The 68,192-nt window shown below is 42.9% G+C and overlaps 42 non-coding genes across 42 annotated transcripts; all 42 read left to right on the top strand.

Annotated features, from left to right (window-relative positions):
- Nucleotides 1–30,581: 30,581 nt before the first annotated feature.
- Nucleotides 30,582–30,654, top strand: trnak-cuu (transfer RNA lysine (anticodon CUU)). Its single transcript has one exon. It is a non-coding gene; the product is annotated as a tRNA-Lys (tRNA).
- Nucleotides 30,655–31,181: 527 nt separating this feature from the next.
- trnak-cuu (transfer RNA lysine (anticodon CUU)) lies at nucleotides 31,182–31,254 on the top strand. The gene has a single exon. It is a non-coding gene; the product is annotated as a tRNA-Lys (tRNA).
- A 539-nt stretch (nucleotides 31,255–31,793) lies between these two features.
- trnak-cuu (transfer RNA lysine (anticodon CUU)) lies at nucleotides 31,794–31,866 on the top strand. Its single transcript has one exon. It is a non-coding gene; the product is annotated as a tRNA-Lys (tRNA).
- Nucleotides 31,867–32,393: 527 nt separating this feature from the next.
- Nucleotides 32,394–32,466, top strand: trnak-cuu (transfer RNA lysine (anticodon CUU)). Its single transcript has one exon. It is a non-coding gene; the product is annotated as a tRNA-Lys (tRNA).
- A 527-nt stretch (nucleotides 32,467–32,993) lies between these two features.
- trnak-cuu (transfer RNA lysine (anticodon CUU)) lies at nucleotides 32,994–33,066 on the top strand. The gene has a single exon. It is a non-coding gene; the product is annotated as a tRNA-Lys (tRNA).
- Nucleotides 33,067–33,605: 539 nt separating this feature from the next.
- trnak-cuu (transfer RNA lysine (anticodon CUU)) lies at nucleotides 33,606–33,678 on the top strand. Its single transcript has one exon. It is a non-coding gene; the product is annotated as a tRNA-Lys (tRNA).
- A 527-nt stretch (nucleotides 33,679–34,205) lies between these two features.
- trnak-cuu (transfer RNA lysine (anticodon CUU)) lies at nucleotides 34,206–34,278 on the top strand. Its single transcript has one exon. It is a non-coding gene; the product is annotated as a tRNA-Lys (tRNA).
- A 529-nt stretch (nucleotides 34,279–34,807) lies between these two features.
- Nucleotides 34,808–34,880, top strand: trnak-cuu (transfer RNA lysine (anticodon CUU)). The gene has a single exon. It is a non-coding gene; the product is annotated as a tRNA-Lys (tRNA).
- A 539-nt stretch (nucleotides 34,881–35,419) lies between these two features.
- On the top strand, nucleotides 35,420–35,492 carry trnak-cuu (transfer RNA lysine (anticodon CUU)). Its single transcript has one exon. It is a non-coding gene; the product is annotated as a tRNA-Lys (tRNA).
- A 537-nt stretch (nucleotides 35,493–36,029) lies between these two features.
- On the top strand, nucleotides 36,030–36,102 carry trnak-cuu (transfer RNA lysine (anticodon CUU)). The gene has a single exon. It is a non-coding gene; the product is annotated as a tRNA-Lys (tRNA).
- A 527-nt stretch (nucleotides 36,103–36,629) lies between these two features.
- trnak-cuu (transfer RNA lysine (anticodon CUU)) lies at nucleotides 36,630–36,702 on the top strand. The gene has a single exon. It is a non-coding gene; the product is annotated as a tRNA-Lys (tRNA).
- Nucleotides 36,703–37,216: 514 nt separating this feature from the next.
- On the top strand, nucleotides 37,217–37,289 carry trnak-cuu (transfer RNA lysine (anticodon CUU)). The gene has a single exon. It is a non-coding gene; the product is annotated as a tRNA-Lys (tRNA).
- A 518-nt stretch (nucleotides 37,290–37,807) lies between these two features.
- Nucleotides 37,808–37,880, top strand: trnak-cuu (transfer RNA lysine (anticodon CUU)). The gene has a single exon. It is a non-coding gene; the product is annotated as a tRNA-Lys (tRNA).
- Nucleotides 37,881–38,417: 537 nt separating this feature from the next.
- Nucleotides 38,418–38,490, top strand: trnak-cuu (transfer RNA lysine (anticodon CUU)). The gene has a single exon. It is a non-coding gene; the product is annotated as a tRNA-Lys (tRNA).
- Nucleotides 38,491–39,017: 527 nt separating this feature from the next.
- On the top strand, nucleotides 39,018–39,090 carry trnak-cuu (transfer RNA lysine (anticodon CUU)). The gene has a single exon. It is a non-coding gene; the product is annotated as a tRNA-Lys (tRNA).
- Nucleotides 39,091–39,604: 514 nt separating this feature from the next.
- Nucleotides 39,605–39,677, top strand: trnak-cuu (transfer RNA lysine (anticodon CUU)). Its single transcript has one exon. It is a non-coding gene; the product is annotated as a tRNA-Lys (tRNA).
- A 518-nt stretch (nucleotides 39,678–40,195) lies between these two features.
- trnak-cuu (transfer RNA lysine (anticodon CUU)) lies at nucleotides 40,196–40,268 on the top strand. Its single transcript has one exon. It is a non-coding gene; the product is annotated as a tRNA-Lys (tRNA).
- Nucleotides 40,269–40,805: 537 nt separating this feature from the next.
- Nucleotides 40,806–40,878, top strand: trnak-cuu (transfer RNA lysine (anticodon CUU)). The gene has a single exon. It is a non-coding gene; the product is annotated as a tRNA-Lys (tRNA).
- Nucleotides 40,879–41,417: 539 nt separating this feature from the next.
- Nucleotides 41,418–41,490, top strand: trnak-cuu (transfer RNA lysine (anticodon CUU)). Its single transcript has one exon. It is a non-coding gene; the product is annotated as a tRNA-Lys (tRNA).
- A 520-nt stretch (nucleotides 41,491–42,010) lies between these two features.
- Nucleotides 42,011–42,083, top strand: trnak-cuu (transfer RNA lysine (anticodon CUU)). The gene has a single exon. It is a non-coding gene; the product is annotated as a tRNA-Lys (tRNA).
- Nucleotides 42,084–42,620: 537 nt separating this feature from the next.
- Nucleotides 42,621–42,693, top strand: trnak-cuu (transfer RNA lysine (anticodon CUU)). The gene has a single exon. It is a non-coding gene; the product is annotated as a tRNA-Lys (tRNA).
- A 537-nt stretch (nucleotides 42,694–43,230) lies between these two features.
- Nucleotides 43,231–43,303, top strand: trnak-cuu (transfer RNA lysine (anticodon CUU)). The gene has a single exon. It is a non-coding gene; the product is annotated as a tRNA-Lys (tRNA).
- Nucleotides 43,304–43,840: 537 nt separating this feature from the next.
- Nucleotides 43,841–43,913, top strand: trnak-cuu (transfer RNA lysine (anticodon CUU)). Its single transcript has one exon. It is a non-coding gene; the product is annotated as a tRNA-Lys (tRNA).
- Nucleotides 43,914–44,450: 537 nt separating this feature from the next.
- trnak-cuu (transfer RNA lysine (anticodon CUU)) lies at nucleotides 44,451–44,523 on the top strand. The gene has a single exon. It is a non-coding gene; the product is annotated as a tRNA-Lys (tRNA).
- A 527-nt stretch (nucleotides 44,524–45,050) lies between these two features.
- Nucleotides 45,051–45,123, top strand: trnak-cuu (transfer RNA lysine (anticodon CUU)). Its single transcript has one exon. It is a non-coding gene; the product is annotated as a tRNA-Lys (tRNA).
- Nucleotides 45,124–45,643: 520 nt separating this feature from the next.
- Nucleotides 45,644–45,716, top strand: trnak-cuu (transfer RNA lysine (anticodon CUU)). The gene has a single exon. It is a non-coding gene; the product is annotated as a tRNA-Lys (tRNA).
- Nucleotides 45,717–46,253: 537 nt separating this feature from the next.
- Nucleotides 46,254–46,326, top strand: trnak-cuu (transfer RNA lysine (anticodon CUU)). Its single transcript has one exon. It is a non-coding gene; the product is annotated as a tRNA-Lys (tRNA).
- Nucleotides 46,327–46,736: 410 nt separating this feature from the next.
- trnak-cuu (transfer RNA lysine (anticodon CUU)) lies at nucleotides 46,737–46,809 on the top strand. The gene has a single exon. It is a non-coding gene; the product is annotated as a tRNA-Lys (tRNA).
- Nucleotides 46,810–47,346: 537 nt separating this feature from the next.
- On the top strand, nucleotides 47,347–47,419 carry trnak-cuu (transfer RNA lysine (anticodon CUU)). Its single transcript has one exon. It is a non-coding gene; the product is annotated as a tRNA-Lys (tRNA).
- Nucleotides 47,420–47,929: 510 nt separating this feature from the next.
- trnak-cuu (transfer RNA lysine (anticodon CUU)) lies at nucleotides 47,930–48,002 on the top strand. The gene has a single exon. It is a non-coding gene; the product is annotated as a tRNA-Lys (tRNA).
- Nucleotides 48,003–48,516: 514 nt separating this feature from the next.
- trnak-cuu (transfer RNA lysine (anticodon CUU)) lies at nucleotides 48,517–48,589 on the top strand. The gene has a single exon. It is a non-coding gene; the product is annotated as a tRNA-Lys (tRNA).
- Nucleotides 48,590–49,107: 518 nt separating this feature from the next.
- Nucleotides 49,108–49,180, top strand: trnak-cuu (transfer RNA lysine (anticodon CUU)). The gene has a single exon. It is a non-coding gene; the product is annotated as a tRNA-Lys (tRNA).
- Nucleotides 49,181–49,717: 537 nt separating this feature from the next.
- Nucleotides 49,718–49,790, top strand: trnak-cuu (transfer RNA lysine (anticodon CUU)). Its single transcript has one exon. It is a non-coding gene; the product is annotated as a tRNA-Lys (tRNA).
- A 539-nt stretch (nucleotides 49,791–50,329) lies between these two features.
- On the top strand, nucleotides 50,330–50,402 carry trnak-cuu (transfer RNA lysine (anticodon CUU)). The gene has a single exon. It is a non-coding gene; the product is annotated as a tRNA-Lys (tRNA).
- A 520-nt stretch (nucleotides 50,403–50,922) lies between these two features.
- On the top strand, nucleotides 50,923–50,995 carry trnak-cuu (transfer RNA lysine (anticodon CUU)). The gene has a single exon. It is a non-coding gene; the product is annotated as a tRNA-Lys (tRNA).
- A 537-nt stretch (nucleotides 50,996–51,532) lies between these two features.
- On the top strand, nucleotides 51,533–51,605 carry trnak-cuu (transfer RNA lysine (anticodon CUU)). The gene has a single exon. It is a non-coding gene; the product is annotated as a tRNA-Lys (tRNA).
- A 410-nt stretch (nucleotides 51,606–52,015) lies between these two features.
- Nucleotides 52,016–52,088, top strand: trnak-cuu (transfer RNA lysine (anticodon CUU)). Its single transcript has one exon. It is a non-coding gene; the product is annotated as a tRNA-Lys (tRNA).
- Nucleotides 52,089–52,617: 529 nt separating this feature from the next.
- Nucleotides 52,618–52,690, top strand: trnak-cuu (transfer RNA lysine (anticodon CUU)). Its single transcript has one exon. It is a non-coding gene; the product is annotated as a tRNA-Lys (tRNA).
- A 539-nt stretch (nucleotides 52,691–53,229) lies between these two features.
- trnak-cuu (transfer RNA lysine (anticodon CUU)) lies at nucleotides 53,230–53,302 on the top strand. Its single transcript has one exon. It is a non-coding gene; the product is annotated as a tRNA-Lys (tRNA).
- Nucleotides 53,303–53,822: 520 nt separating this feature from the next.
- trnak-cuu (transfer RNA lysine (anticodon CUU)) lies at nucleotides 53,823–53,895 on the top strand. Its single transcript has one exon. It is a non-coding gene; the product is annotated as a tRNA-Lys (tRNA).
- Nucleotides 53,896–54,432: 537 nt separating this feature from the next.
- On the top strand, nucleotides 54,433–54,505 carry trnak-cuu (transfer RNA lysine (anticodon CUU)). The gene has a single exon. It is a non-coding gene; the product is annotated as a tRNA-Lys (tRNA).
- A 527-nt stretch (nucleotides 54,506–55,032) lies between these two features.
- On the top strand, nucleotides 55,033–55,105 carry trnak-cuu (transfer RNA lysine (anticodon CUU)). Its single transcript has one exon. It is a non-coding gene; the product is annotated as a tRNA-Lys (tRNA).
- Nucleotides 55,106–68,192: the final 13,087 nt, after the last annotated feature.

Below are 68,192 nucleotides of genomic sequence, written 5' to 3'. Positions count from 1 at the left end.
GAAGTTATCAATAACATCTGAAGTCAATGAAGAGAGTTTTGGTGGTCTGACTGCTGCATTTTGGACAAGATGTATTTTATACATGTTAGTGTGCTCAGATATGCGTGGAGAGAGAATAAAAAAATGAGAGAAAATAAAAGCATGCATGACAATTCTGAAGTGGCCTATTAGCATTATCTGTGCCAGGGCCAATAACAATTACCTCAGTATTATCATTACAAAGATGGAGGAAATTCTTGGGCCAAAATTAGAGCCACTGTGGTTAGTCAGAGTGACCAGTGCCTGTGTCTGACAGTGTGGTGGCTTTCTGTTGGGCCAAGGCAGCCTGTGGATGTGGCAGTGGAGAATGCAGTAAAATGGAAATGTTTCTTCTCGTGATGTCACCAAAGAGCTGTTCAGGGAGCAGGGAGAGGGACCCTGCTTTTTGACCCATGGAGAGGCTCCCTTATGGACCAGGGATGGTGATGACACGCCATCAGTCAGGTTCACTAGCGCTGCAAAACAGCTTAGCTAGCCACAAGCCAGTTAAAAACACAACAACTGTGGCCAGACAGTGAACCAACGGTGTAATCCTGGGTGTAACTGTAGTGTAAGAGCTGCACCAGTGCTTCTGCAGCAAACCCAAACCTTTATGTTGTCAAAAGCAGGTTTGGTAAAGTAAATGTTATCTATATGGGCGGTGAGGTGGAATAAAATATCTCTTTGAATTAAGAAGATGCAAGACCCACCAGTTTCTCAGGAGAAGGCCTGAATGGCTGCTGCATAGGAATTCCAAAAAATGATCTAAGGACAAATACAGTTTGTCAATCAATCTTTATTTATATAGCGCCAATTCACAACAGTGTTATCTCAAGACGCTTTCCACAAAGAGCTCGTGTAGACCAAACTCGTAATTTAGAAAGAGACCCAACGATTCAGGAATTTTAAATTAAGGATTCAAGAATCCCCACATTAGCCGCATCAGATATTATATTAGGCAACAGTGGCAGGAAAAACTCCCCTTTAACAGGAAGAAATGTCAAACAGAACCAGGCTCAGAGGTGGGGAGGCTTTCTGTCGGGGTCCATGTTGGGTGGAGGTTGGACAGAGAGAGAGAGAGAGAGAGAGAGAGAGAGAGAAAACAAACAGTAGCCAAAATAATAACAGCAACTATAGTACTGACAATAGGAATATGCTAACATTGAAAAACATGACAATAGTTAGTATGAATAATAATAGCACGACTAATATTAGTAAAAAGTGTCAGCGGCTGACGATCTGCAGCAGTGATTCATTAGGCCAGAGAACCACAGCAGGAGAACCAGGACCAGGATTCACAGGAACCAGAGAGATGAGAAAAGCACAGAAAGGCTCCGGGGAAGATACCAAGTTAGTAACAGGCACTAAGGAGACATGAAATATAAGGATGGAGAGGAAGAGGAGGAGAGAGGAGCCCAGTGCAACATGGGAGTCCCCCGGCAGTCTAGGCAGCATAACTAGGGGCTGGTCCAAGGCCTGAGCCAGCCCTAAACTATAAGCTTTGTCAAAAAGGAAGGTTTTTAGTCTTCTCTTAAATGTAAAGAGGGTGTCTGCCCCCCAAACCCAAACTGGAAGGAGATTCCACATGAGAGGAGCCTGATAGCTGAAAGCTCTGGCTCCTGCACTACTTTAGAGGATTTTAGGAACCACCAGTAGGCCTGCAGTCTGGGAGTGCAGTGCTCTAGTGGGGTAGTACGGTGCTATGAGTTCTTTAAAATATGGAGCCTGACCATTAAGAGCTTTGTAGGTAAGGAGAAGGATTTTAAAATCTATTCTAGATTTTACTGGAAGCCAATGAAGAGAAGCCAGTACAGGAGAAATATGATCTCTTCTCTTAGTTCTCGACGGTACACAAGCAGCAGCGTTCTGGACCAGATGGAGAGTCTTTAAGGACTTATTGGGGCAGCCTGATAATAAGGAGTTGCAATAGTACAACCTACAAGTGACAAATGCGTTGTCTAATTTTTCTGCATCATCTATGGATATGATGGTCCTGATTTTAACAATATTACGTAGATGGAAAAAGGCAGTCCTGGAAATCTCTTTTATGTGGGAGGTAAAGGACAAATCCTGATCAAAGATAACTCCCAGATTCCTCACAGTGGAGCTGAAGACCAGAGTAATATCATCCAGAGTACCTATATTGTTAGAAAATGTGTCTCTAAGGTGTTTAGGGCCAAGCAGAATAACTTCAGTTTTGTAGTGCTCATGTCGTCAGATGTTGCTAAGAATAGACAGTAGAAGTCATAATGACAGCCATGTCTGCTTTGCAACAGCACAGTCAACCATCACTGCTGAAATGTTTATATCCAAAGCCACAGGGAAGGGGGGAGACAAAGAGGTGCTGCCGGCCAGTAATTACTTTCTGAGGGCCTATTAGTAGAGGAGAGCAACACTGATGCATAATACAACACAAATGAGCTAAAACAGAGCAGAGCACAAATTCTGTTATCCAAGGTGATTAAGTGTGAGAAGAAGAGGCAATGGTGAGGCCATATTTATATCCATGACAGGAATTTGATCAGGCTGTTCAATTCCTTTGAAGAAACACACCAGGGTGCAAAAATGCAATACAGTAGTCCCTCGCTATAACACGGTTCACCTTTCGCCTCGCTGTTTCGCGGATTTTTTTAGTGCAATTTTGCATGCTTTTTTTTTACAGTGTATGAATGCGCATTGTGTTCTGCGTCCTGATTGGCCAAGGGACTGTAGACCAATGTCAATCAATCTCCGTGCCGTGTCTCTGTACAGTACAGAATGCGTTCGGCTTGCCAAATTTACATAAATGTTCAATCGCTAGCAGTGTGACTTTTAAGTGCTGCCTGTTTGCAAGACAAACAAACAAGAGATAAATGTGAGAAAATGTTAATGCCTGTCTGAGAAAAGTGTATAAACTGTATGGTGAGGGGTTTTACAGCCTTAAAATATATATAGTAATTGTAAAAAATAAAGCTGACTACTTCGCGGATTTCGCCTATTGCGGGTTATTTTTAGAACGTAACCCCCGCAGTAAACGAGGGACCACTGTACATTTCCTGCTTTTACATAAACAAAACTACTTACAGTACTGTGCAAAAGTCGTATGCAGGTGTGAAGAAATGCTGTAAAGTAAGAATGGTTTCAAAAATATAAAATATAATTATTTCTATCAATTTCCAAAATGCACAGTGAGTGAACAGAAGAAAAATCTAAAACAAATCAACATTTTAGTGGTCACACCAAATGCTGTCCAAAACAGCATAAATTCTTTGAGGTACACAGCAGGTACACACTAGGTATGCAGTTTTTGAAGGAACTCAGCAAGAAGGTTGTTTCACATATCTTGGAGAACTAACCACAGATCTTCTGTGGATGTCGCCTGCCTCAAATCCTTCTTGTGATCCCAAACAGACTCGATGTTGAGATCAGGACTCTGTGGGGGCCACACCATCACTTCCAGAACTCTTCTTTATGTTGAAGATAATTCTTAATGACACCTCCCTGATGATATTCATGATGGATAAGTACCTACCTGTATTTCTCTGCATTGAGGACACCAGTAATCCTGACCAAATCCCTAACTCCATTTGCAGAGATGCAGCCCCAAACTTGCAAGAAACCTCCACCCTTATTGTACCGCTTTCCAGCCCTTTGTTGAACAAACTGCTGTCTGCCCCAGAGCACCTGGTGCCATTTTTCTGCACCCCAGTTCCTATTTTTTCATGCATAGTTGAGTCATTTGGCCACATTTCCATGTCAGAGGCATGGCTTTGTGGCTGCAATTCTTCAATGAAGACCATTTCTGGCCAGACTTCTCCAGACAGTAGATGGATGTACTTGGGTAAGTGATTTCTGCTGCTTCTGAGCTGATGGCACTGCTGGACATTGTCTGAAGGGAAGAAAGCATCATGTGTCTTTCAACTGCTGCACTAAGTTTCCTTGGCCGAACGACACTTGAATGAATGAATGGTTTGTCATACCAGTATTGAGAATCTTAAGAATATGCATATGTGACAATATGCAAGAGGCAGAGTGTTGATGTGTCACTGCCACTGATTATCTCTGGAGGACAGCAGCTGTGTTGGCAGTGTGACTACTGCCCTCATAATAATAATATTGTCAAATAGTCAACTTCAGGGAAACAACAGAAAACTCAGGAAATCAAAACAGGTGACGGAATTCTTTTTTTCTCCCCAAGTTTGGAAAAACTGACACTGCTTTCGATGACAAATGCCGCCAGCAAACTGTTTCAATGTAAACACAAAAAGCACAGTATGAAATGATACTGGACTGTGGTAAACAGTTGTCCAATGACCTGGATGGTAGTATTAATTTCCTGTAGGATTACAGGCCATAAATATAATAACATGAAACTAAAGGGTGGTGACATTATTGGCTGGCAGTATATGCACTGCAGCAGTAGATGGAGCAGTTTGGGCAGTCTGTCACCCGTCGCACCAACTGATGTCATGACCTTCATCATTTCTACATTATCTGTAAAATTTCAGTTTTTCATTTCGAATTTCAACTGAAATTGAAATCTGAGGAGAAATACTTGCTTCATTGCCTTATAATAACAAAATGTGTCCATCATGCCATCTAAGAATATCATTTCATTTAACAACCCATTTACAACCTATTTAACCCACAGAACTAGAGCTGCAACACAACAAATCTAAATATGGGATTATCTTTATGGATTACACAAAATATCTTTTCTAAAAGAGAAGATCAGCTCAAAACAAATGAGGAGCATTACTCTGCTTCCTCTCCTCTCATTTCAGGCCCTGCATTATATCTCTGTACCATCCCTGTAGTGCCTTATAACAGATTTGGTAAGGTTTAGTAATTGTCATATTTCTCTGTCATTGATTTTATCATATAAATATATAAATCTAATGTCATTATTTGGTAAAAAGAACTTGTGTTGTACTTCACTAAATCTTCAGCAGCACACAGTAATCGGACCACAAGGCGAGAGACTGTTATGTCAATGGCTGTTTCCTATGCCAACACGGACAAGAGAGCTACAAAGCACTCAGCTGAGTGGAAATGTTCAATGACAACTGGGCAGCTCCATCTGCTTCGGAAGAGTGATGCCTGTGGTGAGACTGTTGTGTCAGCTGCTGTTCTTCAAGGGTTCTTCAAACTTTCAGTTTCAAAAATTCTGATATTTTTTCCTCAAACAGGCTTCCACTATAGATGCAGTAATAAATTGTTTAATTTTACACTAAAATGATACTAAAATATCAAAGTGTCACCTTGCCAAACTTTTCAGCTGGAATGGACGGATGACGTATACACTGTGTTCACTGCAGTCAACATGGTTGTGTGTGATTTGCTGAAAGGATCTCTGCATCCCTGTCTGCTAGAAACTACCTTTATATATGACCAATTGTTTACCTAGTGACTTAATGGTGACAAACATCCTCTGCCTGAATTATGTTCACTTAGAGTGAACGAAGCATTTATGTACCACATTGGAATCACATGTCAGAGATCAGAGTTTAAGACTTTTAGAGCAGAGAGCAAGTTCACATTCCGACTCCTGTCTGTGGTTTAGAGAACAGAAAAAACCTTTGGTTAATGTTACTGAAAGATGGAGGTTTCAGTTAAATTTCAATAAACAGACTCAAACACTTTACGTAAGGCAAACAGATGATAAAAGTTGCAGTTTATTGTTGAAAACAATCAAAGACAAAAAACCAAAAACAATCCAAAAAATACTTACTGATGAATACAAACCTGACGAGACTCTAACACTCAACAAGACACTAACACTGACTAGGACGCTTGAACACTTGACCCGAAGGCACAAGATGATCTGGCACAGGATAGGGAAAACGCAGACAATATATACACCAGGGAAGGGAGCTCAGGTGGAAACAATCAGGGCAGGGTGGACAGTCACAGGAGTGGGAAACACACAAGGGAAGGAAGTCAAGGCACCTGAAACAAGAGGACCAGCTGCTGGTTACCGAAGTGCTGAAAGCTCAGTACATTTTTCAAAGCATGTAGAGGTGGAGGTGGCAGGACAGCTCAAACTTTGAGACAGGAGAATGGGGTCTGTGTTCACTGTGAAAGTGGGGTTCTTACTTTAACCCAAACCATCATCTTTTTCTAAACCCAACTAAGGAGTGCCTAAACCTAACCAAACAGTTTCACAACGTTAACCATGTTTTTTATTGTTACCATGGTGAGGTCTGGTATGGTCTATATTAGACCATAATATACAGGAGCATTGGTGTTTAACAAACCTGGAATGATAACCTTTTTGAATGTATGGCTAGACCTCTTGGTTTGAGCATCCCATATTGATGCAAAACAGCATCAGTGCGTCAGTTTCAGACGCCAAGGGGGGTGACAAAGTGGATTTGACACCCTGGGAAAGAGAACTGGTTGAGCATTCCCTGGTGGGTAAATTAGAGCCCACTGAAGTGAAGTGAGTTAGCTAGGCTGTTGCCTAAGTTTCCCATTTAGCATAAACTGGTGCATCCTTAAGTTCTGTTAGACCTCCTGCAATGTCATTGCTTTTCTGCTGAGAGTTAGCCATGAAAGCAATAGACAGCCAGGAGAGCAACAAACACATTTGTCATGCCATATTTGTGTGTGTGTGTGTGTGTGTATGTCGGTTTTACAGGAGTTGAAGGCCCCTAGGACAGGAGTTGGCACAGAGGGAGGAGAGGCCAATGCCGCATCCTGAAAGTGGTACAAATTAATGGTCTCTCCTCCCTCACAGAGGGAACTCCAGCCAGAGGCAAAAAAACCCTCAAAGAGAAAGAGGGAGCCAGAGTGGGTCCGAATCCTTAAAAAAGTCACAAAGACGGGAGGAAGGAGAGGGAGCAGCTGGAGAGAGAGTGAGGAAAAGGGAGCTGGAGAGGAGAAGTGGGGGAAGCAATGGAGGGAGTAATTGGAGTAGAGAGACAATGAAAATGCAAGGGAAGAGAGGACACAGAGACATTTGATCTTATATGTGGAAAGCTTCTTCAATAAGCTAGGCTTAAATTGGGGTATCTAGTTTATTTTTGATGTAATTGATCAGAAATTACATAATAACCTTTCAGCGTATTGCAATTCAAGTGGTCTGAGAGGAAACTATACTTCTGCACTTTTTCTTGACTTTTTACTTCAAAAAATCTAGTCTAGGGATTTTGGCTAATCACATCCTTTCAGAGAAAAGACGTTCCTATTGGCTGTTCTACAAACACAGATGCGCATGCACGTCTCTTCAGATGTCAGTGAAAGCCTGATTCAGTGGTGGAAAATCCATTGGCAACAACTGCCTACACTGCAAAGCAACCCAAACAAAGGAAGATGGACTTATCAAAATGAGAGTCTAAAAGAGAGGCTGACGCATCAATGCTCATCTAGTGGGAGGGGCTGAGGACATAGAGAGTAGAAAGGAGAGCTGCAGGTACAGGCCTGTGTTTTTAGAACTCTGGATTTTCTTTTTTTTCCTCCCACAGCTTTAAATAAAATAGTTGAGTTAATTCTTTATTATTTCATAATTTAATAATTAATTATTTCTGAATTATTGGAAATGTCACACTACCATCCTCTACTTTGTTTATAATTTAGACCAGCAATTATATTGCGTCCAAATTGCCATTTTATCCCTAAAGAACACAATAATTGAATATTTTGCCGACATAGAAATTTAGTTTGTAGCCAGGCTTCAATGACATTTAATTGTGAGTATAACTGAACCTGAAATAACCTGAACCTGAAGAACTAATAGTTACTAATTAAATGAGATCAATTGTTGCAAGAGCACAAACAATGTACCAAAAAGTGCTGCATGTGATTCATGCTCCTGTGATGCATTGATGGCAGCGCCAGGAGCAGTGGTCCCCTGTCATTTGGTCCTTCCAAGACACACTGCTTTTCTTGTTAAAAATGTACTCATGAGTATGAAATATTTTTGAAAGTAACACAATTGACAATAAAAGTGACTTCCTATATGAATGATGTGTGAATGGGTGAATGAGGATGTCATGTAAAAGTGCTATGAGTAGTCAAAATGACTAGAAAGGTGCTATACAAATACAGACCATTTACCATTTATCATTTAGTGCTTCAAAGGACAAGGCCAGTGATAATATCATGAGGTATAGAGAGCGGATTCCTTTTCCCCCTGAATGACAACTCACTACAATAGTGGAAAGCACAGGTGGACACACCACTGCTGTCGCCTATTGCAAAATATCTCTGTATATCAGCTACCAGTGTGGCATCAGGGGGAGCATTCAGCAGGAGATATTGTCTCTGAACAATATACAGACACAGAACTATTTTAAATAGTTCACTGTGTATTTTTTCAGATTTCATTCAGCAAGTCTGTTTTGTCTGTCTATTTAAAAAAAAACAACACAATGGCATGTTATTATTATATGATTTTTCGTTTCTTCCATACAAATAGATTCAGATTGCATCAAATCATATCGCATCAATCTTTATTAAAAGGTATTGTCCCTGAATCATATCATCTAGATCCGTATCTGTTCGGCACATAAGGCAGAGATGCACACCAATCCCCAGCTTCTCCAGTCCATATATCAAGCAAGTTTCCTTGCGCAACACTCTGAACCCCAAAATTGCTCCTGAAGCACAGCTTTGGTGTGTGAATGTGTGTGCATGGTTAATTTCCTTCTGATGGAGAGGTTGGCAACCTCCCATCAGTGTATGAACGGTCATTGTAGTGTAAAAGTGCTTTGTCAGCCATGTTTTATGAACACCTTGTTTAGTTGAATCACAGATAACAAGGATAATATTACACTTCCAAAGCAACAGAAATACTGTTGCTTACACATTACATTTGCACTGATGAAAATTTCTCACATTTAAGACTTCTCTGTTTTAGAACATAACAGCATGCTACACATTAGTTTTGGTTTGCCATTAACCATGCTGTTGTTTAATTACGCTTTTCAAAACCATAAACTGACTACGCCTGGTGTAGCATGCTGCAAAATAAATTGATTCAACAGTTTCATACTGTATAACACTATGAAATGCAGTATGAAGTAGGCCTATGTAGTACATACTGTGTTCTTAATCAGTAGTACATAGTTGGGAGTTCCAAATACAGCCTGTAATTACCAGCCTCGGCTCATTGTCTTCATCTTTCCCCTAGGCTTCACTCCTCCAATTTTTGGGTTCGGTTTGATATTTTGGCTGCTTTCAATGCTACCACAATCCTCACTCACCCATACGTTCCACTCAATCAAATACAATTACTCTTCACACCCCAAGCCTTTTGTAAGTACTTATGTTTGCACGAGAGCACCTTCAGGAGAAGACTGATTACCACCACAATTCACCACAGATGGCCTATGGCAATAAAACTGTATAACTCCTCTACCTCATACAGAGAAATGGAAAGCAGAGGCATGAGGTGCTGAGGAGGCTCCAGCCTCCATTTTACCTCTTCTGCTCTCTCCAGATTACTTTTTCTAAGAGTATTTATAAGCATTCAGCTCTCTGACCTACATTACACCATGGATCTAATGTGCAATAATAGAAACATGGCGTGAAAGATCATAAACGCTAATCATAGGACATTTTGAATTAACCATATGCACTTACCTGTACTTCAGATTGATTATTGTCAGAGTGACCAGGGTGTGTTGTCACACTTTTTACTCTTGTGTGAACTGCTCATCATCAACACATCTTACAATAGTCATTCTTACATTAGAGGTGAAGATTAAGGTCTTGGGTTGAAATTGTTGAAATCTCTTTTGGGTATCTTACAAAAAATATAAGTGACTATGGCATCACGCCTAATGTTAGATATCTACATGATAAAACAGTGCTCTCTAATTTGGTTGTAGTAAGCACTGTAACACCCAACTTATGAGACAACCATTCTCCCTTATATAGCTATATGCCATTTATCACATGCATCTGTCATACTAGATCTGTGAATAACCTATTCGACATTATGAATATATTTTGCTTTGCCAAAGTAGAAAAAGCACAGGTGTAAATAACCAAATGGATGATGGCTTTTCCTACTATAACAAGTCAAAATGTGCACTGTGAAACTCTGAGGGTGAGCATCTCCAATGTTTGATTTGTAAATGGCCATCTGTCACTCATGATAACTGTATGACAGCCAGTCACTCCTAGACATCACACACCCTGAATCTCAACATAGCGAATATGGGCGAAGAGGAGACGGCAGGAGAGTGACGTACTCAAGTGGATACTCCAAGATGGTCACTCCAAGATGGCAGATGAGCCCGCGAGAGTTGAACAGTGGGAACAATGGGAGCACAATGGAGACTGTAATTTACTAGTCTAAACACTAGAGTGCAGGACACCGCTGAATGTGTAATGGCACAGCCGCGCCTGTAATTTAGGTGGAGGTGTGTGTAGGTATGTATATGCATGTGTAAATGTACATGTGTAGGTTAGTAAGAAGAAATAGAGAAGAAAGGTAACCACTCGAAGCACAGGAAAGAGGGTCTTAACTGTTGCAGAAATGCACAGTAGCCATCTATGTCAGCGACTCGACTGGTAAACTCTGTTCACCGATCATGGCACTGGTCTTTTAACTGATAAAATAACGTTAACTAGCTTTTCATGTGTCGGATGTCAACACAACAAAATCCCCTGCGCGGGATACCACAGACAATGCATAAACAAAAGCAGCAGCAAACACAATCTTTGTAAACAGGACACAGCGGTCCAGCAATTTAGCTTGTAGTTTCAAAAACTAAAAAACAGCAACAGCACAGTAAAGTTCTAACTGTCTCTGCCCAGACAAAAGCCTCTTACTTGGGATCGCTTTGTGAGCGATTAGTGTGTGAGTGTCCTTGTGCGCCTGGTGGGGTTTGGTCCGGCTTGGATGGCAGGGAGGCGATGGTCCATTAAGCTGCGTCGTCGGCGGGGTTAACGTCACGATGATCCTCGGGTGGCACCATTTGAACAGTGGGAATTGACTTGAGTGAAAGAGAGCGGGGCGTAAAAGTCGTGACATACATCAACATCCCTTCTTTCATGTAGCTAGCATATCAGCTGGCGATATGTTCGCCTATATGCAGGAAACAGAGATTACACAACTGGATTTGAGGCCCTTGAGGCCAAAGTACATACAGTGCGTTTGTTCACAGTTTAAGTCGATGAGCAGGGAAAATCAAAACAACAGGCTGGATCAAAGTTACAACATTCTGGACGAGAGAGATACAACACTCTATAATAACATAAGACCATGTGCACCACCACAAATCCAACACTACCAAAGAATCAGCCAGCGGCAGATTCTGCAACGCCTTTCAAAACTTTATGGTAATGTGCTGCTATCCTTAATTTGTGATAACAATGATAGTGATTCATTTGACATTAAATCGCGTTACCTGGGTCTATGGATGAATCGGACATGTAGAGATATGAAGGTTAACAAATGTAGGCATTTTAAAACTGGCCTCCTTTCAGCCTTTGAATTTTGATGCCAACACCTCTGTTGAGAGTCAATCTGTCCAGTTTAAGGTTGTTATAGTTCTGTTCAGTTGTTATAGAAAAAATACTATTTTCGTTTTATTTTGTTTATGTTTATGAGCTTCATTCACTGTGCAAGTTCACAGGATTCTGGAATTCTGTCTAACCAGAGTTAGTCTCTAGACTAAGTTAGATACAGATATAAAACATATGGCAGCACATGTATGTCCAGCACACACTAATTGCACAAAAACCAAAAGTGAGCTAGTTAGATAGCTTCAGTGGTTGTGGTTAGCAGTGATCTCTGTGTTTGGCTTTTGGCTTTATTCAGAATCCTTCAAAATCTATACAAGTGTACTAAAGACTTGGAGGATTCTGGAGTATTGTGACGATAAGAAGGTAAAGGAGTGTGAAAATTCACTCATTGGTTAGAGGGTAAGCTTTCAGATGTGTCCAAAGCTAACTGCACTTGCATCCCAAATTCACCAAATCTCATTCCGACATGTTCTTTGCTCTTAGATTAAGAGAGAACTATGTTGTAACAGTGTGATGTAACTAATAAGGCACCAGAGGCCTGTTAAGCTTTGAATTTAGCAGTTAGTTAATGAAGTTTATGAAGCAGTAAAGTTGGCAGTATGAAAGTGGCAAATCTTTAGATTTAGGAAAAAACTAGAAAATCAAATCGATATTGAATTTGCTCGTGGTATGATTTTAATTGCTGGTACACAAATCTGAGGATAGTTGTAACCTGGTTATCGTAGAGCAACTCAAAAATGTTGTGCAAGAGTGTGCTGCTACGTGCAGCATAATGTAAAAACTCCCAGTGAGGCTGCAGTCTTGCCTCACAAATACGTTCTTACACATAGAAGCTTTTTTAAACATAAACAGAGACCATAAAAATGATACATACTTTCGGCAAGGGGGGTCAAAAACAGTGGGTGAGGCATGTAATCGCTCTGATTATGGGTTATGATGATGATGATGAAGTGGTTATTGAGACACCTGTGAAACAAATGTTATTTTGATAGGTTGATCTGGGCTTGCTCGACAATCAGTCTTGCCAAATATGAGTTTGCTAAGACCACCGTGACCTACCTGAGGAAGGTGGTGAAGTCTGGTGCAGGCGAAAATCAGGACTGTGCAACGGTTTCCTCCACAGACCACAGACGTAACAGCTGATGCCTTATCTGGGAATTGTAGGCTACTCCAGTTTTTGCATGTTTTTTAAATCTGTGTTTGTACTATTCACTGACTAGTTGATAGCCAAAACCAAATAGATTTGATCTTTACATTGCATTTGATGTATCAGTGTATTTCTGTATTTCTCAAGCAACCAAGTGGTGGTGATCAATGGTTCAACATTTTGAAAGTTTGTTGTCACCCAATGTAGCTTTATAGCCAGCTAGCCAACCCCAGATCTTTCTCATTTTAAGCCTGTTGTTTTCTGTCTTACTGCTTCAGCTGCGAAATTGTGAGTCAGTGGGCTAAATAGGTTGCTCTCTCCGTTGTCTGCTGCCTTCAGGCTTATTAGGCTGAGATGATTGACTGGTAATGGCATCAAATGAATAATTACCAGCTGCAATAGCTTGTGGATTGTATTGTTTTCACATTGTGAGTCTATGTGTGCATGTGTGTGTCTTTATTTATTTGGATCTGTTTATTTATTTGGATCCCCATTAGCTGCCACTGTGGTAGCAGCTCCTGGCAGCTGCTCCTCACACTGTGCTCTGAGTGTGTGTGCCAAAATGGCAAAATTTGATCCCGGAGACAACAATTTTAGCGGGCACTACCACAGACGCTGTTTTGAGTACTCTTCAGGTGTTTATATGTCAGTATGTCTGTTGACAGATTTGCAAGTGTGTCAGAACTTTGCAGAGTTGTGACACACGAGTTTTGTTTAAAATCATGGATCACTGTTTCCCATTTTCAGTCACTCATCACTGTCCACTGATCCAGCGTAGATAACATTCAACCTTTGTTATAACAACTATCGACAGCAGCTTGTGGTTTTGTTTGGTTTTATCAATATATTAACAATCAAGTTTAATAATCATTTTTGATACAACAAATATCTTTTTTTTTTTAAATTTATTTATTATTCATCATTTATCCTAGATGTGCCTTAGATTCTAATGGTGCCTTTAAATAAGAAGCTATCCCTGAGTTTGAGTAAGAAATGTGTGTACACATGGACTTTGGTTAGTGTACTTTGGTTATAGTAGTATGGTTAGTAGTATGTAGTAACAGAACATTTGCAGTGGGCTCAATTGGAATTCCAGTGATAGTGGCCATTAGTTGTTCAGATAAATTGAACTGCACTGACTGGCCCCTCATTAAGAACTGAAGTGTTTTTTATGTCTTGATCTGAAAAAAGCATATATCTCACAACCTTGCACCTTGTTGGTTTTAGCATTTTGTTACTGCTCCATTATTTCTACCAATGTTGCACAACACAGCTAGGTAATGTAAATGGGTATGCATCCCCCAAACCAATTCATCATTGTTTCAGTCCCATCTCTTCTAGGCTTGCATGCTTTTGTTCCAAAACATCCAATTAGAAAGTCTTGTTTACTAAATAAAAGACTTAATGTAACTCACGCACGCACTCAGACACACTAACCACAGAATACCAATAGAATAGAAGATAAGAGGAAAGAGTTGGCTGTAACGTCCATGAAACCTCTGATGTGACCCTCTCCCACATTCATCACAAGACTACAACACAAAGCCTTGCTTGCAGCTGAAATGTTAATGACAAACCTAAAACAAAAAGTGGGCAGAATTGACTGTTTTCAGGGTCTGTTTATGTCCTGATTGTAGTTTTACAGGAAAGCGCCATGAGATGATGAGATTAAGAATGGTTTAATATTTTGGGAGCACAAATATGCTTAGTAAATTTCAAAGGAAACTGTGAATGAGATTTGGAAAGATCTTGGCTGGAGTGACAATAGAGGGAGGCTCTTGGAGTTTGCAAAATGGAATGACTTCACCCTGTCTAGCTTATGAATATCCATTTAAATGTAAATGCCTGTTTCCAAGATGGCTTGTCATGGACCAGAGTTTTGGTTAAAGGGTGTTTGAAACTGATGGGTTCTAAAATGATTAGGATTTGTCCTCTGGGAACACCACAGAAACAAATGTCATAGGCAAGGCAAATATATTAGTGTGACACCTTTTAAAGGGGCAACTGAAAGTCAAAACAATGCATGAAACAATATTTAGAAGAATTAAATTTAGTTGGTGAAAATTAAATGAAAATTATAGAAATGTACAGTATTTGTGCTGTAAACATGCAGTAAACGTTGGCTATTTAAAATTTAGGAAATCCTATGTTATATGACGGATCATCTGATTAATGGACTGACTGACATCACTAAGATGGCATTTTCTAATTTTGCAGGTATTTTCTAGGTATATGTCCACCTCGTGAAGCAAGATGAAAAGTCACCTCAAGGGGAACGAGAATGTCTGAGCCACGTCTCATGACAATCCATGCCAATCCAATAGCTGTTGAGATATTTCAGTCTGAACCAAAGTCAGGGGATCATTACATTCATTAGCATCCATCATCTATAGACTTTGGTTGTCTGTACAAAATGTCAGTTGATCAAATTTGTGAATATTTCAGTGTGGACCAAAGCAGTGGACTGACTGAGGAACCAAGTGTGGGCCATAACAAAGCAAACAATCTGAGCAAACGAGATCAAGCTGAGGGAAGGAAACTGACTGACCTGAAGTGCTTCTCACTGTGTTAACAAGAAGAAAAACCATATGTTAATTCAACATAAAAGCCAAGAGGGGTAATTAACATGCAAATCATATCCATAATTAAACTTTAAGAGCCAACAGTGCTGAACTAATGGAAACACAGCCAAATGCTCCAGTTTACAGTTCACATAATACAGTGTCCTGTGCCCTGTTTCTACAGTATGTACTGAACAATGGACTGTGGTGTCATTGTTCAGCCATGCACTGCATGCAGCTGCCAGCTCTCTGCATGAAACACTGATATCTAATGACATGATTTCAGTGTGATTTTACATGAACAAATAATACAGAATTTCATGACAGCAAGAAGTTCAACACATTGTTGTGCTTCACTACACGGCGAATAGCACATGGTGAAGACCGCATGTTTCTTTGTCTGTGGAACTACGGACTCCATTCCCCAGTGTCCCCCAGTTTCAGAGATAGGTGTGAAATCACCCCTGCACCCAGCTCCACCATTGGACGGAGGGGACACATGATTTTACAACCTCAGGCCAACAAAACCAGTTCACCCCCACTGAACTCTCTCTTCCTGGACACCTCTCCTCAAGAAGAGAGAGACCACTCTTTCCCCTTGTCTTCTCCTGGAGGAGAGACAAGTCTCTATCCGGACGTCTCTCCTGAAGAGGAGAGACCAGCTCAACTCATCTAAGCTCTGCCTCAGTGTGGCCTGTACCAGAGCAGTTACCTCCTTCATGGTAGCGACACAAGGTCCTGCCTGAAGTAAGCAGATCAGCGCCAGCTGGTACGACCCAGAGTCTGCCAGCTGATAACCAGAACCAAAAACAGGAGCACACCAGCAAGTTGGTATCAAGCTGCTAACTAGCCAGAATCAAGGAGCGACCGGATTCCTCCAGCCTGTAACCACAGCAAGGACACAACCAAAACCCTTTCCTCCAGCAACAGGCTGAAAAAGCAGCATCCTCAAGGACTCTCCTTCTCCCCTTTAAGGACGGGTAACAAACTCTAACTGGGCATAATTAGCATAGCATTACTGCATACATGGTTTACCCCTGTTAATGTATTGACTTGCTTTAATGTTCATTGAGTTTGATTATTGTGAGATTACTGTGCAGCCATTAAGTTTAGTTGATGTTAGTTTGTTCACACAGACACAGAGTCTACACACAACTAACCACCTTCTCTTAACCAGGCACCTTTATCTCACACACACACACACACACACACACACAGTTTCCAACAGGCCACTGAGGGACAAAGCTAAGCTAACAGCACTTAGCTTCCTTTGTCTCCTTTGCCCCACACCCCAGGGGGGCTGGCCATCACCATTTGAGCTCTCCCCCACCTTTGTGGGCCCATCTCACATTCCTCAGCCGTATCTCACACACACACACACACACACACACACACACACACACACACACACACTCTTCCTATTATTTGTTAGTTTAGTCATGGAGACTTAGTTAGATTGTTTGATTGATTTTGTTTCTGTAACAGCAAATGTCTTTAATACCTACTCTGCTTCAGCTGTACTTGCAAACAAGTACAAGTCCTTCACCTTAATGCATAACATTAAAACTGCGTTTTGTTCTGTTTTAATAAATGTTTTAATACCTGCTGTCTCCTTTAATGTTGTACAAGGGTGAACACTGCCAACCTCTACACTGTCAAGAACTCCAAAATCCCTCAGCTAGCTATCAATGTGGTAATTTTGGTAGTAATTATTAAATTAATTATAAAACATAATTCCAAATTGATAGTTTAGTACTTTTATGAGACTAAATCAATTAAAACGGCTGTCTTTTCCTCGTTTTTCGAGGTGGTGACCCAATCGAGGTGGACTTTATTCAAAGTTCCATTCATTTTAATAATTATTAATTATCTTTGATAATTATTAATTATTTCTGATAGCCAAATTGAACATTACCACTTGTTAAAGCACAACAACATTGCAGAAATTAGTTGTCATCAAAGCTTGACACAAGGGCACAATACGATCTGACACAGGACAGGGGCAAACACAGACAATATATGCACCAGGGAAGGGAGCACAGGTGGAAATAATCAGGGAGGGGCAGACAATCACACAAGTGCAGGAAGTCAAGTGAAAAGTTGAATGCCACAATAAAACAGGAAATACATGAAACACATGAACTAAACTTGACAAACTTGACAAGACATAACAAAGAGCTGCTGACATCACACTGTTCCATCCACAGGATGCTGACCATAGACCCTGACTGAAAGCTCTGCTGAGATGTCCGGTCGGTCCTCACATCTCCAAGACCAAATTTTCAAATAGACAGTATTTAGGTAAATTTGCCACATTTTGTTAATCTAAAGAGTCACTTTCTCACCTGAGAAAATATCCAAACTTAATAAAGTGAAAATTATAACAGCGTTGAACCTGAGTCTAGACCATTGCCTCTGCATGATGTGAAATGCTTTGCAAACACACAGTGCATTGGTTTCCCATAATGCCATGGGTGAGTTGTATTTGTCTAAATGTGACTCTTAAAGTGAACAGCAGTTTGATTGATGACGTACAGACAAAAGCACAAGAACAAACAAGAGATTGCAGATTGTAAAAGATCTCCTGTCGTCTTTCATTTCCCTTAGTTTTGGTACTGAAATGATAAGGCTAGCAATATTCCCAATTATCAAGAAATGCCAAGAAAGACTAAATCAACAATAATTGTAACCTACTAACAAGTATTGTGTGAGTAATGTCTTACTGATAAAGTATAAAAAATGCCACCTGAATGGCATTTTGGTTGTCCAATGTTGTATGTGTATGCACATCCTTTGTGGCATAAATTGAGCCTTTATTTTGCCAGACAGAATTGCAATGAGGAAAGAAGGGCTTACATGGAACCAGTCTAAATGCTGATGGTGTCATTATTTTATAGCCATTACAGTGTGCAATCAACATTTATGAGAAGTTACAGCAAAGCTGTCTACTTCCACTTCCACACTACTTCAGTGCCACCATATCACATGTTGCACTTTTAGTGAGGTTGTCATTCTAACACACATCACAGAAACACATATAGTGAACATACTGTAATTAGCTGTTAACTCTCATGTGCACTAATGTCAGTTTGAGAGAGAGGAAGGTGGGTGAAGAAAAATCAAATTCTGTCCGTTGTAGAACAGTTCAGACTGTTTTCTGTGCTGTTTTAGTGTTGGAGAAGCTGAAATACTTCCGGTCTCAACAGTCCAGCTGTGACTAGTGTGTGAATGTCTCCATGCAGCTGCTCCATGTCGCAGCAACATCTACATCTGATGCTGAGGCACTGACCATGTAATAACATCCAAGGTTCAAAACATATCTAGGACATTTGTTGTCCCTTTCCCTTCCTCATCTTTGCTGTGACAGAAAAATAATTCATTTAAGAGCAAAATGATATAACGGCGATAAAACAGCCTTGAATACAAACACAGAAAAAATAAGTTTGCAGCCCTTCAGCAACAATTCCCCCTGACTTTAACTTTGAAAATGCAGAGCCGTAAAGGCAATGTGACATCAGCTTTAATGATTCTGTGCATGGTTTAAATGGATTTTCCCTCATGAGAGTGTAACCTTACACATTTGATACAAAACTGTTGTCACAGTCATATGTCTCTGACATCCTTCATCATAAAATAGTGTAGGTGTTGAACAATGTAGATTTATTCCCAGTCTCACGCACACACACAGGATATCCATGGATGATACACTGATGATATCATACATTGTGTGGGCCGTGTGCGAGCCTTTATAACTGGTTGACTCAGTCATGGAGTAACAGACAGCATTTGTTTTTTTATGGATCTATTAAGAAAACTGCACACTGTGAGAATTCATCTGGCTGAGCTAGCTGACTTACTTTTCAAATGTTACTGGGTCTAATAGGTTTCTTGTAACCCAGAAAATATTTCCCTGACCGTAACCTATTGTTTACTTTCTTATATGTGAGTAGACCTTAATTATAGGAGGTGTCAGGCCATGAAATGCTCCTATATGTCATAGTGGAAGGCACAGACAGGCAACCTATTTATTCTTGTATTTGCAACAAAGACCAAGTAAGCAAAATAGGCAGAAGTAAAAGCAAAGCAGGAAGAGGTCTATCTCACTCTTCCTGTTGGATACATGGAAGTATATAGAGATAAATACAGATCAAATACAGCACAAACAATCAAAAGCTATTAAGCTGTTTCTGTAGATCACACTCAGGTAGGTCTATTAGCTTTAGCAAAACTCAATATGCATTTATAATTATTTGTTATTAGTATTTATTAACTGTTATAAGCTTATGAATTTAAGAAAGCTTAAACGGCACAGCCCAGGACAGGAGGGCACTGTAGCAGGTGATTAAAAACACCCAGTACATCATTGGTACCCATCTATGGAGCATGAGTGATATTGGTGAAGTGAGGTGCCTGCACAGAGCCCAAATGACATTAAAAGACCACACCCACCCTAGCAACAGCCAACTGCTGTTATCTGGCAAGAGACACATAAGTATCTGCTGTCATACCACAAGACTACAAAGCAGATTCTTCCCTCAGGCCGTGAGGATCCACAGTTCATCCTCAGTGCTAAAAAAAGAAGTTTGTCTTCAGTAGCATGAAGAGACTACAACTTGCACTTTGTTGTGTAACTTGTAGAATGACAAATAAATTAACCTTAAACCTTGTAAGTGTGTGTTCAGCTGTCTAGAAGCTGTGGTTCCATTCTCCGTCCTCCTCTCCTGTTGCATGTAGTTTATTGGAAGACATTACCCCAACTCCCCCAAAATCATATCTCAGAACTTCATCATAGAAACCAAAGTACCTGGTAAGAAGGAAATGATAACCGTCAGAGTCAGGGTGAATAACACACAGTGAAATATGCATGGTTTACATTTGCATGGTATTGTAAACATTGTTTTTAATGACTATTTTTGCAGTCTACACTGCAGTCTGTAAGATTTTTCTCAATGGTGCATTAATAAACTTAACCTAAATTACTTATGTGATAACTTTCATCATTTTCATATAATAAAAATATATATTTCATCATTATATTAAGAACATTAATATGAAAAGAAATCTCGTATGCAATATTTACCAAGTGCTCTTAAAATTAGAACAGCAGATTTTCCATTTTTTATCAAAAACATTGGCGCAAAGATGCACTGCAAAGAATATGGAGAAGCTTGTTGGAAGGGAGGAAAATGTTCTACGGTCCAGTAGATCTGGCCTTCGACTTCGCAATATTTGATGACCTGATGATTGAGAGCACAGCAGTCGTTTGGTGTTTTGTGTGTGTCTTCCAATTTGGTGGAAACTGAAGCACTTGGAGGTAATAATAATTTCTATTTCAATTACACTGTTAGTAAAGTAGTAAAGCTAAAATAAATGCAAGCCTTGACCTCAGTTGTTTGTCCACTGAAATGCCCTCTGAGGTGGCTCAGTATCCTTTCAGCAATCTCTAACAATTTAAAACACCATTTCCAAGTCAAAAGCTTGAAATGACATCAGTAAACAATAACAGTACACAATAGCTCTGGATATTATTAATGGGGTTTGATGGGACCTCTAGCCTTCCCATAGGCAGTGCTTCCTGAAGTTAACTAGAACAACAGGGAATTTTAACATTAATGATTGGTCTAATCAGACCAACAGATGGTTGAGTGGTGTTTAGGTCACGCACTTCATGTGTGTCATGTAGATGTTTTTATGTGGTGTTGAAAGCATTTTTATACAATTTAATGTTGCTTCAACTGGGAAGAAACAAGTTAAAATGTTACTCAAATGTTCTGAATATTTTGCCATGAGCATCTGCACCTTTCCTTCATATTATGGTTATCTACACATACTGTATCTTTTCCTTGAGCGTCATTGTCCTTTTGGAGTATATCACTTTTTAAGTGTTTGAATCATGACATTTCTTCAACTATTATATTGTGTTTTCAAACTCCAAAGGATCGTTACGGTTTCTTCTCAAAGCTTGTAACTCCTTCATGTATTATTTCACTTATAGGGTAAAAGTCACTGACTGCTTGATCAGGAAGATGTTTTCTCATCACCAACCTGTGTTTATACAGGTTTCATTTTAAATTTCACAGCTGCACCTTTACTTTCATCCTTCCTATCAGTGTGTGTGCTGTTGCAATGATGAATCAAAATAACATGGCTGTGAGTTGCAGGAAGCAGATTGCCTCTGCCAGAGTCCATACACAAAGAGATATTTTATCACTGTACCACTGCAGCAGATGTGGTAATCCTGCATCCAGCTCCTGAACACACACACGTAAACACATACACCACACTCATCATACACACACATACACATACACACACAGCTTCCCTCCACATGAGCCAGGTGCAGCGTCTTTGAGAAGCACTACATGGTCGTCTCCTCTTCACACCTGTCAGCCCTTCGCTATGATTGATCACCTTTACACTGTGTGTGTGTGTGTGTGTGTGTGTGTGTGTGTGTGTGTGTGAGAGAGAGACAGAGAGAGAGAGAGAGAAAGAGAGAGAGAGAGACTAAGAGACCAGGCCAGGTTATGTTGGTTTCAACAGAGCAGAAATGTGTTGGGCTAGGCCTGATGACCCATTTCCGTCAGGGCCACAGATCTGTCTCCCAGGAAACCGACGCTAAAAATCCTCTGCACGCTCCATGAGTACACAGCAGAGGCATGAGTCACATTTTCAGTTTTACTTTTTCTGACCACCATGTGGTTTTGAGTAGGAAGTTTTATTCATTAAGAAATATTTGTTTATCTACAAGTTGTCTAGGTGTCTTTACAAAAAAATGTTGCTTTAATACATTTCACTAATCCTGCAAAACAGCCACAGCACACACCTTGAGCCCATATCTATGTATTATCTGTTTAATACACAAAATCGCGCTCTTTTCTAATCAGACTAACATCACATTCACTGGATGTTTTCCAAAACACCACAGAAATTTCAAAGGATGGCTGCATATTCCCCACTTTTACACAAGCATCCTAATGCATCACTGAAGAAGATTCCAAACAGTCACTGCTCTCAACTGTGTCTCCCCACAGCAATAAAGTAACTTTGTAAAAAGTAAAAGACACTCTGTGATTGATTACCTCCCTGTATCTATCCATTGGCTTCTGGGAAAGTAGCAATCAATCTTTAACCTTGTGGTGGGAAAATGTTTGGAATGAGTTGTCAAATGAGTGTCTCATAGTGCTTTACAAAGTTCACTGAAATAAACAAGTGTAAGCGAACAAACAATCTAATAAAGAGTCCAGCAGTCGTTGAGGCCAATGGATGAGTCCGGTGGATCTGTCCGAGGCATCCCTGCCCTTTATGACCCTCCTTCTTCGGGAAGGAAAAACTCAAACAACCCAGTGGGAAAAGAGAAACCTCCGGGAGCACCACAGTGAAGGAGAGATCCAGCTCCCAAGGACGGACAGGCTGTAGCCTTGGACAGACGCACATCCACATCCAGATATGAAGGCTTCCTCTAACATGTTCTAAATTCAGAGAGATTAAAAAAAAACTAAATAAAAGTAACTTTTATAAAAATTTGGATACATAGCCTTGTTCTTTGACCTTGTTAGGAAATAGAAAATGTGCAGGCACGCTTGTGTTAATACATTTTCATGTTTTTATGTTAGTACATTTATGCTTTATTATCATGAAGTTTTAGCCTGATGCAGGACTGTGTGATAGTTGCTGTGACCTTTACACAGACCAAAGAGATGTGTGTTGGTGTAGGATGTATCAGACTGTGCTTGCATTCTTGAGATAAAGAAGAGTTCGAGAAGGCCTTGAACAGTGAGAAGTCAGCGTACCTGCGTTTCTCACGAACCGCCCCTGCAAGGAGGAGAGGGAGCAGGGTGCGGCGGAGGACTGCTGAGAGGAGGAACTTTGCTTATACATGTTACATATATGCTTGAAAGACACTGAGACCGCTCAGTGCAGATGTAGATCTTTGCCTGTACTCCTTGCTTGTTGCAAGTAAAACTTTGAACTGAGATCTCTGTTTCTGAGAGTTTATCTTGTGTGTTGGGAAATTAATGGTACGAACTAACAGCGAAAATACAGTTCTTGTCTTATAGAAATAATTTCCTGACTGACCTACTCAGATTTTAATTTACAGTTAAAGGAAACTCAAAATTTACTCCGGTCTTCTTCTCCCATTCAGTGCTGTTTGTGAAGGTCATTGCTATGTGTGCACAATAATAAGTGAAGGCGACTCAGATGAGCTTTTGAATATTTTTATCAGCTTCTCTCTTCTCTGATCTGGATTTTGGAGGCTGAAACGTAAAGTCAAGCAGACATTGTGTGTATCACCCCAATTTTCACTCTGAATTTATGTCAGTTGTCATTTGGCATTCAGTTTGAGGTCATGGTGCCTGATTAATTACATGATTGGTCAAAGTTATGTCTCTTCGACGACCATGTGGATAACTCGAATGTCTGCAGTGCTTTAAGTTTCACAGTCTGATTTCCCAACATAGCTGCTGTCAGTAGATCCATTATAAACTGTAGTCAGCTTGTGTTAATATTAATGCAGTTGTATTTTAATATTACTGCAGTAGTGTATTTCATGTTGTAACTGTTGTCATGAGACTGAGCAGTAATATAAAACTGAGTTTACTGCTGGACAGACATTTGCAGCTCATATTTTTCTTTTGTTTCTTTTATACTATCTGTTCATTGTAGAATTTACAAAGTACGAAAAAGTACAAACTGGAAATTACATTACATACACATAAGTGGACAAATGTGCATGGGAATCTTAAACTGGTCATTACATGAATCGGCTATATTCTTCATTGTCTGTGGTCAGCAGTGTCTCTTTGTCCACATTTTGATTGTTTTAATCTGCAATCAACTGTAATCTATTTTACTGTCAGGGCTTCTTGTCAGAAATAAAGACGTCCACCACTGATGTCAGAAGTAATTATTACAATATGATAAAACACTTGAGGGAACTTAAGAGAAAAAGGGTTAGAGGTGAGGTGGAAAGTCATACATTAAATTTAATTTAACTGACTGAACACTTTCATATTAATTAATCTGATCAGCATGTCACACTGATGGAAAAAAGAAAAGGAACCACTGGCCTATCACGATGATGTAGATATGGATCCAGGTTAGAAATATCTAGACATTTCCTGCTATGAAAGAAACACTAGAGGATTGTAGAGGTATCTCATCTCTAAGCACGTTCAAGATATGTTAACTTATTTCTATATAACTTTCATCTTTCTTATCCTGTCATGCTGGTCCAATTTACCATAGTTATTTTTAGCTTGTACTTCCTGTACACTGTAAATCTGTTACAATTATAAACAGACAATTTATAGCAGAGAGTACGTCCACCAGAATTTAATGTTGGTTTCCCCGCCATGTTAAAATAGTGGAAACTACATGTTTATTGGTCTACTGAACAAAAGGGCTTTTTTATCAACTCATTTTCCCAGGGTCCTTATATTTTCAAAACTGTGTGCAAATGGCACCCAGAACACTGTGCAGTAAAGACAAGAACCATCTATATGGTTCATCCAATGTCAGCCCAACCTCTCTCTTTATCCATCCAAGAACAGAAAACTTTTAACGGGGAACTGTGAGAAAATACAAGTGTTGTGATGAAAGGTTATTGCCTAGTCACACTATAATTGATGTTAATTCTGCAGCATCAAACCAACAACCTTCCGATTGATTGGCAACCCACTCTATTGCTAAGCCAAAGCCAAAGCAAACCTGATACGCACCCTTAGAGTGCATGTGCACATTTAGTGTACTCACTGGAATGCATTATTTACATCCATGACATCTGAAAAACGTTTAAATGCAGTTCCCTACTCATAGAATGCAGACAACACACAACGTTCTCTGTTGTTTTTAGCAGTCTTTAATGTTCGTGCTAGGGTTGGATTAAACCTAATCTTGATCACTGTCTTAAAGACACCTTATAGAGTTTTCCTGAAAAAATAAAACAGAGGGGCTATATTTAGGCTATATCCAATGTTGCTCACCAAAATGCATTGTATATATCCTTGTTATCCGACTCCTGCAGATTGCATGTCCCTCGTCATAGAACGCTATCAAAATCGGCTTGTAAAGTAAACAAGTACTGAGTTATTTAGTTCCATGTTCACGAGCTAGCAGTCTTCTTCTTGCCATCTGGCTGTTTCACGTTGCATCATATCTTGTCATGTTAGCGCCACCCATTGATGAGTGGCATAATGTGACACCATTGGTCGGACCAAGTATCGCATCACCCATGTACAAACTTGCACAAAATCTTGATTGGGGACCAGCTGATAAAAGCCGCTCCACAGCACTACAAAAGGTGAAAAACAAGCAAGTGAAACTCAGCGAAAAATGTGTGAAGGTTTTATCATCACAGGTGCGAAAAAGGATGCTTTTGAAGAGTAATTGTGGCCTGGTTAGCTCAGTTGGTAGAGTATTAGACTCTTAATCTCAGGATTGTGAGTTTGAGCCCTACATTGGGTGCAAAAGATAACCTTTTCTAGGAGATAAAGTCTGTTGCATGGAGTTTCTTGTGCGCATTTATTTTTGCAGAAAGGAACAGCTGTTACAGAGACAATCATGCAGTCAAAATAGTTCTGAAAACAGTGTTCCCTGAGTTTCTGTCTGTGTTGCTTTTTATGAGGTGAGGACCTGTAGGCTTGGGGGTTGGCCTGTAGATCCTGGGATATGCAAGACAATACACGTCCTGTTGATCAGACGTTACTTTAACACCCCTTTGTTTCATACCTCACCGGGATGCATCCTGAAAGACCAAATGTTTTAACACCTCTTTCTTCTGTCGTCTGGTCGGGACACACCCTGGTGGATCAAACTGAGAATTTACATTTCTTTGTCTTCTGACATGCAAATTCCCTTCACAATTCCTCCCTTTTGATTATACATTAATCACAATATTAACATCAAGAATATTACATCAAACAAAACCTCAGGTAAATCTCAGGTAGATTTAAGGTTTGTCATCATAAATTATTCATGAGAAAATAATGCTGTCTTTCTGGAGTATGGACACATTTTGCAAAGAGTTGGGGGTGTGATCAAGTTCCATGCAGCCTAGGCTGTTTACACAAATTCCATCGGCGTCCACGTCCGCGTTCCACCGTTGTCCAACTTGGGCAGATCAGGTCTACTTGTGTACCTGTATTCTCTGGATTGTGTATGTGCATTATGTGTTTCACCGGTGCAACGCTAAGCGGCGCTTGGCTCGCACTTAGTGTTAGGAAGAATCAACGCAGTCTCGTCTCATGCGAGAGCGAGTGTTCACTCCTGTGCACTCTCTTGTGGTTTCAAGTTGGTGCACAGGAGGAGAGATGTCCCCAGGTGGAGTTGGGACCTTTCTGCAGTGGCTAGTGTGGATCCAGGTGAATCTTCCGGAGGTCTTTATGGCCGTGTGTGTGGTTAGGAGAATCTGGAACAGACCTAGCCAATGTTTGTGCTTTCAGTGGCGTTGTTGGAAATTTCTGATGACCATCCAGTCTCCATCATTGAAATGATGCAGGTTGGGGGGGGGGGTGTTTTTTTTTTTTTTTTTACAAAACATTTTGAGCTGCAACTGAAAATTCTTTAGTGAACCAAGACTGTATTAGTGAACCAAGACTGTGAAATCTGATCCAACATTCGTCCCTTTTTGACACATGGTCAGAACCGTGTGTCAAATGGGCATAATGTGAAAAGAAATGTTTGGGTAGGCATGGCTTGCTGTCAGGGCCAATCCATACAACTGTGGGGGAAACATAGCATTGCATTTGTGCCACAATGCCTTTTCATCCCCAGTGGCAAACTGCTGTATGGAGAGAAGTGGATCATCAGTCAAGAGGGAGAGAAACAAAAATGTCAGAGGTGAGATGGAGGGGAAAACTTCCACTGTTCTTTGCAGCAACCTTAGCAGCTGCATCTGCACCAGCGTTGCCTGTGGAAATAGGGTCAGAGTTGCTGGTGTGAGCAGCACACTTGCAGACAGCAATAGAGGAAGGCAAAAGAATGGCTTTGAGAAGATCAGACACTTGTTGAGCATTGGAAATAGGTGTGCCTGAGGAGGTAATGAAGTCCCTTTGTTTCCAGAGGGTACCAAAATCATGAACAACTCCAAAGACATACCTGGAATCTGTATGTATAGTAACAGATTTCCCTTTTGCAATTTTACAGGTTTCAGTGAGCGCTACAAGTTCAGTTTTTTTTTTTGAGCAGAGAAATAAGAGGGGAGAGAACCTGAAGCAAGAGTTTCAGTTTGAGAGCACACAGCAAAACCCACACAGTTTTGTCCTGTAGTGGGGTCCCGGGAAGCTGAGCCATCTACAAAAAGAATCAAGTCAGGATTAGTTAGAGGTTAAGCAGACAGATCTATACAAGGGGTACAGAGTTGTTGGACTGCAGCCACACAGTCATTTGGCTTGCCATCATCTGGAAGAGGGAGGAGAGTTGCTGGATTGAGAGAGACACATTGTTTGATGGTGATGTTTGGCATCTCAAGGAACAGAGAGTGATACTGTAGCCATCGAGCAGCAGAGAGGTTAGATGTTTTCTGCTCGAGGAGGAGTTGACATACAGAGTGAGGAACAGGCAGGGTGAGAGGAGCATAAAACACAATACCCTGTGATGCCAGCACAGCCTTCTCAGCTGCTGCGACAGCACGAAGACAATGAGGGAGTGCTGCAGCCACAGGGTCAAGTTTTGCAGAGAAAATACGCCACAGGGCACAGTTTTTCCTCCATGGTCCTGCAAAAGCACAGAAGTCATGCAATCTTGTCGTTCGTCTACAGTATGTATGAAGGGTCGAGTCGAGTCAGGCAAGACTAGAGTAGTCAGCTGTTGGCTTTGTCAGTCCGGGTCAGGGGGCGCATGCGCATGGAGAAGGCCTATTGTGAGCTCACGGAGTGGTTTATCTATAATGGCAAAGTTTTGAATGAATGTGTGACAGTAAGAACACATTCACAGTAAGGACATCATTTGCTTTTTGTCTGTGATTGGCTTCAGTTCCTTTTTTTTTGAGAGAGAGAGAGAAATTTGCCCTGTGGAAGAGATAGCATGTCCTAGAAATGTTACTTCTTGTTTCACAAATTGAAATTTTGATTGGCTAGCTTTGTGGTCTCTTTCAGCTAGGTGTTTCAACAGTGTCACATTCACATTGTTTAGCAGAGGGTACACCTATCATTAGCTTAGCAGAGCATCAGCTTTCAAAACACTGTATGTGGCACCCAAGTCGACTAAAAAGGAGAGAATCATGTCCAGAAATGGTTAATGTTTACATCGGCTTTCTGTAACATGTCTCCTTATTGTACTTTGTATATGTGCCTATAGGGGGTGTCAGCTGTTGTCTAAGATATTACATAGCAGAAGCAGGTTCTCCATTGCAACACAGTGTGTGTGTGTGTGTGTGTGTGTGACCTGTGTGTGTGTGTGTGTCCTGTGTGTGTGTGTGTCCTGTGTGTGTGTGACCTCTGTGTGTGTGTGTGTCCTGTATGTGTGTGACCTGCATGTGTCCTGTGTGTGTGGGTGTCCTGTGTGTGTCCTGTGTGTGTCCTGTATGTGTGTGACCTGTATGTGTCCTGTGTGTGTGTGTGTGTGTGTGTACTGTGTGTGTGTGCCCTGTGTGTGTGTGACCTGTGTGTGTGTGTGTATGTGACCTGATTCTGGAACTCCTCCCTCTCCACTGGCGCCTGTATGTAAATCCGATGTGTGAGGTGGTGACCAAAGTGCTGACCAAAGGAAGATAAATCCGGGTGTTTTTTTTCTTTTCCTGTATTTGTTTCTTCTCCATCAGCTGTTGGTCGGCGTGAATGGCATGTCGGCAGATTTCATTTAATCTTGCTTCAGTGTAGCATACACAGGAGGTCTTCACAGAGTTTCCGAATGATTTTGCGTGCATGTTGTGATTTTGCTCATGTCAACTTTTTAACAGAGAAGGCAGTGGTAATGACGTCTGTTAGTGTCTTTAGCGCTTGTTTGTATGCAGCGTTATCCTGATGGTCCCAGTCAGGGTGTGTGATGTGTTCATGGCCGTTGCTTTTGTCAGCAACCTTGGAAAAGTCCGTAGCAGAAACTTTCTTACCCAGAAGGCATTTTATTTCAGGCATTGTGGGCTGGAATTGACGGCAAAATTCATTTTAACTGAGCTACAAAAAAAAAAAAACTGTTCCATTGATGTTCATGGGAGGGAGGTGGTGTTGTAGCGGCTTGTTGTTGACGACGGGGCAGCGCAGTGTTGTTGAGGTCGGGGTCCAGCTTCAGAGCGGTGAGCTGCGGATAAAAAAGGCAGAAACAGGCTGCGAGTATGCGGAAGGACAATCAAGTGCGTGCGAAGTTTGTATTACTTCAGGTTTATCGTCAGGTTTCACATCATTCATACAATCACTTTAACAACTTGCTGTACGCTTTCTGTCCCTACTTTCCGCTTCCTTCTCCCACACTATGAGGCACTTAATATGTTTCTCCACATCTTCTAAATCTTTTACAGAACACTTTCCTTTTCCTTCTCCTATCCTTTGTCTCGCTTCTCCAATCTTTCCTACAGTATTTTTCAGTTCATTCATACTAAGAGTCATATTCTGGGAACCCATATTTCGAACACCATACAGACAAACATGTCAAACCTTTTCCTCTTTTTCCCTTTTTTTTTTTTTTCTTTCTTTTCTTTTCTCATGACATCCCCCATCAGTCCGTCCGGAGGTCCAAGCCTCGACGGAATAGAAAACCACTCCACAGCACTACAAAAGGTGAAAAACAACCAAGTGAAACCCAGCGAAAAATATGTGAAGGTTTTATCATCACAGGAGCGAAAAAGGATGCTTTTGAAGAGTAGTTGTGGCCCGGTTAGCTCAGTCAGTAGAGCATGAGACTCTTAGGGTCGTGGGTTCGAGCCCCACATTGGGCGCAAAAGATAACCTTTAGTGCCACACTTGCACAATGTCAAGCTTGAAGCAACATCTGCGGCAAACTTTGACCAAGTAGGCCACAGGAGCCCCATCTGGCGTTTGCATGTGGTCGACTTTCGTCAAGACGATGCCACATATATCAAGCACCTATTCGAAGACCCTGCATGCATTATAGACTTAGCCCAGTTTATAGAGTTTTCAGAGTTGATTACTAAAGTGAACAAGCCCTGAGTTATTTAACTCCATGTGCACGAGCTAGCAGTCTTCTTCTTGCGTTCACGTTGCACCATATTTTGTCACGTTAGCGCCACCCATTGATGAGTGGCATGTTGTGACAACATTGGTCGGACCGAGTATCGCATCACCCATGTGCAAACTGCCGCAAAATCTTGATTGGGGACCAGCTGATAGAAAACCGCTCCACAGCACTAGAAAAGGTGAAAAACAACCAAGTGAAACCCAGCGAAAAATATGTGAAGGTTTTATCATCACAGGAGCGAAAAAGGCTGCTTTTGAAGAGTAATTGTGGCCCGGTTAGCTCAGTCGGTAGAGCATGAGACTCTTAATCTCAGGGTCGTGGGTTCGAGCCCCACATTGGGCGCAAAAGATAACCTTTAGTGCCACACTTGCACAATGTCAAGCTTGAAGCAATATCTGTGGCAAACTTTGACCAAGTAGGCCACAGGAGCGTCATCTGGCTGTTGCATGTGGTCGACTTTCGTCAAGACGATGCCACATATATCAAGCACCTATTCGAAGACACCACATGCATTATAGACTTAGGCCAGTTTATAGAGTTTTGAGTCGATTACTAAAGTGAACAAGCCCTGAGTTATTTAACTCCATGTGCACGAGCTAGCAGTCTTCTTCTTGCGTTCACGTTGCACCATATTTTGTCACGTTAGCGCCACCCATTGATGAGTGGCATGTTGTGACAACATTGGTCGGACCGAGTATCGCATCACCCATGTGCAAACTGCCGCAAAATCTTGATTGGGGACCAGCTGATAGAAAACCGCTCCACAGCACTAGAAAAGGTGAAAAACAACCAAGTGAAACCCAGCGAAAAATATGTGAAGGTTTTATCATCACAGGAGCGAAAAAGGCTGCTTTTGAAGAGTAATTGTGGCCCGGTTAGCTCAGTCGGTAGAGCATGAGACTCTTAATCTCAGGGTCGTGGGTTCGAGCCCCACATTGGGCGCAAAAGATAACCTTTAGTGCCACACTTGCACAATGTCAAGCTTGAAGCAACATCTCTGGCAAACTTTGACCAAGTAGGCCACAGGAGCGTCATCTGGCTGTTGCATGTGGTCGACTTTCGTCAAGACGATGCCACATATATCAAGCACCTATTCGAAGACACCACATGCATTATAGACTTAGCCCAGTTTATAGAGTTTTCAGAGTCGATTACTAAAGTGAACAAGCCCTGAGTTATTTAACTCCATGTGCACGAGTTAGCAGTCTTCTTCTTGCGTGCCTTTGCTTTCACGTTGCACCATATTTTGTCACGTTAGCGCCACCCATTGATGAGTGGCATGTTGTGACAGCATTGGTCGGACCGAGTATCGCATCACCCATGTGCAAAGTGCCGCATAATCTTGATTGGGGACCAGCTGATAGAAAACCGCTCCACAGCACTACAAAAGGTGAAAAACAACCAAGTGAAACCCAGCGAAAAATATGTGAAGGTTTTATCATCACAGGAGCGAAAAACGCTGCTTTTGAAGAGTAATTGTGGCCCGGTTAGCTCAGTCGGTAGAGCATGAGACTCTTAATCTCAGGGTCGTGGGTTCGAGCCCCACATTGGGCGCAAAAGATAACCTTTAGTGCCACACTTGCACAATGTCAAGCTTGAAGCAATATCTGTGGCAAACTTTGACCAAGTAGGCCACAGGAGCGTCATCTGGCTGTTGCATGTGGTCGACTTTCGTCAAGACGATGCCACATATATCAAGCACCTATTCGAAGACACCACATGCATTATAGACTTAGGCCAGTTTATAGAGTTTTGAGTCGATTACTAAAGTGAACAAGCCCTGAGTTATTTAACTCCATGTGCACGAGCTAGCAGTCTTCTTCTTGCGTTCACGTTGCACCATATTTTGTCACGTTAGCGCCACCCATTGATGAGTGGCATGTTGTGACAACATTGGTCGGACCGAGTATCGCATCACCCATGTGCAAACTGCCGCAAAATCTTGATTGGGGACCAGCTGATAGAAAACCGCTCCACAGCACTACAAAAGGTGAAAAACAACCAAGTGAAACCCAGCGAAAAATATGTGAAGGTTTTATCATCACAGGAGCGAAAAAGGCTGCTTTTGAAGAGTAATTGTGGCCCGGTTAGCTCAGTCGGTAGAGCATGAGACTCTTAATCTCAGGGTCGTGGGTTCGAGCCCCACATTGGGCGCAAAAGATAACCTTTAGTGCCACACTTGCACAATGTCAAGCTTGAAGCAACATCTCTGGCAAACTTTGACCAAGTAGGCCACAGGAGCGTCATCTGGCTGTTGCATGTGGTCGACTTTCGTCAAGACGATGCCACATATATCAAGCACCTATTCGAAGACACCACATGCATTATAGACTTAGGCCAGTTTATAGAGTTTTGAGTCGATTACTAAAGTGAACAAGCCCTGAGTTATTTAACTCCATGTGCACGAGCTAGCAGTCTTCTTCTTGCGTTCACGTTGCACCATATTTTGTCACGTTAGCGCCACCCATTGATGAGTGGCATGTTGTGACAACATTGGTCGGACCGAGTATCGCATCACCCATGTGCAAACTGCCGCAAAATCTTGATTGGGGACCAGCTGATAGAAAACCGCTCCACAGCACTACAAAAGGTGAAAAACAACCAAGTGAAACCCAGCGAAAAATATGTGAAGGTTTTATCATCACAGGAGCGAAAAAGGCTGCTTTTGAAGAGTAATTGTGGCCCGGTTAGCTCAGTCGGTAGAGCATGAGACTCTTAATCTCAGGGTCGTGGGTTCGAGCCCCACATTGGGCGCAAAAGATAACCTTTAGTGCCACACTTGCACAATGTCAAGCTTTAAGCAACATCTCTGGCAAACTTTGACCAAGTAGGCCACAGGAGCGTCATCTGGCTGTTGCATGTGGTCGACTTTCGTCAAGACGATGCCACATATATCAAGCACCTATTCGAAGACACCACATGCATTATAGACTTAGCCCAGTTTATAGAGTTTTCAGAGTCGATTACTAAAGTGAACAAGCCCTGAGTTATTTAACTCCATGTGCACGAGTTAGCAGTCTTCTTCTTGCGTGCCTTTGCTTTCACGTTGCACCATATTTTGTCACGTTAGCGCCACCCATTGATGAGTGGCATGTTGTGACAGCATTGGTCGGACCGAGTATCGCATCACCCATGTGCAAAGTGCCGCATAATCTTGATTGGGGACCAGCTGATAGAAAACCGCTCCACAGCACTACAAAAGGTGAAAAACAACCAAGTGAAACCCAGCGAAAAATATGTGAAGGTTTTATCATCACAGGAGCGAAAAAGGCTGCTTTTGAAGAGTAATTGTGGCCCGGTTAGCTCAGTCGGTAGAGCATGAGACTCTTAATCTCAGGGTCGTGGGTTCGAGCCCCACATTGGGCGCAAAAGATAACCTTTAGTGCCACACTTGCACAATGTCAAGCTTGAAGCAATATCTGTGGCAAACTTTGACCAAGTAGGCCACAGGAGCGTCATCTGGCTGTTGCATGTGGTCGACTTTCGTCAAGACGATGCCACATATATCAAGCACCTATTCGAAGACACCACATGCATTATAGACTTAGGCCAGTTTATAGAGTTTTGAGTCGATTACTAAAGTGAACAAGCCCTGAGTTATTTAACTCCATGTGCACGAGCTAGCAGTCTTCTTCTTGCGTTCACGTTGCACCATATTTTGTCACGTTAGCGCCACCCATTGATGAGTGGCATGTTGTGACAACATTGGTCGGACCGAGTATCGCATCACCCATGTGCAAACTGCCGCAAAATCTTGATTGGGGACCAGCTGATAGAAAACCGCTCCACAGCACTACAAAAGGTGAAAAACAACCAAGTGAAACCCAGCGAAAAATATGTGAAGGTTTTATCATCACAGGAGCGAAAAAGGCTGCTTTTGAAGAGTAATTGTGGCCCGGTTAGCTCAGTCGGTAGAGCATGAGACTCTTAATCTCAGGGTCGTGGGTTCGAGCCCCACATTGGGCGCAAAAGATAACCTTTAGTGCCACACTTGCACAATGTCAAGCTTGAAGCAACATCTGCGGCAAACTTTGACCAAGTAGGCCACAGGAGCCCCATCTGGCGTTTGCATGTGGTCGACTTTCGTCAAGACGATGCCACATATATCAAGCACCTATTCGAAGACCCTGCATGCATTATACACTTAGCCCAGTTTATAGAGTTTTCAGAGTCGATTACTAAAGTGAACAAGCCCTGAGTTATTTAACTCCATGTGCACGAGCTAGCAGTCTTCTTCTTGCGTTCACGTTGCACCATATTTTGTCACGTTAGCACCACCCATTGATGAGTGGCATGTTGTGACAGCATTGGTCGGACCGAGTATCGCATCACCCATGTGCAAACTGCCGCAAAATCTTGATTGGGGACCAGCTGATAGAAAACCGCTCCACAGCACTAGAAAAGGTGAAAAACAACCAAGTGAAACCCAGCGAAAAATATGTGAAGGTTTTATCATCACAGGAGCGAAAAAGGATGCTTTTGAAGAGTAATTGTGGCCCGGGTAGCTCAGTCGGTAGAGCATGAGACTCTTAATCTCAGGGTCGTGGGTTCGAGCCCCACATTGGGCGCAAAAGATAACCTTTAGTGCCACACTTGCACAATGTCAAGCTTGAAGCAACATCTCTGGCAAACTTTGACCAAGTAGGCCACAGGAGCGTCATCTGGCTGTTGCATGTGGTCGACTTTCGTCAAGACGATGCCACATATATCAAGCACCTATTCGAAGACACCACATGCATTATAGACTTAGCCCAGTTTATAGAGTTTTCAGAGTCGATTACTAAAGTGAACAAGCCCTGAGTTATTTAACTCCATGTGCACGAGTTAGCAGTCTTCTTCTTGCGTGCCTTTGCTTTCACGTTGCACCATATTTTGTCACGTTAGCGCCACCCATTGATGAGTGGCATGTTGTGACAGCATTGGTCGGACCGAGTATCGCATCACCCATGTGCAAAGTGCCGCATAATCTTGATTGGGGACCAGCTGATAGAAAACCGCTCCACAGCACTACAAAAGGTGAAAAACAACCAAGTGAAACCCAGCGAAAAATATGTGAAGGTTTTATCATCACAGGAGCGAAAAAGGCTGCTTTTGAAGAGTAATTGTGGCCCGGTTAGCTCAGTCGGTAGAGCATGAGACTCTTAATCTCAGGGTCGTGGGTTCGAGCCCCACATTGGGCGCAAAAGATAACCTTTAGTGCCACACTTGCACAATGTCAAGCTTGAAGCAATATCTGTGGCAAACTTTGACCAAGTAGGCCACAGGAGCGTCATCTGGCTGTTGCATGTGGTCGACTTTCGTCAAGACGATGCCACATATATCAAGCACCTATTCGAAGACACCACATGCATTATAGACTTAGGCCAGTTTATAGAGTTTTGAGTCGATTACTAAAGTGAACAAGCCCTGAGTTATTTAACTCCATGTGCACGAGCTAGCAGTCTTCTTCTTGCGTGCCTTTGCTTTCACGTTGCACCATATTTTGTCACGTTAGCGCCACCCATTGATGAGTGGCATGTTGTGACAGCATTGGTCGGACCGAGTATCGCATCACCCATGTGCAAAGTGCCACAAAATCTTGATTGGGGACCAGCTGATAGAAAACCACTCCACAGCACTACAAAAGGTGAAAAACAACCAAGTGAAACCCAGCGAAAAATATGTGAAGGTTTTATCATCACAGGAGCGAAAAAGGCTGCTTTTGAAGAGTAATTGTGGCCCGGTTAGCTCAGTCGGTAGAGCATGAGACTCTTAATCTCAGGGTCGTGGGTTCGAGCCCCCCATTGGGCGCAAAAGATAACCTTTAGTGCCACACTTGCACAATGTCAAGCTTGAAGCAACATCTGCGGCAAACTTTGACCAAGTAGGCCACAGGAGCCCCATCTGGCGTTTGCATGTGGTCGACTTTCGTCAAGACGATGCCACATATATCAAGCACCTATTCGAAGACACCACATGCATTATAGACTTAGGCCAGTTTATAGAGTTTTGAGTCGATTACTAAAGTGAACAAGCCCTGAGTTATTTAACTCCATGTGCACGAGCTAGCAGTCTTCTTCTTGCGTTCACGTTGCACCATATTTTGTCACGTTAGCGCCACCCATTGATGAGTGGCATGTTGTGACAACATTGGTCGGACCGAGTATCGCATCACCCATGTGCAAACTGCCGCAAAATCTTGATTGGGGACCAGCTGATAGAAAACCGCTCCACAGCACTACAAAAGGTGAAAAACAACCAAGTGAAACCCAGCGAAAAATATGTGAAGGTTTTATCATCACAGGAGCGAAAAAGGCTGCTTTTGAAGAGTAATTGTGGCCTGGTTAGCTCAGTCGGTAGAGCATGAGACTCTTAATCTCAGGGTCGTGGGTTCGAGCCCCACATTGGGCGTAAAAGATAACCTTTAGTGCCACACTTGCACAATGTCAAGCTTGAAGCAACATCTGCGGCAAACTTTGACCAAGTAGGCCACAGGAGCCCCATCTGGCGTTTGCATGTGGTCGACTTTCGTCAAGACGATGCCACATATATCAAGCACCTATTCGAAGACCCTGCATGCATTATAGACTTAGCCCAGTTTATAGAGTTTTCAGAGTCGATTACTAAAGTGAACAAGCCCTGAGTTATTTAACTCCATGTGCACGAGCTAGCAGTCTTCTTCTTGCGTGCCTTTGCTTTCACGTTGCACCATATTTTGTCACGTTAGCGCCACCCATTGATGAGTGGCATGTTGTGACAGCATTGGTCGGACCGAGTATCGCATCACCCATGTGCAAAGTGCCGCATAATCTTGATTGGGGACCAGCTGATAGAAAACCGCTCTTAGTAATGAAACCCAGCGAAAAATATGTGAAGGTTTTATCATCACAGGAGCGAAAAAGGATGCTTTTGAAGAGTCATTGTGGCCCGGTTAGCTCAGTCGGTAGAGCATGAGACTCTTAATCTCAGGGTCGTGGGTTCGAGCCCCACATTGGGCGCAAAAGATAACCTTTAGTGCCACACTTGCACAATGTCAAGCTTGAAGCAACATCTGTGGCAAACTTTGACCAAGTAGGCTGTTGCATGTGGTCGACTTTCGTCAAGACGATGCCACATATATCAAGCACCTATTCGAAGACACCACATGCATTATAGACTTAGGCCAGTTTATAGAGTTTTGAGTCGATTACTAAAGTGAACAAGCCCTGAGTTATTTAACTCCATGTGCACGAGCTAGCAGTCTTCTTCTTGCGTGCCTTTGCTTTCACGTTGCACCATATTTTGTCACGTTAGCGCCACCCATTGATGAGTGGCATGTTGTGACAGCATTGGTCGGACCGAGTATCGCATCACCCATGTGCAAACTGCCGCAAAATCTTGATTGGGGACCAGCTGATAGAAAACCACTCCACAGCACTACAAAAGGTGAAAAACAACCAAGTGAAACCCAGCGAAAAATATGTGAAGGTTTTATCATCACAGGAGCGAAAAAGGCTGCTTTTGAAGAGTAATTGTGGCCCGGTTAGCTCAGTCGGTAGAGCATGAGACTCTTAATCTCAGGGTCGTGGGTTCGAGCCCCACATTGGGCGCAAAAGATAACCTTTAGTGCCACACTTGCACAATGTCAAGCTTGAAGCAATATCTGTGGCAAACTTTGACCAAGTAGGCCACGGGAGCGTCATCTGGCTGTTGCATGTGGTCGACTTTCGTCAAGACGATGCCACATATATCAAGCACCTATTCGAAGACACCACATGCATTATAGACTTAGGCCAGTTTATAGAGTTTTGAGTCGATTACTAAAGTGAACAAGCCCTGAGTTATTTAACTCCATGTGCACGAGCTAGCAGTCTTCTTCTTGCGTGCCTTTGCTTTCACGTTGCACCATATTTTGTCACGTTAGCGCCACCCATTGATGAGTGGCATGTTGTGACAGCATTGGTCGGACCGAGTATCCCATCACCCATGTGCAAAGTGCCGCATAATCTTGATTGGGGACCAGCTGATAGAAAACCGCTCCACAGCACTACAAAAGGTGAAAAACAACCAAGTGAAACCCAGCGAAAAATATGTGAAGGTTTTATCATCACAGGAGCGAAAAAGGCTGCTTTTGAAGAGTAATTGTGGCCCGGTTAGCTCAGTCGGTAGAGCATGAGACTCTTAATCTCAGGGTCGTGGGTTCGAGCCCCACATTGGGCGCAAAAGATAACCTTTAGTGCCACACTTGCACAATGTCAAGCTTGAAGCAACATCTGCGGCAAACTTTGACCAAGTAGGCCACAGGAGCCCCATCTGGCGTTTGCATGTGGTCGACTTTCGTCAAGACGATGCCACATATATCAAGCACCTATTCGAAGACACCACATGCATTATAGACTTAGGCCAGTTTATAGAGTTTTGAGTCGATTACTAAAGTGAACAAGCCCTGAGTTATTTAACTCCATGTGCACGAGCTAGCAGTCTTCTTCTTGCGTTCACGTTGCACCATATTTTGTCACGTTAGCGCCACCCATTGATGAGTGGCATGTTGTGACAACATTGGTCGGACCGAGTATCGCATCACCCATGTGCAAACTGCCGCAAAATCTTGATTGGGGACCAGCTGATAGAAAACCGCTCCACAGCACTACAAAAGGTGAAAAACAACCAAGTGAAACCCAGCGAAAAATATGTGAAGGTTTTATCATCACAGGAGCGAAAAAGGCTGCTTTTGAAGAGTAATTGTGGCCTGGTTAGCTCAGTCGGTAGAGCATGAGACTCTTAATCTCAGGGTCGTGGGTTCGAGCCCCACATTGGGCGCAAAAGATAACCTTTAGTGCCACACTTGCACAATGTCAAGCTTGAAGCAACATCTGCGGCAAACTTTGACCAAGTAGGCCACAGGAGCCCCATCTGGCGTTTGCATGTGGTCGACTTTCGTCAAGACGATGCCACATATATCAAGCACCTATTCGAAGACCCTGCATGCATTATAGACTTAGCCCAGTTTATAGAGTTTTCAGAGTCGATTACTAAAGTGAACAAGCCCTGAGTTATTTAACTCCATGTGCACGAGCTAGCAGTCTTCTTCTTGCGTGCCTTTGCTTTCACGTTGCACCATATTTTGTCACGTTAGCGCCACCCATTGATGAGTGGCATGTTGTGACAGCATTGGTCGGACCGAGTATCGCATCACCCATGTGCAAAGTGCCGCATGATCTTGATTGGGGACCAGCTGATAGAAAACCGCTCTTAGTAATGAAACCCAGCGAAAAATATGTGAAGGTTTTATCATCACAGGAGCGAAAAAGGATGCTTTTGAAGAGTCATTGTGGCCCGGTTAGCTCAGTCGGTAGAGCATGAGACTCTTAATCTCAGGGTCGTGGGTTCGAGCCCCACATTGGGCGCAAAAGATAACCTTTAGTGCCACACTTGCACAATGTCAAGCTTGAAGCAACATCTGTGGCAAACTTTGACCAAGTAGGCTGTTGCATGTGGTCGACTTTCGTCAAGACGATGCCACATATATCAAGCACCTATTCGAAGACACCACATGCATTATAGACTTAGGCCAGTTTATAGAGTTTTGAGTCGATTACTAAAGTGAACAAGCCCTGAGTTATTTAACTCCATGTGCACGAGCTAGCAGTCTTCTTCTTGCGTGCCTTTGCTTTCACGTTGCACCATATTTTGTCACGTTAGCGCCACCCATTGATGAGTGGCATGTTGTGACAGCATTGGTCGGACCGAGTATCGCATCACCCATGTGCAAACTGCCGCAAAATCTTGATTGGGGACCAGCTGATAGAAAACCACTCCACAGCACTACAAAAGGTGAAAAACAACCAAGTGAAACCCAGCGAAAAATATGTGAAGGTTTTATCATCACAGGAGCGAAAAAGGCTGCTTTTGAAGAGTAATTGTGGCCCGGTTAGCTCAGTCGGTAGAGCATGAGACTCTTAATCTCAGGGTCGTGGGTTCGAGCCCCCCATTGGGCGCAAAAGATAACCTTTAGTGCCACACTTGCACAATGTCAAGCTTGAAGCAATATCTGTGGCAAACTTTGACCAAGTAGGCCACAGGAGCGTCATCTGGCTGTTGCATGTGGTCGACTTTCGTCAAGACGATGCCACATATATCAAGCACCTATTCGAAGACACCACATGCATTATAGACTTAGGCCAGTTTATAGAGTTTTGAGTCGATTACTAAAGTGAACAAGCCCTGAGTTATTTAACTCCATGTGCACGAGCTAGCAGTCTTCTTCTTGCGTGCCTTTGCTTTCACGTTGCACCATATTTTGTCACGTTAGCGCCACCCATTGATGAGTGGCATGTTGTGACAGCATTGGTCGGACCGAGTATCGCATCACCCATGTGCAAACTGCCGCAAAATCTTGATTGGGGACCAGCTGATAGAAAACCACTCCACAGCACTACAAAAGGTGAAAAACAACCAAGTGAAACCCAGCGAAAAATATGTGAAGGTTTTATCATCACAGGAGCGAAAAAGGATGCTTTTGAAGAGTAATTGTGGCCCGGTTAGCTCAGTCGGTAGAGCATGAGACTCTTAATCTCAGGGTCGTGGGTTCGAGCCCCACATTGGGCGCAAAAGATAACCTTTAGTGCCACACTTGCACAATGTCAAGCTTGAAGCAACATCTGCGGCAAACTTTGACCAAGTAGGCCACAGGAGCCCCATCTGGCGTTTGCATGTGGTTGACTTTCGTCAAGACGATGCCACATATATCAAGCACCTATTCGAAGACCCTGCATGCATTATATACTTAGCCCAGTTTATAGAGTTTTCAGAGTCGATTACTAAAGTGAACAAGCCCTGAGTTATTTAACTCCATGTGCACGAGCTAGCAGTCTTCTTCTTGCGTGCCTTTGCTTTCACGTTGCACCATATTTTGTCACGTTAGCGCCACCCATTGATGAGTGGCATGTTGTGACAGCATTGGTCGGACCGAGTATCGCATCACCCATGTGCAAAGTGCCGCATAATCTTGATTGGGGACCAGCTGATAGAAAACCGCTCCACAGCACTACAAAAGGTGAAAAACAACCAAGTGAAACCCAGCGAAAAATATGTGAAGGTTTTATCATCACAGGAGCGAAAAAGGCTGCTTTTGAAGAGTCATTGTGGCCCGGTTAGCTCAGTCGGTAGAGCATGAGACTCTTAATCTCAGGGTCGTGGGTTCGAGCCCCACATTGGGCGCAAAAGATAACCTTTAGTGCCACACTTGCACAATGTCAAGCTTGAAGCAACATCTGTGGCAAACTTTGACCAAGTAGGCTGTTGCATGTGGTCGACTTTCGTCAAGATGATGCCACATATATCAAGCACCTATTCGAAGACACCACATGCATTATAGACTTAGCCCAGTTTATAGAGTTTTCAGAGTCGATTACTAAAGTGAACAAGCCCTGAGTTATTTAACTCCATGTGCACGAGCTAGCAGTCTTCTTCTTGCGTGCCTTTGCTTTCACGTTGCACCATATTTTGTCACGTTAGCGCCACCCATTGATGAGTGGCATGTTGTGACAGCATTGGTCGGACCGAGTATCCCATCACCCATGTGCAAAGTGCCGCATAATCTTGATTGGGGACCAGCTGATAGAAAACCGCTCCACAGCACTACAAAAGGTGAAAAACAACCAAGTGAAACCCAGCGAAAAATATGTGAAGGTTTTATCATCACAGGAGCGAAAAAGGCTGCTTTTGAAGAGTCATTGTGGCCCGGTTAGCTCAGTCGGTAGAGCATGAGACTCTTAATCTCAGGGTCGTGGGTTCGAGCCCCACATTGGGCGCAAAAGATAACCTTTAGTGCCACACTTGCACAATGTCAAGCTTGAAGCAATATCTGTGGCAAACTTTGACCAAGTAGGCCACGGGAGCGTCATCTGGCTGTTGCATGTGGTCGACTTTCGTCAAGACGATGCCACATATATCAAGCACCTATTCGAAGACACCACATGCATTATAGACTTAGGCCAGTTTATAGAGTTTTGAGTCGATTACTAAAGTGAACAAGCCCTGAGTTATTTAACTCCATGTGCACGAGCTAGCAGTCTTCTTCTTGCGTGCCTTTGCTTTCACGTTGCACCATATTTTGTCACGTTAGCGCCACCCATTGATGAGTGGCATGTTGTGACAGCATTGGTCGGACCGAGTATCGCATCACCCATGTGCAAACTGCCGCAAAATCTTGATTGGGGACCAGCTGATAGAAAACCACTCCACAGCACTACAAAAGGTGAAAAACAACCAAGTGAAACCCAGCGAAAAATATGTGAAGGTTTTATCATCACAGGAGCGAAAAAGGCTGCTTTTGAAGAGTAATTGTGGCCCGGTTAGCTCAGTCGGTAGAGCATGAGACTCTTAATCTCAGGGTCGTGGGTTCGAGCCCCACATTGGGCGCAAAAGATAACCTTTAGTGCCACACTTGCACAATGTCAAGCTTGAAGCAATATCTGTGGCAAACTTTGACCAAGTAGGCCACAGGAGCGTCATCTGGCTGTTGCATGTGGTCGACTTTCGTCAAGACGATGCCACATATATCAAGCACCTATTCGAAGACACCACATGCATTATAGACTTAGGCCAGTTTATAGAGTTTTGAGTCGATTACTAAAGTGAACAAGCCCTGAGTTATTTAACTCCATGTGCACGAGCTAGCAGTCTTCTTCTTGCGTGCCTTTGCTTTCACGTTGCACCATATTTTGTCACGTTAGCGCCACCCATTGATGAGTGGCATGTTGTGACAGCATTGGTCGGACCGAGTATCCCATCACCCATGTGCAAAGTGCCGCATAATCTTGATTGGGGACCAGCTGATAGAAAACCGCTCCACAGCACTACAAAAGGTGAAAAACAACCAAGTGAAACCCAGCGAAAAATATGTGAAGGTTTTATCATCACAGGAGCGAAAAAGGCTGCTTTTGAAGAGTAATTGTGGCCCGGTTAGCTCAGTCGGTAGAGCATGAGACTCTTAATCTCAGGGTCGTGGGTTCGAGCCCCACATTGGGCGCAAAAGATAACCTTTAGTGCCACACTTGCACAATGTCAAGCTTGAAGCAATATCTGTGGCAAACTTTGACCAAGTAGGCCACGGGAGCGTCATCTGGCTGTTGCATGTGGTCGACTTTCGTCAAGACGATGCCACATATATCAAGCACCTATTCGAAGACACCACATGCATTATAGACTTAGGCCAGTTTATAGAGTTTTGAGTCGATTACTAAAGTGAACAAGCCCTGAGTTATTTAACTCCATGTGCACGAGCTAGCAGTCTTCTTCTTGCGTGCCTTTGCTTTCACGTTGCACCATATTTTGTCACGTTAGCGCCACCCATTGATGAGTGGCATGTTGTGACAGCATTGGTCGGACCGAGTATCCCATCACCCATGTGCAAAGTGCCGCATAATCTTGATTGGGGACCAGCTGATAGAAAACCGCTCCACAGCACTACAAAAGGTGAAAAACAACCAAGTGAAACCCAGCGAAAAATATGTGAAGGTTTTATCATCACAGGAGCGAAAAAGGCTGCTTTTGAAGAGTAATTGTGGCCCGGTTAGCTCAGTCGGTAGAGCATGAGACTCTTAATCTCAGGGTCGTGGGTTCGAGCCCCACATTGGGCGCAAAAGATAACCTTTAGTGCCACACTTGCACAATGTCAAGCTTGAAGCAATATCTGTGGCAAACTTTGACCAAGTAGGCCACGGGAGCGTCATCTGGCTGTTGCATGTGGTCGACTTTCGTCAAGACGATGCCACATATATCAAGCACCTATTCGAAGACACCACATGCATTATAGACTTAGGCCAGTTTATAGAGTTTTGAGTCGATTACTAAAGTGAACAAGCCCTGAGTTATTTAACTCCATGTGCACGAGCTAGCAGTCTTCTTCTTGCGTGCCTTTGCTTTCACGTTGCACCATATTTTGTCACGTTAGCGCCACCCATTGATGAGTGGCATGTTGTGACAGCATTGGTCGGACCGAGTATCCCATCACCCATGTGCAAAGTGCCGCATAATCTTGATTGGGGACCAGCTGATAGAAAACCGCTCCACAGCACTACAAAAGGTGAAAAACAACCAAGTGAAACCCAGCGAAAAATATGTGAAGGTTTTATCATCACAGGAGCGAAAAAGGCTGCTTTTGAAGAGTAATTGTGGCCCGGTTAGCTCAGTCGGTAGAGCATGAGACTCTTAATCTCAGGGTCGTGGGTTCGAGCCCCACATTGGGCGCAAAAGATAACCTTTAGTGCCACACTTGCACAATGTCAAGCTTGAAGCAACATCTGCGGCAAACTTTGACCAAGTAGGCCACAGGAGCCCCATCTGGCGTTTGCATGTGGTCGACTTTCGTCAAGACGATGCCACATATATCAAGCACCTATTCGAAGACACCACATGCATTATAGACTTAGGCCAGTTTATAGAGTTTTGAGTCGATTACTAAAGTGAACAAGCCCTGAGTTATTTAACTCCATGTGCACGAGCTAGCAGTCTTCTTCTTGCGTTCACGTTGCACCATATTTTGTCACGTTAGCGCCACCCATTGATGAGTGGCATGTTGTGACAACATTGGTCGGACCGAGTATCGCATCACCCATGTGCAAACTGCCGCAAAATCTTGATTGGGGACCAGCTGATAGAAAACCGCTCCACAGCACTACAAAAGGTGAAAAACAACCAAGTGAAACCCAGCGAAAAATATGTGAAGGTTTTATCATCACAGGAGCGAAAAAGGCTGCTTTTGAAGAGTAATTGTGGCCCGGTTAGCTCAGTCGGTAGAGCATGAGACTCTTAATCTCAGGGTCGTGGGTTCGAGCCCCACATTGGGCGCAAAAGATAACCTTTAGTGCCACACTTGCACAATGTCAAGCTTGAAGCAACATCTGTGGCAAACTTTGACCAAGTAGGCTGTTGCATGTGGTCGACTTTCGTCAAGATGATGCCACATATATCAAGCACCTATTCGAAGACACCACATGCATTATAGACTTAGCCCAGTTTATAGAGTTTTCAGAGTCGATTACTAAAGTGAACAAGCCCTGAGTTATTTAACTCCATGTGCACGAGCTAGCAGTCTTCTTCTTGCGTGCCTTTGCTTTCACGTTGCACCATATTTTGTCACGTTAGCGCCACCCATTGATGAGTGGCATGTTGTGACAGCATTGGTCGGACCGAGTATCCCATCACCCATGTGCAAAGTGCCGCATAATCTTGATTGGGGACCAGCTGATAGAAAACCGCTCCACAGCACTACAAAAGGTGAAAAACAACCAAGTGAAACCCAGCGAAAAATATGTGAAGGTTTTATCATCACAGGAGCGAAAAAGGCTGCTTTTGAAGAGTCATTGTGGCCCGGTTAGCTCAGTCGGTAGAGCATGAGACTCTTAATCTCAGGGTCGTGGGTTCGAGCCCCACATTGGGCGCAAAAGATAACCTTTAGTGCCACACTTGCACAATGTCAAGCTTGAAGCAATATCTGTGGCAAACTTTGACCAAGTAGGCCACGGGAGCGTCATCTGGCTGTTGCATGTGGTCGACTTTCGTCAAGACGATGCCACATATATCAAGCACCTATTCGAAGACACCACATGCATTATAGACTTAGGCCAGTTTATAGAGTTTTGAGTCGATTACTAAAGTGAACAAGCCCTGAGTTATTTAACTCCATGTGCACGAGCTAGCAGTCTTCTTCTTGCGTGCCTTTGCTTTCACGTTGCACCATATTTTGTCACGTTAGCGCCACCCATTGATGAGTGGCATGTTGTGACAGCATTGGTCGGACCGAGTATCGCATCACCCATGTGCAAAGTGCCGCAAAATCTTGATTGGGGACCAGCTGATAGAAAACCACTCCACAGCACTACAAAAGGTGAAAAACAACCAAGTGAAACCCAGCGAAAAACATGTGAAGGTTTTATCATCACAGGAGCGAAAAAGGCTGCTTTTGAAGAGTAATTGTGGCCCGGTTAGCTCAGTCGGTAGAGCATGAGACTCTTAATCTCAGGGTCGTGGGTTCGAGCCCCACATTGGGCGCAAAAGATAACCTTTAGTGCCACACTTGCACAATGTCAAGCTTGAAGCAATATCTGTGGCAAACTTTGACCAAGTAGGCCACGGGAGCGTCATCTGGCTGTTGCATGTGGTCGACTTTCGTCAAGACGATGCCACATATATCAAGCACCTATTCGAAGACACCACATGCACATGAATGTCAAGCTTAATCTTAACATTGATGAGTGGCATGTTGTGACAGCATTGGTCGGACCGAGTATCGCATCACCCATGTGCAAAGTGCCGCAAAATCTTGATTGGGGACCAGCTGATAGAAAACCACTCCACAGCACTACAAAAGGTGAAAAACAACCAAGTGAAACCCAGCGAAAAATATGTGAAGGTTTTATCATCACAGGAGCGAAAAAGGCTGCTTTTGAAGAGTAATTGTGGCCCGGTTAGCTCAGTCGGTAGAGCATGAGACTCTTAATCTCAGGGTCGTGGGTTCGAGCCCCCCATTGGGCGCAAAAGATAACCTTTAGTGCCACACTTGCACAATGTCAAGCTTGAAGCAATATCTGTGGCAAACTTTGACCAAGTAGGCCACAGGAGCGTCATCTGGCTGTTGCATGTGGTCGACTTTCGTCAAGACGATGCCACATATATCAAGCACCTATTCGAAGACACCACATGCATTATAGACTTAGGCCAGTTTATAGAGTTTTGAGTCGATTACTAAAGTGAACAAGCCCTGAGTTATTTAAATCCATGTGCACGAGCTAGCAGTCTTCTTCTTGCGTGCCTTTGCTTTCACGTTGCACCATATTTTGTCACGTTAGCGCCACCCATTGATGAGTGGCATGTTGTGACAGCATTGGTCGGACCGAGTATCGCATCACCCATGTGCAAAGTGCCGCAAAATCTTGATTGGGGACCAGCTGATAGAAAACCACTCCACAGCACTACAAAAGGTGAAAAACAACCAAGTGAAACCCAGCGAAAAATATGTGAAGGTTTTATCATCACAGGAGCGAAAAAGGATGCTTTTGAAGAGTCATTGTGGCCCGGTTAGCTCAGTCGGTAGAGCATGAGACTCTTAATCTCAGGGTCATGGGTTCGAGCCCCACATTGGACGCAAAAGATAACCTTTAGTGCCACACTTGCACAATGTCAAGCTTGAAGCAACATCTGTGGCAAACTTTGACCAAGTAGGCTGTTGCATGTGGTCGACTTTCGTCAAGATGATGCCACATATATCAAGCACCTATTCGAAGACACCACATGCATTATAGACTTAGCCCAGTTTATAGAGTTTTCAGAGTCGATTACTAAAGTGAACAAGCCCTGAGTTATTTAACTCCATGTGCACGAGCTAGCAGTCTTCTTCTTGCGTTCACGTTGCACCATATTTTGTCACGTTAGCGCCACCCATTGATGAGTGGCATGTTGTGACAACATTGGTCGGACCGAGTATCGCATCACCCATGTGCAAACTGCCGCAAAATCTTGATTGGGGACCAGCTGATAGAAAACCGCTCCACAGCACTACAAAAGGTGAAAAACAACCAAGTGAAACCCAGCGAAAAATATGTGAAGGTTTTATCATCACAGGAGCGAAAAAGGCTGCTTTTGAAGAGTAATTGTGGCCTGGTTAGCTCAGTCGGTAGAGCATGAGACTCTTAATCTCAGGGTCGTGGGTTCGAGCCCCACATTGGGCGCAAAAGATAACCTTTAGTGCCACACTTGCACAATGTCAAGCTTGAAGCAACATCTGCGGCAAACTTTGACCAAGTAGGCCACAGGAGCCCCATCTGGCGTTTGCATGTGGTCGACTTTCGTCAAGACGATGCCACATATATCAAGCACCTATTCGAAGACCCTGCATGCATTATAGACTTAGCCCAGTTTATAGAGTTTTCAGAGTCGATTACTAAAGTGAACAAGCCCTGAGTTATTTAACTCCATGTGCACGAGCTAGCAGTCTTCTTCTTGCGTGCCTTTGCTTTCACGTTGCACCATATTTTGTCACGTTAGCGCCACCCATTGATGAGTGGCATGTTGTGACAGCATTGGTCGGACCGAGTATCGCATCACCCATGTGCAAAGTGCCGCATGATCTTGATTGGGGACCAGCTGATAGAAAACCGCTCTTAGTAATGAAACCCAGCGAAAAATATGTGAAGGTTTTATCATCACAGGAGCGAAAAAGGATGCTTTTGAAGAGTCATTGTGGCCCGGTTAGCTCAGTCGGTAGAGCATGAGACTCTTAATCTCAGGGTCGTGGGTTCGAGCCCCACATTGGGCGCAAAAGATAACCTTTAGTGCCACACTTGCACAATGTCAAGCTTGAAGCAACATCTGTGGCAAACTTTGACCAAGTAGGCTGTTGCATGTGGTCGACTTTCGTCAAGACGATGCCACATATATCAAGCACCTATTCGAAGACACCACATGCATTATAGACTTAGGCCAGTTTATAGAGTTTTGAGTCGATTACTAAAGTGAACAAGCCCTGAGTTATTTAACTCCATGTGCACGAGCTAGCAGTCTTCTTCTTGCGTGCCTTTGCTTTCACGTTGCACCATATTTTGTCACGTTAGCGCCACCCATTGATGAGTGGCATGTTGTGACAGCATTGGTCGGACCGAGTATCGCATCACCCATGTGCAAAGTGCCGCAAAATCTTGATTGGGGACCAGCTGATAGAAAACCACTCCACAGCACTACAAAAGGTGAAAAACAACCAAGTGAAACCCAGCGAAAAATATGTGAAGGTTTTATCATCACAGGAGCGAAAAAGGCTGCTTTTGAAGAGTAATTGTGGCCCGGTTAGCTCAGTCGGTAGAGCATGAGACTCTTAATCTCAGGGTCGTGGGTTCGAGCCCCCCATTGGGCGCAAAAGATAACCTTTAGTGCCACACTTGCACAATGTCAAGCTTGAAGCAATATCTGTGGCAAACTTTGACCAAGTAGGCCACAGGAGCGTCATCTGGCTGTTGCATGTGGTCGACTTTCGTCAAGACGATGCCACATATATCAAGCACCTATTCGAAGACACCACATGCATTATAGACTTAGGCCAGTTTATAGAGTTTTGAGTCGATTACTAAAGTGAACAAGCCCTGAGTTATTTAACTCCATGTGCACGAGCTAGCAGTCTTCTTCTTGCGTGCCTTTGCTTTCACGTTGCACCATATTTTGTCACGTTAGCGCCACCCATTGATGAGTGGCATGTTGTGACAGCATTGGTCGGACCGAGTATCGCATCACCCATGTGCAAACTGCCGCAAAATCTTGATTGGGGACCAGCTGATAGAAAACCACTCCACAGCACTACAAAAGGTGAAAAACAACCAAGTGAAACCCAGCGAAAAATATGTGAAGGTTTTATCATCACAGGAGCGAAAAAGGATGCTTTTGAAGAGTAATTGTGGCCCGGTTAGCTCAGTCGGTAGAGCATGAGACTCTTAATCTCAGGGTCGTGGGTTCGAGCCCCACATTGGGCGCAAAAGATAACCTTTAGTGCCACACTTGCACAATGTCAAGCTTGAAGCAACATCTGCGGCAAACTTTGACCAAGTAGGCCACAGGAGCCCCATCTGGCGTTTGCATGTGGTTGACTTTCGTCAAGACGATGCCACATATATCAAGCACCTATTCGAAGACCCTGCATGCATTATATACTTAGCCCAGTTTATAGAGTTTTCAGAGTCGATTACTAAAGTGAACAAGCCCTGAGTTATTTAACTCCATGTGCACGAGCTAGCAGTCTTCTTCTTGCGTGCCTTTGCTTTCACGTTGCACCATATTTTGTCACGTTAGCGCCACCCATTGATGAGTGGCATGTTGTGACAGCATTGGTCGGACCGAGTATCGCATCACCCATGTGCAAAGTGCCGCATAATCTTGATTGGGGACCAGCTGATAGAAAACCGCTCCACAGCACTACAAAAGGTGAAAAACAACCAAGTGAAACCCAGCGAAAAATATGTGAAGGTTTTATCATCACAGGAGCGAAAAAGGCTGCTTTTGAAGAGTCATTGTGGCCCGGTTAGCTCAGTCGGTAGAGCATGAGACTCTTAATCTCAGGGTCGTGGGTTCGAGCCCCACATTGGGCGCAAAAGATAACCTTTAGTGCCACACTTGCACAATGTCAAGCTTGAAGCAACATCTGTGGCAAACTTTGACCAAGTAGGCTGTTGCATGTGGTCGACTTTCGTCAAGATGATGCCACATATATCAAGCACCTATTCGAAGACACCACATGCATTATAGACTTAGCCCAGTTTATAGAGTTTTCAGAGTCGATTACTAAAGTGAACAAGCCCTGAGTTATTTAACTCCATGTGCACGAGCTAGCAGTCTTCTTCTTGCGTGCCTTTGCTTTCACGTTGCACCATATTTTGTCACGTTAGCGCCACCCATTGATGAGTGGCATGTTGTGACAGCATTGGTCGGACCGAGTATCCCATCACCCATGTGCAAAGTGCCGCATAATCTTGATTGGGGACCAGCTGATAGAAAACCGCTCCACAGCACTACAAAAGGTGAAAAACAACCAAGTGAAACCCAGCGAAAAATATGTGAAGGTTTTATCATCACAGGAGCGAAAAAGGCTGCTTTTGAAGAGTCATTGTGGCCCGGTTAGCTCAGTCGGTAGAGCATGAGACTCTTAATCTCAGGGTCGTGGGTTCGAGCCCCACATTGGGCGCAAAAGATAACCTTTAGTGCCACACTTGCACAATGTCAAGCTTGAAGCAATATCTGTGGCAAACTTTGACCAAGTAGGCCACGGGAGCGTCATCTGGCTGTTGCATGTGGTCGACTTTCGTCAAGACGATGCCACATATATCAAGCACCTATTCGAAGACACCACATGCATTATAGACTTAGGCCAGTTTATAGAGTTTTGAGTCGATTACTAAAGTGAACAAGCCCTGAGTTATTTAACTCCATGTGCACGAGCTAGCAGTCTTCTTCTTGCGTGCCTTTGCTTTCACGTTGCACCATATTTTGTCACGTTAGCGCCACCCATTGATGAGTGGCATGTTGTGACAGCATTGGTCGGACCGAGTATCGCATCACCCATGTGCAAACTGCCGCAAAATCTTGATTGGGGACCAGCTGATAGAAAACCACTCCACAGCACTACAAAAGGTGAAAAACAACCAAGTGAAACCCAGCGAAAAATATGTGAAGGTTTTATCATCACAGGAGCGAAAAAGGCTGCTTTTGAAGAGTAATTGTGGCCCGGTTAGCTCAGTCGGTAGAGCATGAGACTCTTAATCTCAGGGTCGTGGGTTCGAGCCCCACATTGGGCGCAAAAGATAACCTTTAGTGCCACACTTGCACAATGTCAAGCTTGAAGCAATATCTGTGGCAAACTTTGACCAAGTAGGCCACGGGAGCGTCATCTGGCTGTTGCATGTGGTCGACTTTCGTCAAGACGATGCCACATATATCAAGCACCTATTCGAAGACACCACATGCACATGAATGTCAAGCTTAATCTTAACATTGATGAGTGGCATGTTGTGACAGCATTGGTCGGACCGAGTATCGCATCACCCATGTGCAAAGTGCCGCAAAATCTTGATTGGGGACCAGCTGATAGAAAACCACTCCACAGCACTACAAAAGGTGAAAAACAACCAAGTGAAACCCAGCGAAAAATATGTGAAGGTTTTATCATCACAGGAGCGAAAAAGGCTGCTTTTGAAGAGTAATTGTGGCCCGGTTAGCTCAGTCGGTAGAGCATGAGACTCTTAATCTCAGGGTCGTGGGTTCGAGCCCCACATTGGGCGCAAAAGATAACCTTTAGTGCCACACTTGCACAATGTCAAGCTTGAAGCAACATCTGCGGCAAACTTTGACCAAGTAGGCCACAGGAGCCCCATCTGGCGTTTGCATGTGGTCGACTTTCGTCAAGACGATGCCACATATATCAAGCACCTATTCGAAGACCCTGCATGCATTATACACTTAGCCCAGTTTATAGAGTTTTCAGAGTCGATTACTAAAGTGAACAAGCCCTGAGTTATTTAACTCCATGTGCACGAGCTAGCAGTCTTCTTCTTGCGTTCACGTTGCACCATATTTTGTCACGTTAGCGCCACCCATTGATGAGTGGCATGTTGTGACAGCATTGGTCGGACCGAGTATCGCATCACCCATGTGCACACTGCCGCAAAATCTTGATTGGGGACCAGCTGATAGAAAACCGCTCCACAGCACTACAAAAGGTGAAAAACAACCAAGTGAAACCCAGCGAAAAATATGTGAAGGTTTTATCATCACAGGAGCGAAAAAGGCTGCTTTTGAAGAGTGATTGTGGCCCGGTTAGCTCAGTCGGTAGAGCATGAGACTCTTAATCTCAGGGTCGTGGGTTCGAGTCCCACATTGGGCGCAAAAGATAACCTTTAGTGCCACACTTGCACAATGTCAAGCTTGAAGCAACATCTGCGGCAAACTTTGACCAAGTAGGCCACAGGAGCCCCATCTGGCGTTTGCATGTGGTCGACTTTCGTCAAGACGATGCCACATATATCAAGCACCTATTCGAAGACCCTGCATGCATTATAGACTTAGCCCAGTTTATAGAGTTTTCAGAGTCGATTACTAAAGTGAACAAGCCCTGAGTTATTTAACTCCATGTGCACGAGCTAGCAGTCTTCTTCTTGCGTGCCTTTGCTTTCACGTTGCACCATATTTTGTCACGTTAGCGCCACCCATTGATGAGTGGCATGTTGTGACAGCATTGGTCGGACCGAGTATCGCATCACCCATGTGCAAAGTGCCGCATAATCTTGATTGGGGACCAGCTGATAGAAAACCGCTCCACAGCACTACAAAAGGTGAAAAACAACCAAGTGAAACCCAGCGAAAAATATGTGAAGGTTTTATCATCACAGGAGCGAAAAAGGCTGCTTTTGAAGAGTCATTGTGGCCCGGTTAGCTCAGTCGGTAGAGCATGAGACTCTTAATCTCAGGGTCATGGGTTCGAGCCCCACATTGGACGCAAAAGATAACCTTTAGTGCCACACTTGCACAATGTCAAGCTTGAAGCAACATCTGTGGCAAACTTTGACCAAGTAGGCTGTTGCATGTGGTCGACTTTCGTCAAGATGATGCCACATATATCAAGCACCTATTCGAAGACACCACATGCATTATAGACTTAGCCCAGTTTATAGAGTTTTCAGAGTCGATTACTAAAGTGAACAAGCCCTGAGTTATTTAACTCCATGTGCACGAGCTAGCAGTCTTCTTCTTGCGTGCCTTTGCTTTCACGTTGCACCATATTTTGTCACGTTAGCGCCACCCATTGATGAGTGGCATGTTGTGACAGCATTGGTCGGACCGAGTATCCCATCACCCATGTGCAAAGTGCCGCATAATCTTGATTGGGGACCAGCTGATAGAAAACCGCTCCACAGCACTACAAAAGGTGAAAAACAACCAAGTGAAACCCAGCGAAAAATATGTGAAGGTTTTATCATCACAGGAGCGAAAAAGGCTGCTTTTGAAGAGTAATTGTGGCCCGGTTAGCTCAGTCGGTAGAGCATGAGACTCTTAATCTCAGGGTCGTGGGTTCGAGCCCCACATTGGGCGCAAAAGATAACCTTTAGTGCCACACTTGCACAATGTCAAGCTTGAAGCAATATCTGTGGCAAACTTTGACCAAGTAGGCCACGGGAGCGTCATCTGGCTGTTGCATGTGGTCGACTTTCGTCAAGACGATGCCACATATATCAAGCACCTATTCGAAGACACCACATGCATTATAGACTTAGGCCAGTTTATAGAGTTTTGAGTCGATTACTAAAGTGAACAAGCCCTGAGTTATTTAACTCCATGTGCACGAGCTAGCAGTCTTCTTCTTGCGTGCCTTTGCTTTCACGTTGCACCATATTTTGTCACGTTAGCGCCACCCATTGATGAGTGGCATGTTGTGACAGCATTGGTCGGACCGAGTATCCCATCACCCATGTGCAAAGTGCCGCATAATCTTGATTGGGGACCAGCTGATAGAAAACCGCTCCACAGCACTACAAAAGGTGAAAAACAACCAAGTGAAACCCAGCGAAAAATATGTGAAGGTTTTATCATCACAGGAGCGAAAAAGGCTGCTTTTGAAGAGTAATTGTGGCCCGGTTAGCTCAGTCGGTAGAGCATGAGACTCTTAATCTCAGGGTCGTGGGTTCGAGCCCCACATTGGGCGCAAAAGATAACCTTTAGTGCCACACTTGCACAATGTCAAGCTTGAAGCAACATCTGCGGCAAACTTTGACCAAGTAGGCCACAGGAGCCCCATCTGGCGTTTGCATGTGGTCGACTTTCGTCAAGACGATGCCACATATATCAAGCACCTATTCGAAGACACCACATGCATTATAGACTTAGGCCAGTTTATAGAGTTTTGAGTCGATTACTAAAGTGAACAAGCCCTGAGTTATTTAACTCCATGTGCACGAGCTAGCAGTCTTCTTCTTGCGTTCACGTTGCACCATATTTTGTCACGTTAGCGCCACCCATTGATGAGTGGCATGTTGTGACAACATTGGTCGGACCGAGTATCGCATCACCCATGTGCAAACTGCCGCAAAATCTTGATTGGGGACCAGCTGATAGAAAACCGCTCCACAGCACTACAAAAGGTGAAAAACAACCAAGTGAAACCCAGCGAAAAATATGTGAAGGTTTTATCATCACAGGAGCGAAAAAGGCTGCTTTTGAAGAGTAATTGTGGCCCGGTTAGCTCAGTCGGTAGAGCATGAGACTCTTAATCTCAGGGTCGTGGGTTCGAGCCCCACATTGGGCGCAAAAGATAACCTTTAGTGCCACACTTGCACAATGTCAAGCTTGAAGCAACATCTGCGGCAAACTTTGACCAAGTAGGCCACAGGAGCCCCATCTGGCGTTTGCATGTGGTCGACTTTCGTCAAGCCGATGCCACATATATCAAGCACCTATTCGAAGACCCTGCATGCATTATAGACTTAGCCCAGTTTATAGAGTTTTCAGAGTCGATTACTAAAGTGAACAAGCCCTGAGTTATTTAACTCCATGTGCACGAGCTAGCAGTCTTCTTCTTGCGTTCACGTTGCACCATATTTTGTCACGTTAGCGCCACCCATTGATGAGTGGCATGTTGTGACAGCATTGGTCGGACCGAGTATCGCATCACCCATGTGCAAACTGCCGCAAAATCTTGATTGGGGACCAGCTGATAGAAAACCGCTCCACAGCACTAGAAAAGGTGAAAAACAACCAAGTGAAACCCAGCGAAAAATATGTGAAGGTTTATCATCACAGGAGCGAAAAAGGATGCTTTTGAAGAGTAATTGTGGCCCGGGTAGCTCAGTCGGTAGAGCATGAGACTCTTAATTTCAGGGTCATGGGTTCGAGCCCACATTGGGTGCAAAAGATAACCTTTAGTGCCAAACTTGAAACAAAGTCTGCGGCAAACTTTGACCAAGTAGGCCACAGGAGTGTCATCTGGCTGTTGCATGCGGTCGACTTTCATCAAGACGATGCCACATATATCAAGCACTTATTCGAAGACACCACATGCATTATAGACTTAGCCCAGTTTATAGAGTTTTGAGTCGATTACTAAAGTGAACAAGCCCTGAGTTATTTAACTCCATGTGCACGAGCTAGCCATCTTCTTCTTGCGTGCCTTTGCTTTCATGTTGCATCATATTTTGTCACGTTAGCGCCACCCATTGAAGAGTGGCATAATGTGACAGCATTGGTTGGATCGAGTATCGCATCATCCATGTGCAAACTGCCGCAACATCTTGATTGGGGACCAGCTGATAGAAAACCACTCCACAGCACTACAAGAAGTGAAAACCATAGAAAAATATGTGACATCATTGGTTGGTTCGAGTATCATCACAGGTGCGAAAAAGGATGCTTTTGAAGAGCAATTGTGATCCGGTTAGCTCAGTTGGTAGAGCATGAGACTCTTAATCTATCTCTTAAGCACTTCTTTGAAGACACCAGAAATTGTAGCCCAAGCCTCCCTTTAGCATTATGCATTTGTAGGAATTTTCTATCAAATAGAAGCATTCGGCTGCATTCTGTTTTCCTCTACCCCCAAGCTTGATCATTGTCTTAAAGAGGTCTTGTCATAAAGAGGTCTGATGATAGTCAATGACAAGGGTATGCAGATCAGGTAGGTATTATTCAATGGAGCATTCTCTTTTACGGAGAACACAGTCCGTCATAGTGATCGATACTGACCACCTCTAAAGTCTTTGTCTGAGGTCCAGTGACGATACAAAAGATGGCTTTCAATCATTGATTGGTCAGGTGTGTGGAGGTGAATGTACGCACAACACGCCGCAAATGTACTTTAAAAGATATGTTGCCTTTATGAATGATTAATGTTTCATACTTCTCTGTTTCAGCAGTTGATTATTTGCAAATTCAGCAAGCACAGACCTCCAAGTTCAATATTCAGTCTGTGTTAGCTCTGTTTATGTCTCCAACTCACCTATCCAACTTTTGAGGGAAATATCTGGTTCTTTACACTGCAAAAAATGATTTTTAAGAAAGTAAAAAAGCCTTGTTTCTGGGAAATTGTTCTTATTTTTTGTCTAAAAAGTAAAATAATCTTGACAAGCAAGTTTTGCTTTAGAAAATTAATTCAATTTTAAGAAAATATATCTAACTTTTTCTTAATAAGATATTACAGCTAATATTGAGCTAGAATTGCAAGTAACAAGCTACAACAATGATTTACATTAAATCCCAGCAGAGAAACAAGACTATGTTTCTTATTTTAAGAGTAAGACAAATTGCACAAGTTCTCAATTTAAGAAACTACACCAATTAAAGTTTGAATTCATCTGTTTTTATTCACTGTCATCACTGACAACAAGCTTCACACTTCACATTATAAACAGAACCATGCACTGATCTACACTCATCTAAAAGTCAGAACCAAAATCTGAACTTTTAAAAGCAAGTCCGAAAACAAAGTGTACTATGGAAGTGAATACTGTAGGATGACAAAATATATCAAACAACCAAGTGCCAAGAATGGCAACATTGCGACAATCTGTAGAAGTGGAATGAGCTGAGGAGCGGCAAGCAAAGTGACAAAAGACCGGCAGAAATAGGACCCTTGTAGCTAGTGCCATGCTAACGGCTAGCTTTTAAAAACGCTAACATTAGCATTAGATAGCCGTTAGCGTCATAGCTAATGTTAGCTGACCCATCTGACAATGACTGTGCTTTTTACAGCACGGCATTAGCTAACCGTCGACTGTTAGCAGTTAACAGCTATCAGTTATCAGAGTGACAAAGTTACAAGTTACAAAAGTTGCTGTATATCCTGCTATGTGTGAACTCCATATCAGTTATCACATCAGTAATTAGCTAATTAATAGTCTAAACCTTACAAAGTTCGTGTTTATCTGTTAAAAAATTACCACAGTGGTCAGACCCACAAAGACAAAGCAAATAACACAGCGCCAAATCATTTTCTGTGCCCTTCTGTCCTCAGCTAAACTGCCCGGCTTTTTCTCCCATGATGAACCGCGTTTTTCCCATGCACCCAAGATTACATGGTTTAGTCCATTAGGGAGTAAGAAGGGCTCCTTATCATAATTGTGTGCCTGCGATAAATAATCATGTCCTACATAACATGTGCACGTGGATAAGTATTGACTATGATCTAATTAAACCGTCTTAATTATTCAAATTTAATTGGGTAAATGCAAAGTAAATTCTCTTCGGCTGTTGACACCCCCCACCCGCCTTTTTGGAGAAGATGGTATAGTCCAATGTGCTACGTGCCCTGAGGAGACGACCTTAAGGAAAAAAAAGAGACAAGAGCTTTGAGTGAAACACACATTTATGGAGGTTACATAAACTGCTACTGTTTTTTGGATTGTTTAGTGGGTTCCAGTTTGTGGATTCAAGTGAAGTAAAGCTATGGATACACTGGATGAAGTTACAACTGCTACACTTAAAGGTAAGTTGCTCTGTCTTTACATTCTGCTATCTTGTATGTAGCTAAACCAACTTGGCAGGTTGGGGGCGACTGTCGAACATGTTGACTTTCAATACTGATACTGTATTTTGTTGCAGGGAGTTGTTCTATCATTTATTTTTACTGTTTCTGACGTTTTTCATGGAGTAAAAGGAGGCGTTGTAATGCATAGACGTCGTTAGGTAGACATGGCATTGGCCTTCATGTGCCGCTAGTCGCCCGCCATAGTTGGTTGGGGCAAAATGGACTCTGCAGCTTTTCTGGATAAAAGCATTGTAACCATCTTCGTTTCAATTTTAAACAATTTTAGTAAATCTTTTTTACATATTACAGTTCATGATTAACTTGGAGTAGCGTGTGGAGTAAAATATATCAGTCTAGCTTAGTCTCTGTGTAAGCTAACGCCATCTACTGTTATTGATGACGTCAGACTGCTGTGCCGCCTTTTTATGTTGCATTTAAGTGAGTGAATGAGAGACCGTTTAAAAGCACTGGTTAAAACTGGTTTCTGTAAAGTGCTTAAAACTATTTTTCATCATGTGACGCACAATAACGTGGGTACATCATGTGAATTATTGTCTTGAAGTACAATAACGTGGGTACATCATGTGAATTATTGTCTTGAAGTACATGTAGTAAATAAGAATTTAAATTATTTTCCTTTTTTTGAAATTATTTTAAATTCTTACTTTGGGGTTTTACTCAAATGCACAGTATAGTCAGAGGTAAGCTCTCGGTTTCAGAATACAAAGAGATGAGAGATGTTTTACACTCACTACAGAGGAGTGAAGATGAAGCTGCGTGTGCATTTCATCCATCTTCTCTGGTCACTATCTCCCCTTTTTTATTAAGGGTGCAACATTTATGTCTGTAATGACTGAAATGTCAGAAATCTGTGCCAATTGTACAGAAAGTGTCACAATATAGAAATCGGCCTATAATATATCTTCACCTGTTATTTACATATGGCTGAATTAATCTAGTGATAATTTGAAACTTCTCTATTGCAGATGCAAATATTGGAGAAGACCTACTGCCTTCACTCTCCAGAGATGACATCAAAGATCTGTTTCCTGGTCCTGAAAATTTCCTCAGGCGTTGGGCTCTATGGCTTGTGGTAAATAAACAAAAGGTAGGTTCCTTGTCTATTGCAGTATGACAAAACAGTTTATCAGTACAGTTTAAAGTAATTAATTTATAATTACTTTAACAAAAAAATGTAATTTTAGCAGATGCCCAAGAGGAGTGAACATGATCTTCTTGTGTTTTGAAACAAATACAAATCTATTAAATGTACAGCATTTGTACTTATTTAACATTTTTACTGGCACTGCACAGGACTGTACTCTCTCCTGTTTTATATTTTGAGATGTGCTTATGCAATTTTCTTTATATTCTTTAAAGTGTAACATGTAATGTAAATGCATTTTAGGAAGAGACTCCTGCTGAGAAAGTACCATCAACCACTGGAGCCAGTGATCTCTCCCAAGAGGAGCCCAACACTTCGAAGTTTGTGACTATATCCAACCCAGAATACATAGTCTTCACAGACAGTGAGCTTGATGTTCATGGTGCAAGCTTGGGTGTTTTATCATCTTTTATTTTTCACTATCTGTACCTGACAGGAGCACGTTGCAAAAAAGCTCATGAAGAGACTCTCAAATGTCAAAAGTCCAAGAAAGGGCCCTCCTTCCAAGAAGCCACGACAGGATAGGGATGCAGATGCTGCAACAACTGACTACGATGGAGATTCCAGTGGATCAACTATTCTTTTATCACCTGCTAGAGCCAGCACCCCAGTGGAACAACAGGATAGCAGTGATGAAGCATGTATGTATTGCATCTGTGGGTTAGGGTAGAGAAAACCTTTTGAAACACTACCAAGTGAACATAACTGCTTCACTTTTTCTCTAGGGATGTTTGTGTTCCATTATGACGAGTTATACACATAAATTAAGTAATCTGGTACTTCTCTAGTTCCTCCTAACTGTTAACTTGTTAATTTGGAAATCTAATATTTCCCCCCAGTCATGTTTTATACATTTTCTTTTATATGTATTTTCTGTTATGTTTTTAATGTTCTTTGCTTTTCTGTTTGTTGTTATGCACCAATGTACCGCAGCAAATGACTGCCAGAAAACCCAGACAAGGCACTACAAGACTCTCCAAGAATTGTACAAGACCAAGAAGCCGAACAAAGCTACAGTGACCCAACTGCTGGACCTGGAGTTTCAGTTTAGAAGACTCTTCATAGACTCTGATGCTGTAAAGGAGCACCCTCCTTCTTCGGGAAGGAAAAACTGAAAAAACCCAGTGGGAAAAGAGAAACCTCCGGGAGCACCACAGTGAAGGAGAGATCCAGCTCCCAAGGACGGACAGGCTGTAGCCTTGGACAGACGCACATCCACATCCAGATATGAAGGCTTCCTCTAACATGTTCTAAATTCAGAGAGATTAAAAAAAAAACTAAATAAAAGTAACATTTGGATACATAGCCTTGTTCTTTGACCTTGTTAGGAAATAGAAAATGTGCAGGCACGCTTGTGTTAATACATTTTCATGTTTTTATGTTAGTACATTTATGCTTTATTATCATGAAGTTTTAGCCTGATGCAGGACTGTGTGATAGTTGCTGTGACCTTTACACAGACCAAAGACATGTGTGTTGGTGTAGGATGTATCAGACTGTGCTTGCATTCTTGAGATAAAGAAGAGTTCGAGAAGGCCTTGAACAGTGAGAAGTCAGCGTACCTGCGTTTCTCACCAACCGCCCCTGCAAGGAGGAGAGGGAGCATGGTGCGGTGGAGGACTGCTGAGAGGAGGAACTTTGCTTATACATGTTACATATATGCTTGAAAGACACTGAGACCGCTCAGTGCAGATGTAGATCTTTGCCTGTACTCCTTGCTTGTTGCAAGTAAAACTTTGAACTGAGATCTCTGTCTCTGAGAGTTTATCTTGTGTGTTGGGAAATTAATGGTACGAACTAACAGCGAAAATACAGTTCTTGTCTTATAGAAATTGTTCAACCATCCAATTCCCGGTATATCTCTGAGATGAATGAAAGATGGGAAAGCTTCTACTAAAAAGTGCAGTTCTATGGTGTGATGAAGAAAGCCACGAAGCCTCCGAAAACATTGGATGGAGGTATGGTCACAGTACCTTGATCTCTTTAGTTTTTGAGATTGCATAATAAGCAGTTATTTGTGGTGACATCTTGTCTTGCTTCTCTTCTGTCAAACCAGTGGAGCATGCCACAGCTGTATTCAGAGTCCTGCCACTGCTCTTTCCATCCAGCACTGTGCCTCCTAGGAAGTTGGGTGACAGCAGTGAGGCTCTTTTCCATGTCCTTACGGTGAGGCTGCAGTATGCATTGTTGTTTTGTTATGGTGTTTTCATAAATGTGTTCTGTAGCTTCATTGGAGCTTGCTGTGGTGTGTTTAGTATTTGCATTCACAACATTGCAACATTCACATTAATTTTCCTTAGATGGATTCATGTGACTAGGATTTTTTTGATTATCATCTTATCATTCAGTGTTCTAGTCAGGTGTGTTTCTTGTGGTCTTTTTCTAATTTTTTTTATTGTCTTCTGCCATGTAGACTTCAGAATACCCCGATTGTTTCCTGCGCCAGCGACCTCTGTCTTGTCCATTTCTGCTTGTCTCTGAAGACAACTGCATGATCGCCATGGGAAGCACACCAGTGACTATTTTCGAGCGGAAGGATCTTTATGAGGGGCCGCTCTATGTCATGGCATATTATTATGCCCTCCACCTCACATACCCAAAGTGTATTTCCACACTACTGTCTGTACTGCAAACGGTAATTCTTCAAGATTCCATCCATGACTGAGATTCAACCCCCTCCTACAAAAAGCCCTTGCTGAGTGGAAGTCATTCACTGAGTGAGTTTGTCTTTTTTTCTGTCTCTATGCGATGAAGGTGTTCCAGAAAAAGTTAGTCAAATGTTAGCCACATGTTTGCTGGTGTCATTTTAAGCTTGTTGTTCTGAGATACTTGCAAACCAGCAGCGGGAATGTTTTGTTTTGTTTTTTTAATATATATATGTGTATATATATATATATATATATATATATATATATATATACACACACATATATATATGTATATAAATAGATAGATGTATATATGCTGCTGGAATCTTTTTTTGACACTGGCAGCTACAATGTTACGCAATTGTTATCCTGTTGGAATATCTGGAATACGCACTTTTGACAGTGACAGTGTTATACAGTACTATGTTAAAGTAGTTGGAAAATGCACTTCTTAAGAGTGGCAGCTGGATTTATTATGCCATTATTAGACTTGAGTGATGTCAAACTTCCAGCTGTCCTGCATTGGTTTAATAAAACATTAAAAAATGAAGAATGCTTCTGGTGACTTAATTTAAGAAAAAGTAGCTTGTTTTTAGTATAATTTTTGAAGAAATTGTGTCTTATATTAAATTACTTTTGGCTAATTATTATTCTTATTGTTGAGGTATAATTTCTCAAAGTCAGAAAATGTTCTGTTTAAAGAAAATCTGTCCCATTGCAAGCTTTTTTTAGTAACTGAAAATAATAAGATGTAAATTCTTAAGTTAAGCAAAACATTCTTAAATTCATCTTAATCAAGAATGCAAAACACTTATTTTAAGTAAATATTTCTTATATAACGGCCTTTCTTTGCTTGTAATAAGCAAACTTTCTTACATTAGCCTATTTTTTCTAGTTTTAAGACACATTATGATCTTAATGTGACTAGATATATAGGCTAGTTTTAAGAATTCTAGCCAAGTAAATTTTGCTTACCCCATTGGCAGATTTTTTTGCTCAAAACAAGACATTTTGACCAGATTTAAGAATATTTGGCTTATTTCTAGTAGGGCTGTTTTTGCAGTGTAGCAGCTAGATGTCCCACTATGTTCACCCGCTAACTGTGTCTACTGTTACCCTTTGCGCAGGTTGAAAGCAGGATGATATAATAATGTAATACCTCAGCAGCAATAATTCAAAACCTGTTCTGATTTCTTTACAAACACCTAGCTCCATCATAACATCCCAGATTAAGTGTTCCACACTGACAGAATACAAGACTCCAGTCAGATTAGGGGAGATGAACTCTGTGTTTAATGTAAAGGTGCAGACCATATTATCTGCCCAGAGAATTGACCAGTAAGTAGTAGTTGTCGCTGTTTACATTCTCCGATACAAATTCTAAAATGCACCACAGGAACTGCAGCAGTCATGTGACAGATATGGTGTTTTTATCATAGCACGTAATTTTAATCAAACAAATCTCAAAACTGTTTTACCTCTATTCCACCAGCATGTCCACACCGCCAGATGATAAAAGACTCTGGATCATATTACTCACACATTCCTGGCAGCAACAAAGCAATCTCTTGCCCACGTTTAGGTCCAACAGATCACATTTCTTTGCTTCTCCTGCCAACCTTAAAAGGGACAACCAATAAGAAAAAACAGTATGCATGGATGAAGCTTCAGTAGCTTTACAGGAATGGCACATGTTCAGAGATACTACTACCCAGGAGAACCACATCAGTCTTAAGGAATATATTAACACTGTCATCAAATCAACTCAAAATTTTATTAAAACACACACAGTTATTACATTGTATAGTGGAGTTCTTATGTGCCTAACTCCAGAGAAAATCTAACACAGATAAGTAGAATGGATCCTACAATAGAATAGAAAATGAATGTACAAAAAGAAGAAAAAATACAATAGGAATAGATATAATCAATAAAACCTTGTGCGGTGAAACTAGATGGCCACAGCCATCTGTGCCCCCGGTCTATGGATCATCGTGAACTTAAAAGGCTGTAGAGCCAGATACCACCATCGTTGGTATCCTTCATGCGGTGGAGCCATTGGAGCGGGACATGGTCCGAACAGAGGGTGAATGGGCGTCCCAGGAGATAGTAACGCAGGGCACCCCCCACAGAGAGCCTGTTTCACCCTCTCAAACGCCGGCTGGCACCCCTCCGTCCACTGGACCGGCTCTGAGGCACCTTTTCGGATCAGATCGGTCAGGGGACTGGTGAGGTCCGCGAAGTCCGGTATGAACCAACGATAGTACCCTGCCAGTCCCAAGAACCATCTGACCTCCTTTTTGAACTTGGGCCGCGGACAGGCCACAATCGCCGCGGTCTTGTCTACGTGCGGCCGCACTTGCCCGCCACCCAAGTGGTACCCCAGATACCGTACCTCCCTCCGTCCAACCGCACACTTCTTCGGGTTGGCCGTGAGCCCCGCCTGCCTCAGGGACTCCAGCACCACCCAGGTGTCACTGTGGATGATGACATCATCCAAGTAGGCGGCAGCATATGCAGCGTGTGGACGCAGCACCCGGTCCATGAGGCGTTGGAAGGTGGCTGGGGCCCCGAACAACCCGAACGGAAGTGTGACAAATTGGTACAATCCGTACGGAGTGGAGAAGACCGTTTTCTCCCTGGACTCTGGAGACAAGGGAATCTGCCAGTAGCCCTTGGTCAAATCCAGTGTCGTGAAAAATCGAGAGGTGCCCAGCCGGTCCAGCAGCTCGTCGACCCGTGGCATCGGGTAGTTCGCTAACTACATGGACAAATTTGCTCTTCAGCCCTGGAAACAAACAGCTTTTTATCGCACATATTCTCTGTAGATGTTTCATTGTACACACTGCACTTCACAGCAATTGTTTTAGTAGCATTTACCTGTAGGACTGCATAACAAGGAACAAAATGGCACTGACTTGTCTCCTTGACTTCAACTGAGAAATGAAATGCGAGCCTGCATGGGAGGAGCTTAATAACATCTTTGCCGAGTTGAGTTGAACTATGAAGCTTTTCCATAGTTAGTTGGCCCATTCATTTTTTGAGGTTAGAATGGGCAAAGAGCCCAGCATTTGAAACCCTGCCCAGTGGGCCAACACTAATATAAATGAACTTGCAATGTGCTTCTACAATTGCCATCATAAGAACAATATGATGACCATCAGAAAATCTACTTCTGTAATTGTGCCAAGTACTGGCACTGATGGCTAGGGGGTGAATGAAGATAAGCTTCCTGTTTAGGCCATCCAGCCACAAAGTCATTGGTAATTGCTCATCTTTCCTCATCTGATTTCGAAGAGAGACAGATATGGAAGAGATATGGGAGCTGAATGATATGTCAAAATGAGATATTACCCACCTGGCCTCCCTGAACATCTAGTGATCTCAACCCCACCTATAGTGCGTATCTAAATATATCAATCCAAGTTATCCATGGCACAGGCACATACACACTCCCCTATACTCTTGCATACTCCACTGCAAACTGATCAGCATTGGAATCAATGGTTCACTCACTTCGACCCTATCAAGAATACGGCCTTATGGCATGCCCTCCCAAATATCTATGCATTTTATATTTTTGTGTTATCTCTTCTTTTAATATGAACTGAGCCATTTTTCACTTTCCAAAAAAAAGAAAAGAAAATGTTGACATTACTGCAAAATAAAAACAAAATATGTCTGTGAAGATTCTCTGTCATCCAGGTCATAGTTATTCCTTAGGAGTTGAGCAAAAGTCAACTGGACTTGTTGAAGGTACTTGAAGATGGACAGAGAAAAGAAGGACAATAAATGCAACAACATTGTCATCCCCTATGTTTCAGGCATATCGGTGAAACCTTTCAATAAGCACGACAATCCTGTACATTTCAAGCCGGGCAACACCCTGAGACAGAAGCTTTTTGTTTTTTACTCATTTTTGTTATGGTTAGCTTGTGGGCTTACTGGTGCATGAAAAATACTGCAACTGAGACAAGCACAAGAAAGAGGTGTACGGAAGTTTTCAAAATAAGATACCAAATGATCAAAGGCCCCATACTGGTCTGTGGCCCAATGGTTGGGGACCCCTGAAGTAGAGGCAGAGGTTCCCCTGGCAGCAACAATCCTGCTCCTCTGGCGTGAGACTGGTGCAGCCTTGCACTTGCATGGACTCAGGCTCCATTGTTGGTTGGCCAGCTGCGGGGTTCGGGAGGTTGCGTGGTCAAGTCACTGAGCATTGGTCTGTCTGCCCCTGCTGCCTCTCCCCCTGCCATGCCTGGATGCACCAGTCTTGATGGCAGTTTGATCAACCCATCGAGGGAGGAGGGGAGATCGTGGCTCAGGCCCAGCAGTCCCCCTGTAGCGTCAGTGTGGTCCTCGGGTTCTTGTGGATCCTGGTCCTGGTCCTGCTGATATGGTTCTCCATCAGCCAATGGATGTGCGTTGTCCAAGGCTACAGCCTGTCCATCCTTGGGAGCTGGATCTCTCCTTCAGTGTGGTGCTCCTGGAGGTTTCTCTTTTCCCACTGGGTTTTTTGAGTTTTTCCTTCCCGAAGAAGGAGGGTCATAAAGGGCAGGTGATGCCTTGGGCTGATCCATTGGGCCGATCCATTGGCCTCATCGACTGCTGGACTCTTGATTAGATTGTTTGTTCACTTACACTTCTTGTTTATTTCAGTGAACTTTGTAAAGCACTGTGAGACAACTCTGTTGTGATATTGGGCTATACAAATTAAATTGAATTGAATTGAATTGAATTGAATTGAATTGAATTGAATTGAATTGAATTGAATTGAAATGAAAGTCTCGGGCTGCAGGACAAAGAGAGTGGAGCAGTTTGTGATGAAGGGATTGCAGCCCTTCAGCGTAGCGCTGGGGGTTTCCAAACTGGGGCTCCAGGAACTGGCCAGGAGGAACAGGAGGCAGAGCTAGTGGCAGTGGTGTCGGTGGAGAGGCGTGAGCTGTCACTTGGGACAAGGCTGCTGGAAATGAGAAGCTACCGCAGCTAGCCCCTCTGCCTGGTTAGCTGCAGCCTGTTGGATGTCAGCTCCTATGGAGGCGAACCGAGTCTCATGCTGTTGCTGTGCCTGCTCAATTATCTCTAGCCGGAACTATGGTGTGCTGTGGAGTGCACTGGGTCCATTTCTGGCCAGATTGTACTGTAGTGCTTCGTTGTGGTCCTTTATGGTCCAGTAATCACTTTTTAGTTTTTTAAGCTCGACATTGCTTTAATGTCTGCTGGTACTGGTGAGACCTCCTGGTAAACTTTCTCATTTCAGTTCACTCGGTCTAGCTTCTTCTGGAATCTCTCATCAACCACCAAGCACAGAAACGTCTGCACCTCGTCATTGGACCGCCATGTTGGTTTGCGTGTAGCCATTTACCTTGTTCACAGAAATAATAAAAAGGTGGTAGTATCTGGCATGATTTATGGGTCCTAAATGGAAATCTAAAATGGAAAAACAATATTTATGGAACATCTACTCGTTCTACATAGCATCATTTGACAAAAGTGCTATATTGAACTTTTAAAGATAGGTGCTATATTTCACCAAAAGATGTGATATATGATTATAAGCACCACTGTTGGGTATTTAGTTAAGCCTCATTCTGTCACCATTTTTGTTTAAGCAACACAGTGCTATATGGAACATCTAATGGTTCAAGATATTATTATTTGCAAAAGGTGATATGTAGCACCTTAGGCGCACCATAGTCCTATAGTGGCATACTTTACACCACTCCAGTCAATGCTTGGCATTGCCCATGATAATGTGAGGCTTGGATGCAGTTGCTGGTCTATGGTAGACATTGTCATGAAGCCCCTGACGCACAGTTTGTGTGCTGATATTCCAGAGGCAGTTCTGCAGGGAGTGATGCAACAGATGATAGACAATTTTTGCTTCATGTATGCTTCAGCACTCATTAGCTCTGCTCAGTGATTTTGTGGTGACAGCACTGTGGTTAGCACTTACAGTTGACCAGGACAGATCTAGTAGGACAGAAATTTCACAAACTGACTTGTGGCCAAGGTGGCATTGTATGACAGTGCTACGTTTAAAGCCAATGAACTTTTTATGACCCGC

This window comes from Pempheris klunzingeri, chromosome 1, assembly GCF_042242105.1.
Source record: "Pempheris klunzingeri isolate RE-2024b chromosome 1, fPemKlu1.hap1, whole genome shotgun sequence".
Classification (NCBI taxonomy): Eukaryota; Metazoa; Chordata; class Actinopteri; order Acropomatiformes; family Pempheridae; genus Pempheris; species Pempheris klunzingeri.
This window is presented reverse-complemented; position numbering and strand designations above follow the sequence as displayed.